This window comes from Urocampus carinirostris, chromosome 9, assembly GCF_059441175.1.
Source record: "Urocampus carinirostris isolate Australia breed hairy pipefish chromosome 9, RoL_Ucar_1.0, whole genome shotgun sequence".
In the NCBI taxonomy this organism is placed as follows: Eukaryota; Metazoa; Chordata; class Actinopteri; order Syngnathiformes; family Syngnathidae; genus Urocampus; species Urocampus carinirostris.
In genome coordinates, this window is record NC_142357.1 from 14,036,152 (window position 1) to 14,094,972 (window position 58,821).

Below are 58,821 nucleotides of genomic sequence, written 5' to 3' on the forward strand. Positions count from 1 at the left end.
TAAAGTTCTTTATTTTCTGTAATGCAATTAAAAAAACAAAAATGTCATACATTCTGGATTCATTACACATCAACTGAACTATTTCAAGCCTTTTATTATTTGAATATTGCTGATTTTGGCTTACAGCTGAAAAAAACTCAAAAATCCTATCTCAAAATATTAGAATACTTCCTCAGACCAAGTAAAAAAATAATTTTATAACAGCAAAACTAAATCAAACATTTGAAAATGTCCATTGATGCACTCAGTACTTGGTTGGGAATCCTTTTGCACGGATTACTGCATCAATCCGGCGCGGCATGGAGGCAATCAGCCTCTGGCATTGCTGAGGTGTTATTGATGCCCAGGATGCTTCGATAGCGGCCTTCAGCTCATTTGCATTTGTAGGTCTGGTGTCTTTCATCTTCTTCTTAACTATACCCCACAAATTCTCGATGGGGTTCAGGTCAGGGGAATTAGCAGGCCAATCAAGGACAGTGATGCCATGGTCAGTGCACCAGTTACTGGTGGTTTTGGCACTGTGGGCAGGTGCCAGATCATGCTGGAAAATGAAATACTCATCTCCATAGAGCTTTTCAGCAGATGGAAGCATGTAGTGCTCTAAAATCTCTTGGTACACAGTTGCATTTACTCTGGACTTGATGAAACACAGTGGACCAACACCAGCAGCTGACATGGCTCCCCAAACCATTGGTGACTGTGGGAACTTCACACTGGATTTCAAGCAACTTGGATTTTGCTCTTCTCCAGCCTTTCTCCAGACTCTGGCGCCTTGACTTCCAAATGAAATGCAAAACTTGCTTTCATCTGAAAAGAGGACTTTGGACCACTCTGCAACTGTCCAGTGCTTCTTCTCCATAGCCCAAGTCAGACGCTTCTTCCGTTGTCTTGAGTTCAGAAGTGGCTTGACCATGGGAATACGGCTATTGTAGCCCATTTCCCGGACACGTCTGTGAACTGTGGCTTTTGATACCTGGACTCCAGCTTTAGCCCACTGTCTTTGAAGCTCCCCCAAATTCTGGAAGCGGCTCTTCGTCACAATTTTGTTAAGGCTGCGGTCATCTCTCTTGGTTGTGCAGCGTTTCCGGCCACATTTTTCCCTTCCAACAGACTTTTTGTGGATATGCTTTGAAACTGCACTCTGTGAACAGCCTGCTCTTTGAGAAATTTATTTTTGTGTCTTACCCTCCTGATGGAGGGTATCAATGATGGTCCTCTGGACAGCAGACAGATCAGCAGTGATTTAGTTTACTGAACCAAGCTGAGTGTTTTTAAGGCTCAGGAAACCCTCGCAAGGTGTTTCGAGTTAATTAGATGATTCAGGTGATTAGTTGAATAGCCTACTTGTATACTTTTTCATGATATTCTAATATTTTGAGATAGGATTTTTGAGTTTTCTTAAGCTGTAAGCCAAATTCAGCAATATTAAAATAATAAAAGGCTTGAAATAGTTCAGTTGATGTGTAATGAATCCAGAATGTATGACATTTTTGTTTTTTTAATTGCATTACAGAAAATAAAGAACTTTATCACAATATTCTAATTTTCTGAGACAGTCCAGTATATATATATATATATATATATATATATATATATATATATATATATATATACATATCATCTCATTAGCTGCACCGCTTATCCTCAGTAGGGTCGCGGGGGTACTGGAGCCCATCCCAGAAATCATCGGCAGTGGGCAGGGGACACCCTGAACTGGTTGCCAGACAATCGCAGGGCACACAGGGACAGACAACTCGCTCGCTCATTCACACCTAGGGACAATTTGGACCGGCCAATCCACCTGAAATGCATGTTTTTGGAATGTGGGAGAAAACCAGAGAGCCCGGAGGAAACCCACGCAAGCACGGTGAGAACATACAAATTCCGCACAGTAATTCCGGCAGCTGGATTTGAACCCACACAGGAGGTTCCCAAGACCTTAGAACTGTGCCGTACACGCGCTAACCACTGTGCCCTATATATGATTTGTTTTAAGAATGTCAGAATATCTGTGCCATGTTTTATTTCTACAGAATCCATTTACTTCTCCATTATCAAACATTTTGGGAAAAAAGCCGCTAGAGAGCACCTAAGAGTCGCATGCGGCTTCAGAGCCGCCTGATGCCGATAACCCGCAGTACACAATATGGCGACATCCACTGTTTTTCAAAGTGAGAATTCTAGGGTGGAAAAAAATACAGTGGAACCTCGGTTTTCGAACGCCTCTCAGTTCGAACAAATCGGTGTCCGACCAAAAATGTTAAGAAATTCTTGCTTTGCTGTTCGGTCAAAAAAATCGGAGTTCGAACGCCGGTAATGCGTGAGTGCGTACGCTAGGGTGCGATGCTGAGCGGCGTACGGGTGTAGATCGTGTAGATCGCCCCCCACCCCTCGTGACCAACTGTTATCCCGTGCGGACATGCTTCGTTCGTTTTGCTTTCAATATAGGTGTACAAAGTGTTTTAGCCCCCAATTATGCCTACGAAGAAAGTCAGTGCAAGCAGCAAAGTTGCTACAGGTGAAAAAAGAAAAGTAGTGGGTACAACTATTGCATTTGAGAAAGAAATAATAGCAAAATATGAAGGAGGTGTGCGAGTGTCTGGTCTTGCTAGGGAATACCCCACCGTCCACCTGCGCCTTCTGCTGACCACCACAAAGGTAAGAAATCCTATTCATAATTATTTTCTTATCCTTTTTTTTTTTTTTTGCACGTTCATGTTAGCGCAATCTTTCGTATGGAAGATTACGACAACACGAACGTACGATTAGCCTGGGTTAGCTTTATGATTCGAGGTAAACATTCAGGGTGTTGGAACTGAGCCCAGAATTCAGGGTGTTGGAACAGAGCCCCCTTTCCAATGAACCGCTTACCACTTGTTGTGGAGACCTGGGTGCTAAATGACTTGTAAACGACCTGATTTTTTTATTTTTACACGTTCATGTTAGCGTAATCTTCCGTACGGAAGATTACGATAACGCGAATGTACGATTAGCCTGGCTTAGCTTTATGATTACGTTAAACAGTCAAGGTGAACATTCAGGGTGTTGGACGATTACGATTTACATTATTTTTAATGGGAAAAATGATTTTGGTGACCGAACAAATCGGTTTTCGAACAGGTTTCTGGAACGGATTATGATCGAGAACCGAGGTTCCACTATATAATCCTGATAATCTTTATTTTCCTTTTCACTAGCTGATGTAAATTATTACAAAACAATTTTTAACAAAGTCGTGCGACTGAGTGGCAACCAGTTCAGGGTGTCCCCTGCCCACTCCCCGGAGATGGCTGGGATGGGCTCCAGCACCCCGCGACCCTACTGAGGATAAGCAGTGCAGATAATGAAATCATGAATGAATTTTCAACAAAGGTAAGGTGAGTTATTTTTGCATCTTGAAGAGACGTTCGGGAACTCGAGGCTGATTCTCGCAGAATACACTAGAATGACTATTTCCCCATCAAAGAGTAAAATTACCGGCATTAGGACCCGCAGCTGTCTTCATTACAGCACGCGGAGGGCGTGGCTAAGCAAAGGCAGGCCGGCCGGCGGGCAAAAGAGGAAAAGAACCCTCGTTCGCTTTCAATCAACGCATCAAGATTCTCCAGATTCTCCACTGCGGCTCCCCCGCTACAGCGACGCCCTTACGGCGATGTGATTGACGGGCTGTGACTAAAGCACACCTCCATCTTGTTCTATCACCGCCTCGACCAATTTCTCTCCAGCATTCGGCCGAGCTCGCCTCACCGCCAGCATGTCGGTCTTAGCCCTCCAAGAGTACGAGTTCGAAAGGCAATTCAACGAGGAGGAGGCCATCCGATGGATGCAGGAGAACTGGTGAGATTAAATGCTTCCAATTTAGTACCGAAAGGCTTCACATTCAGAATTAAGGCCGACCGAGGTGGCGTTCCATCCGCCTCACGTCCGTGGCCGCCGCCCGGTGGCCTTGATTCTCCTGTGATTTTTACAATACCCCCCACCCTCCGCTCCTCTCCCTCTCCCTCTCCCGCTCTAGCATCTGGCAACATGACATTGTAAGGTCATTATTATCATCCTTATCACTATTACGTCCCTGCCTAAAGCAAACATTTCCTAAATGGTGTCCTAGATGAAGCAGTGTTCCTTTTTTATATTCTTACAATACTCCTCGACCTCGTTTTATCGCCAGATGATGCTAGCAAGCTGAAACAAATTATTCTGCTCACCTCAAAAAGAGAGGGTTCAGTTTAAATGCGTGTCTCGCGTTTTTGTTATTAACAATTTCTCAATTTACGAATCTCTTAGAAACTATTAAAACACAATTATCATTTCAAGTATCTACGTACGAGTTAGTGATGTGTCATTCGCGAACGAAACGACTCTCCGAGCCGGCTCCCCCGTCTTCCACTTCAGAGACCTTTTGTGAAGTATTTTTTCTTCACTGATGAATTAATACTGTATGACGTTGTTTCTCCAGATTCTCAGTTGTTCATTTTAAATTTGTTGAGCATATAAATAAATGAAGTTGTACTATATTTTATCTATTTTTTTATAAGTCTGTTAAATTTTCATTCCTGTTTTTTCAGGGAAACCGGTGTTTCACAATCAGCCCATTTTAATGTAAATGGTCTGCATTTATATAGCGCTTTACAAGTCAATGAAGACCTCCCAAAGCACTTTACAACGTGCTTCACACTTACCCATTCACACACAGACACACTCACACACCAATAGGGAGTCAGCCATGCAAGGCACCTATCTGCTTATTTAGGGGCATTAGGGATTCGGTATCTTGCCCAAGGACACTTCGACATACAACACGGAGGAGCTGGGAATCGAACATGCGACCTCTTGATCCCTAGACGAGCGCTCTACCTCCTCTTATATTTAATAGGTTTTCTTCCACCCCCCCAAAAAAATAATCATTGTTTAAATTCATATTATTTTGAGTCGTGTTGTTTCAGCTAATCAGTGTTTCTTGTCCTGAAGGTTTCTTAGTAGAACTATAATTGTCTTTATTGTCATTGATATTTACATTGTATGCGACAAGATTACACATTGCACTCCAGGTAAATAAAAACAGACGCTGCCCTACTTGGGAACGAGGCGGACGATCATTCGTAAGTTGAATTTGTAAGTGGATTCAGTGCTATATTTTGTATGTTTAAGGTTTATATAAGTAACCTGTAATTTTGTACCAAAAAATAATTTCTTCTTAAAATAATATGCTCTATAAATTTTAACTTTTGCAAGATGAGCTTCAAGAGTTGGGCGACTTACTCCTCTGTGGTAAAAAGTGATCCAACCATTATCTCAACCGCATCAAGATACCATATTCCACTTTCATTTCAAATGAAACACTCGCCTCTTTTTTACACTTTACTCCAACCATATTGAATGGATGCATGAGAAATTAAACAATAAAAATGTCAAAGTTCTTAGGGCGCTTGAGATACAGTATAGAATGTGTACTCGCATCTAGGAAGAGGAAGCAGATTTCTTCTGCGGGGTGGATGCTGGATGACCTCTCACATCGCCACACGCCAAAAGGTGGCAGAAAAGAGAGCATTACAGTACTGTCTTTTACTCGGGGGAAAAAGTGCACAATACAAAATCTAACTTGCAGCAATGCCTAGATATTTTTCCACACCCAGAATTTTTTTTTTCGTATCTACCTTTTTTCATCAGTTGAATGGTCATAAGTAAGGGAGCGTCTGTATAGTACTTCACGTTCCAAGTTTAACCCTCATGTTGTGTTAGGAATCAGCTCTAATAACAGTTGTTAGCGGGTCAAAATTTTTCTGGGTGTCTAACTCAGTCTTGACCTTTAAAAATGAAGGAGTATCGCTGATACAACATGCTACCTAATATGATAATCATCTTTAACCATATATTCCCATTGTAGTTTGATCTTATAGCCCTTGAGACACTTCAGTTCGTACATTTTATGACTGAAATGGGTCACTGGAGACCCTAACACTTCTTATTTATTGAATTCGCTAAAAGTTCCACTGTAGAGTGAAAACATGAATCCTACTATGATTTAATAGAATTATATATTTTTTTAAATAATTCATTTTGTGTATGATGTTACATTATACGATTGTACTGATTATGGGAACCTCAAAATCCTGTCTTTTTATTTTGTGTTGTTTCTTTTTTCATTTTTTGTGGCTTTTTGATTTCATTTTCCCCATTAAAAAAAGTTGTTTCGTGCATAATGCTACATAATAGGTAACATATTGATTGAAGCAACAAAAAAAAACCTGGGGAGCCAGCTGGTTGTGAGTTGGAAGAGGTATTCTCCGGAAAAGTCCTACCCTGTCGAGATGTCCTACAATAGGCTGATCTTTTTTTTTCTTTATAATCAAGTAAAACCAGCAACACTGAAACTGTTGCAAACAGAACTTTTACTAATGATTCTCTGCCTGATTGCTGTAGTCAACATACACCATTCTAAAAACCTACCCCAGATGATGCACCCCATTCTTGAGCGAGTTCGTCAGAAAACAGTAGTACCAAGCAGTGAATGTCAATTAAGACTAATTAAAAAGAAGAGTAAGTATTCACCAATTTCATCAGAATATACCATCACTTTCAAAGACACATAGGATAGGTTGGGCGAAAACTTGCAAATTTCTCCAATGCGTGTGTGCATGGCACCAGGCATTGGTAGAAAGATATTTAGGAAGACCGGCTCTTTTTAGTGAGCCGAGCCAAAAAAGCCGGTTCTCTAAAAGAGCCGAATTTCCGCATCGCTAATACGTACGAGGCCACATGGGTCAGCAGCGGCGGAGTCCGCCACCCCCTGGCACTGAGAAAGCACCAATCACATTTCTCCACTGATGTCTGCTGACAGGGCTGTGACCAATCAGGTTGCAGCTCTACTATGCACGCATCAGCCTTGTAATAGATGGCACCCACATGGCCGTTGTAAGGGAAGTGTGAGATTCTTATTTTTGATATTAAGCTGAAATGGACAAAAGGTAGTGGAAAAAGTGTGTTATTACAGTGAAATTCTTCGCTTTGAAACCTGATTCCACGGTAGCCAAGCACCACCAGTCGCAAATGCTTATCAAAGAAGATTGTGAACAATTTTTCCAAGATTAATAATTGGAAATTGATGTCTGCTTCAATTTGAGTGTCCAAGAAAGCATAATTGGGAAGCCATATTCAATACTGTAATCCAGTGCACAGTCCACATGCCTATTGCTTCATCTTGATGATAAGATTCCACGTAGTTTACATTGTCTATCGATTAAAGGGCGGACTAGCAGTTGTCTGTGGTGATTTTATCTTAAATGTCAGTTTACCTAAGTGTTACAAGTTCATCAAGGCCATCCATGCACTTAGTTTGATTAAAAGAGTATTGGAATTTTTTTTGAGGGTAATCAGAAAAAGCTGATCTCATGGATGGGAATCCCCAAAAAATAAATCTAGATTCTTGTTATCATTCTGGACAATTGATTTTAATCAGATTTAGAAAAAAAAAACAATAACAAATCTAATGAAATAAAATGTATCACTTAAAAGTGCAAAAGTATGAAACAGTATTTTAGATGTATGCAAAAATATTTTAAAGAAAACCACCCTACCCATTCAAAGTATCATGTGAATGGGTGGACACCATAACTGATTTTACATGTATCTAGAATCTTGTTATCATTCTGGACGATAGATTTTACTCATATTTTATTTCATTTGATATTTTTTTTCTGAATATATCACTAAAAAGTGCAAAAGTACAAAACCGTATTTTAGATGCATACAAAAATATTTTAAATAAAGAAAACAATCTTACACAACAAACTTTAGTTCTTATTATACCAAGTATCCTGTGAAAGGGTTGACATCATAACTGATTTTACATGTTTTAACAAAAATAATGTTCACAATAATTTAGTGCAATAAAACGAGTGGTAATTACTGTAAGCATGTCTTGTAATCTATCAATACGCCAATTACGTAAAAGCTTTTATTAATCGTCATATTTTAAGATTAGTAAAATAATCAAATAGTTTTGATTAGCATGTTCGCCTAACACGCAAAAAGTCCCCAGTTTGAGACTGGGTGGAAACATGTTGGCCTGGGGAGGAATGGACGCCACCAGACACGTCACAGGAAAACGGTGCCCCTACAACCTTAGTGTTTTAGGGATCCAACCTACCAACAGATACTGTACAGGCCTGTAAAAGCCAAGATTCTAAAGAGCTTAAATTTTGAAATCACTCCACCTCCTAAAAAGATCACAAACATTAAAGTGGTCTTTTATTTTTCTTTTGGAAATTCCAGATATTGGTGTTATATTTATACAATGCTTTTTCAACCCAAACTTTGAGGTTTTGATCGTTTTTGGGCAGAGTAAGAACAGGGTCAGAACAATTAAAAGAAAACATACGACTCTCTAAAGTTTAGATTTCTTGGGTACTTTCTAACCATCATTGACTCACAGTTTACACATTGACTATACATATAATACATGTTTAATCTAGATTATTCAAAACTCCACATTCATCATCAAATCGGGCTGCCAGCTTTTATCTGTACATGGTTTGACTGCATTGTTCCATAGGTTGATAAAGGTTTTTTTCCATACATCCCCATTCAAAAGCCAAAATTTGCATCGTCATGTTGCAGGTTAATGTAGCAATTTATGCACTGACTTAAAGCAGTCTATTAAACAAAAATCTAACCCTGCCAACTAGAAACAAGGAAACATTTGCTGATGTAATTTCAGATGTTCTAGCTGTTAATGTGATTGTGCTGCTGCTGTTCTGCTGCTGCTCTCATTAAAATGACACAGATCACTGTGGACAGCTTCAACCTCGACGACTGCAGACTGGGCTGTTGGCTTTTTCGGTCAGTGTGGTCGATGTGGGCCAGCTCTTTAGAAATTATGTTTGAATTGTTGCTGTCATTTCGGCTTTCACATCACATCATTCCTTCAGGGGTGAGCAAAACAGCAGAATCGTTTTTTGATAAATGGATGCTGTTTGTAAAAATCATTATGACAAATATTACATTGATTCTCCTGTAATTGCAGTATAATTATCGAAGACCGATAATGAGCAAATGGAATTCGGTCCATTTCCTGAACAACCACCAACGACAACAAAAAGACGCATCTTTGTTGCAATTTGGCACTGTTCTCCACAGTGCAGTTGCCCTGGCGCATTCATCTAGAACTATAAGGATCTCATTTGACGCATTGCAGCCTTCTTTCGCATTTTCTTTTGGCACAGTAAAAAAATATGTGCCGATCTTTAATCGCCATCTTGAGTGATCACTTGATCCGAAAACACGTGACATAAACATTAAGAAATTTACATAAATTGCTAAGTTTTTGTGGCTGAGATAAGTCTGCAGCTTTAAAGCAAGTGCAGCATGTGAAAAGACAAAATAGAGGTTTGTTCTTAATTTTGAGCTTACACCTAAAAATACAGTGCACTACGCAGTCAAGATTTTATGGTACATACTTCAACAGTCAAGTCACTCAACACTTGCACTTGATCATATCTTAGTAATGTGTTGATGGAAACATTGCTTTGGAGGAAAGCAAAATTACCCAGAAAATTCGTAAAATACACCAAAACCTGTTTAACCAGTCATGAATATTTTGTGGAATATACTTGGTGATGTGATGTGGGATGACGGTGCTTTGACTTAGTCAGTGGCACAGTTAATTATTTTGGGGTGGATGGGGGTGTTGTCCCAGGGCAGTGTTCAGACTGTCAGCGTAAATCCGATTTGGGTTACAAACGCCAAACTCGACATCATCTAGTCCTGTAACTTCTGTCGCATGCACAAAGTTTTTTGGGTTCTAGTTGCCACAATCCAAACATTGCTGGATAAAAGAAAAGAGCCGGAGCATCATTATAGATGTCTTTTATCCAAGTGCTATTACCAAATATATCCTGGATGTAGACCAATTAAATATTTTGTTTTGTCTTTTCCCCTCTTAAGTGTCAGGCTGATTTCCACATTGCAGTTTGAAGTCTTTGAGTGCCATTGGCGGCACATAGCTGTCACGTTGCTTTTGTTTCTTCAGGCCATTGTCTGGTATGTGCAGTCAACAACCTTTTATGATTGGACTAGCTGGAGCAATTGTTGGTAATCTCTGGTGTTGAAATAAAGACTTAAAGTTTCTGTACTGACCAACTACGGCCACAAGTTTGCAGTGACTCCTTTTTTCTCAGAAAAACAACTTTAGTCACATGTATTGTAAAAGTAACAGAACAAATGTTTGGAAGTTAAAAATCATTTGTAATAAAGGTTTGTACTGGTTGGGCTATCATGCTTGAAAAATAAGGTAAATATTGATTGTGAACTAATGGTCGAAATCCAAGGTAGGACTGGTCGATCCCAGGAAACTTTTTATTCAATAGTACTGGTCAAATGCAGCATGTCAGCAGGAACATCTGTTTGTAACAAGCACATTATTGATTTGAGACCTCCAAACTTTGTAAATGAATGTTACATTTCTTAAATTAATATTTATTTTCAATTCTATTTATTTTTTTACTTGGGATGTAACAAATATTTTAGACGTCTACTAAAATTGTATGTATGCATTTACATTGTGAAACACATTATTTCGAATCTTTAATTTATTGAACGGTAATAGATGTTTATGAATTCTTGCAATAGCATCAGAAAAAAAGTTAATTTGAGTCTATGCTCTGAAAATAATTGACAATTAGACTTTTTTTCATTAAATATTCCATTCATTTAGTCATGCATTGAAAAATACTGTCAGAAGTCAACTAAATGACTACATTTTTTTTACGTGAGACTGCCCTTCAATTTTCATTTCCTTTCGTTTTGGGTGTAGCAGCTCTGTAGAAATAATCCTGATAAAATTTCAAAATGAAGTATACGATTTACATTTTTTGTGGTAGGCAGATCATTTTGACATGGGCATTTTCAAAGTAGCTCGCATACTGAAAGTGTGAGCACCCCTGTACTAGTGTATTGGCTGAAGTGAGCATCGATTGTAGACACTCACAAATTTGATGCAAAAGTTCAAGCAAACCAAAGGCTGCCGCATACATATAATGTCATGGGGATTTGGAGTTTCCTCTCAGCAACCTGCAATGAGACCCACTATGACATATTTTCACTTTAATCCAAGAACAATTGGTGAGTAACAATATTTGACCCAACATGATATCCGATGACAAAGAGCACTTCGAATTTTGTTGAAATGTTACAATCGTGGATGCTCTGATTCAGACATGTTGACATGTTCAGACCACATAGAAATAAGTAAAGTGAAAAAGCTTTTTTTTTCGTCACTATTTTGCTCCCAAACATGAGATTTAACCTGAACACAAGGCATATTACTGAAAACCGAATATGTTACAATTTTATTCTGTAAAAGATGAAGGTCTGAACATTCATTTGGGACTCTATATAGAATTATCACACAGTTACTGTCTGTCTTGAAAGATAGGTAAAAATGCTCGAAATTGGCGCTGCTAGGTCATCTTTTTGGAAAATATCTCACACAGTTCATTTTAGCCGTTATTGATCATTAAAACATTCCTGCTCACAGTTTGCGGTTTTGCAAAGTCTAAAAATGATCTCTGGGTTTGGAAGTGTATCTTTTCCAAACATTTTCAAGTACATTGACATACTTGGCCCAAACGGTATTCTTTACCTACTATGTTTTTACTTATATAGTGGCTCAATGATGTAATCAGGACTCTGGATGCTCTGCTAATTGGATTTCATGTGTAGGCTTCCTCTCATGCATGCTAACTTTTAGTCTCCTTATCATGGCTCAGTATTATTGTCACTCTGTCTTTTAACAATGGCATGCTTTCGTTAACAGTCATTTTAACATCTTAAATAATTAGAAACACTTTGTGTAGGACAAAGTGACTGCAGACCTATTCCTGGATGGTATTGAGGGTTACATAACATTCAAAATCTCCTGGACTGGCTAATGCGGATCCAAAATTCAGAGCAGGTTAGCCACCAACTGTGTTGTTGAAAGAGAACTTGCGGGTTACCCCAGGGATTCCCGAGTTAGTGTAGTACGGATTGTACTTGTACAAAGTTGACAATGTGCTGGGGACATTACAATGCCATAAATCCAATCGTCCATATATGATTATATTTCACAGAGGCTTGTCAAAAATTGCAGAAATAACTTGACACCAGATTTAAAAACACACCAAAATGTTGAATCGGTTATTCTCTACTGCATATTATAAAAGACTAGAGTTCTGTTTATCCCCACATCTTGAAAACCAAAATGTTTTTTGAAATTCCCATGATGAATTGAATTGTTTCGTCTAGGCGGGTGGGGCAGCATCTGGAGGACCCAAACCTTAGGACAGTTTTCTGATCCGTTGAAGGCATCAATCCCCTATATTCAACAAAGCTGGCTCACTTTTTGTCCTGTGAGTGAAATGTTGAAAATTTAAAGAATTTGCTAAAATTAAAAAAAAGCCTTGGGCTCCTGCAGAGAGAAGGCAAAGTAGCGTTACGAGATTCTCGAGACAGTTAAAGTGCCTCCTTGAGTTAAGGGATGTCAAGTTTTTTTAACACTTAAGTTTGGTTGATACATTTTAAAAATAACACTATGTGGAGTATTTGAACAGTTTTTGCTTTACTGTGGAGGCTTGCTTGTTGTTTAGTAGATTGTCAGCTGCTTTAGATTTAGAACACAATACATTGCGTGGTATAGTTTTTTTTTTTTTCGTGTAGTGGCGTGGACAGTTGTTTTGTGTTTACCCTGTACTTAATGTCATTTCATACCTTGTTGTGTTTTCCTACTTTTCACACTTTATTCCCTTCCATCTGATTTGGTTTTCTTTTTTCATGCCATACTCTTCTTTCTACTTTCAACTCTGTTTAGCTTAGTCACTCTCCTAACATCCCTGTTGCTTCCATCCTTCTCATCTTGCAGTGAAGAATACAAAGGTTCACTGATATATTGAAATTATTCACTTCATTTGGATTTACTCAATAAATGTATGTATACATCAGGAGTATTGTTTGCAACCAATTCAAAGAATATAAGACTCAATTTCCTGTGTTTCGGCCTCTCCCCTGTTGGTTTCCTTATGATCTTGCCGTCACCATTCCTTTCACACCTCTTTTCGGCCCCATATTTCATTTATTCCATCTTTTCTTAACCCACTCTGCATATTTAAGTTATTTACCCTTTGTGCTTGAACGTATGCATAGAATTATAAAATTGACCGAGGTGTGCCTTGAAGGAGAATGTGATGTGGCCACGTGGAGCCACACCCCGCCCTACTGTTTAGATGAGCATAGACGAGCAGTGACGTCATTCTGCAGTTCAGCCTCAACGTTGCTGACATGTGAATGCTGCTATACACGTGCATTATGTTTGGCAGACACCATCATACATTTAGGAACATGTTTTTATATTTGCTCTACAGTCCTTGCTTTTGATAGCTTGCCCTGCATTGATATTAGCTGCTTATCGTTGACAATGAAGGCTGTGATGACTTTGAATTAAAAAGACACCAGTGATCAGGATCTGTAGATGTTTGAAAGGTCAAAGCTGTTATGAGGTTAGTTGTCATTCCAGTTTTGTTTAATAAACAAAGACAATTACATTATTTTTCTCCTTTCTTTAAACAAAACCCAATGTATATGTTCATTTATCAGTTGTTTGAGAGTCAAAGGGAGAAGATCCTACGACAAATGCGGAATAAACATTTGATGCCTTTACATTCTAAAGCTTTGAAAGTATCGTATATATTGGAGTACAATAGGCGTAATTCTTGTGTACCTAAAATCCTACAGCTTTGTGCGTGTTGCGAGAGAGGTCCTGAGTGACACGTCCTACATCGACATGTCTTACAGAAGGTGTGAACCCCTCCTTTGTGCAATGGTATGCCTCAGCGGCAATATTGTGGTGTGGGACATCATGTCACACTTGTAGGTGTTCAATACCGTTAGAATAAGCATTTGTCACGTTTCTCTGCCCTATTATTTACACAAGGTGTGCATATTTATATTGTACCTGTACGTATGCCAAATTCCAGAAAAGGACTGTTTTAGCCAAAATAAATCTCCTCATCAGACATAGATACTATAAAAACCTATTTCTTAAAGTTCCAACTCAGATTACCGGTACTCCATGTTAGTTGCACTTGCAGTGATTATTTCATTTTGGGACAATGTTTTACCTCTCAAAACAGTTCAAAACCATATTGTCCAAAAGGTTTAAGAACAGTATTCAATTAATTTGGGTACGTCTTGGATTAGGATTTTAGGCTAATTTTACTGGAACGTTAAGAGGTTTAAAAGGCAGGAGCTGTTCTAAAGCAGGGGAATGTGGATAACGAGCGGGGAAAATATGACAGGAGTTTTGAATTGCAGCTAAGTTTTTAAGATAGGAGTTCAAACCTGAGAGCCACAACTTCACCCCACGATGAATTACTTGGCTGCGTTCGAGGCGACAACCTGTATTCCGTGTTTTTACAACCCGATACCAATGAGAGAGCTGCAGTCAAACTCGTCACTTCCTACCCGTGAACTCGTTCCATCTCATCTTCCCTCGTCTTATAGTGTCATAGTTACGCCACTCGTAGAAATGCAATATTTCTTATACATTTTTACACCATTGGAAAATGCTAAGAGTTTGAGTCCCGTTTGTCTTCCATATCAAAACGCATCTATTTCCCTCCCCCATCTTTTTCATTTTGTAAACGTTTTTCGGGAAAATTCCAGAAAGACGCTGTGCAACGTTAGAGCCGTGGATTGCCGAACCCGGCTTAACCAATTAAAATTAGTGTTGAAATGATTTGAGATTTGCTGTATGTTGACCACTGCTGTCACATTTTCTTATTTTCTTTATTTTTATGCATTTGCAGGAAGAAGTCCTTCCTTTTCTCTGCCCTTTATGCCGCTTGCATCCTCGGCGGACGACATGTCATGAAGCAACGGGAGAAGTTTGAGCTAAGGAAACCTCTGGTGCTCTGGTCCCTCACCCTTGCTCTTTTCAGGTGGGGGAAAGAAATGAGGGATTAATGTAAGCTTTTGTCTTGGACGTTGAAGGATTCTGTCATGCGTTACTGGAATCTCTTACCACCACATATTAGCATTTTGTTTTAATATAAAGGGCTAAAATTTGAGTTTAATTAAATTCTAATTCTAATTTGTTATGGGTCAAGTCTGGGTCGGTCCCAGCTGGAGAAGGCAGAAACCCTGGAGGAGAGACCCATTCGGACAGTTTGTTTCTTGGATTTTGATCTTCCGGTCACAACCCACAGCTTGTGGCCGAAGGCTTTGTAGGAGTCTAGATGGACCGCCAAATCGAGATCTTCACCGTTCTATTTAGATATTTCTCTACTGGGGTTGAGAATGAAGAACAAATTGCAAAAATCCTTTTCAGGGTTCTCTAATGTCATTATACAGAGAAAACCATTAAAGAAACACAAGGGCTTTGTCTGCCGCTCAATGACCAGCCTTGTCATTTTCTGTTTACCATACAGTATATTTGGGGCCATCCGCACTGGAAGTTACATGATGTACATCCTCATGACCAAAGGGCTTGAACAGTCTGTGTGCGACCAAAGCTTTTACAACGGGCCTGTCAGCAAATTCTGGGCCTACGCGTTTGTCCTGAGTAAAGCGCCAGAACTGGGTAAGCCAAATCTATTGAACATACAGACAAATCTATCTACAAAAACAGAATTTAGAAAATCTGAATGGAACTTTGCTAAATACAAGTGATTACACGGGCAAGAGTAGTAGGAAGAAGTACATGAACTTATTTAGTATTAGTTTACCTAATCATATAAAAAAAAAATAGGATTAAATCAATGGAAAAAAATAAAGACAATAAAAACAAACTGAGAAATTGCTTAACCTAATAGAAATATATAAAATATAGTTTAGAGTAATCCCTCGTTATAATGCAGTTTTTTTTCATTGTTAGAGGGTGGTGACACTCTCATTGGCAAAATGTATTTTCGGCAGTGAAGCATACATACTGCAAAGCACAAAGAATAAGTATGAAAAGTAAATGAGAAGTGTTTCAGATTTTTAAGTAAACCCCGTTAAAAAAAATTAACAGGGATAATGGGACAGGCGAAAGAAACTGGATCGAAGAGGAAAACAAGAGGGGACACGAGGGGTATTCTTCTTCCAGGGGCCTGAGCTATGAACGAAAATAGTTAACATGCGCCACTGTATATTGAGAACAGGCTCATTTGCAACAGTTTGAGTTAAAACTGTTTTAACAACTACCGTTGGCAATTTTTTATGTTTCAACAACTGACATTTGTCCTTCAGTCGCCATGCATTTAATTATAAATGAATTTGTCAGGCATGGTCTGGCATAAAACTTAAGCTCTCTTATTGTGAAGTCTACGCTCATAAATGTACAATGCATGTCACCAAAACATTATTGGCTTAAATGTTACTTAAATCCTACTGAGGCGAGACAGACTCTGTTTGTTCAACAGGCTTTCTTTTCAAATGTTTGTGCACCACCCAGGTACTGCCATGATATGCACGATCTGCTTCGCTAGTCTTTATTTGCCGTATACAGGCTAAAATGCTCCCTAACTTTAGAAGTGTTGGTACGCATATTTAATGTTAACGCCGCCATTTCTGTATGTTTAAGTTATCGCTCGAGACAGACGCTGTTGCTCATGAGCGACTCAGCGGAGATTATATTCACGTAAAGATGCCTCTGTTGGAAAAACATGTCTGGTGACAAACTATTATCGATTTTTGTCGACTAATCGCAGGCCTACTTTGGATTAGTCTTTTTCTCTCACCTGTGTATATTTGTATGAGTGTCTCAGAAAAAAACAATGTAAATAGCAGATTCTGCACATTTTGTACAGCTCGATTTTAGACAAAATGTATCTCATGAGAACGAACAATCTTGTTTCTGCACAGGTGACACGCTGTTCATCGTGCTAAGGAAGCAGAAACTAATCTTCTTGCACTGGTACCACCACATAACCGTGCTGCTGTACTCCTGGTATTCGTATAAGGACATGGTTGCCGGCGGGGGCTGGTTCATGACCATGAATTACCTCGTACACGCCGTTATGTACTCTTACTATGCGCTGCGGGCAGCTGGGTTCAAGGTGTCTCGCAACTTTGCCATGTTCATCACCTTGACCCAAATCACTCAAATGCTGATGGGCTGCGTGGTCAACTATTTGGTGTATTCCTGGTTGCAGCAGGGTCACGAGTGCCCGTCGCACATGCAAAACATCGTGTGGTCCTCACTCATGTACCTGAGCTACTTTGTGCTTTTTGTGCAATTCTTTTGGGGGGCCTACATGGGCAAGAGTAAAAAAACCGTTGCCATAAAAAAGACTGACTAAAAAATAGCGCACCCTAAAGTAATTCCAACTGATGGCGAGATGATTGGTGGACCACCGTGATGAAGCCATTGCAAACCAATGTTTAAAAAAAATCCTCCATAAGTAGTCTTAAACCACATGATTTAAAAAAATCTGCCGCAAATGTGTGTTTACTTGACTTTTTAAACGGTACTAAATGTGACGAGTTGTGTTTGTTTTGTACGTGTGTGTACATGTCTCTGTTTTATGTTATCTGTCAATACAAATAAAAGTTGGTTTTTAATTTTTTTCTTAAGCATTCGTTCCATTTTCTCAGGTCTTGTCATTTGTTCACAAAAAAAAAGCAGACATGGAAGGCAAACAAATAGCCATTACAGTACTTCCAAAACGAGCTATGCTTTAATGTGACAGTATGTCTGCCTCTTTATATTGAGATTTAAATCTGTAAAGCCCATATAGATCAATTGAAAATATCGGATACAATGATGGAAAAGTATTTTTGTTTACAAAAGGGAGCTTAGCAATTGTGCAAATTCTAAAATATGCTGCATTAACTTAAATGAGTACAGTACACAGTATAATAATGGTGTCTGTTGTGCTTATGTGCTTGATTTGATGTTAAGGTTGTTCTGGCCTTATTCTTTTTGTCTTAAAAATGACAATTGAACTTTAAAAGTTTCAATTGTGCAAAAGTTGGCGTTGTAGATCCTTCAAATCTGTTCGGTTTGCTAAAGGTTCCTCCCCAAGTTCCAATGGTGAAATGCACTTTTACTTGAAGTTACTGTAAAACCTGACGATTAAAAGATTGCTTTGATTCATTAACCTGTTTCTTGTCTTGTCTAATTTTTCCTTTTATCGGGGGGAGTGGATAGGGGTGAAATTTAAAGGAAAAAAAATGTAATGGGATGGTCAGTTTTAGAAACTCGTAGCTATTTCAATCTTGGTTTATGACCACAGAAACATTTAATAAACACATTTTGAGATTAATCATTTATGGGAAAAGTTTTTGACATTTTAATTTTCTTAAAAAAAAAAACATCCTTGTGAGTTGGAGCGTTTTGAGTAGCCCTATTAGCAAAACCGGTTAAGTGTGCAGACCCTCCGTTATACCGCTCCGTCCTTACTAACGAAGGCATCTTTTTGTACCACCCGGCTGAGTCTGGAGCAACATTTTGGTGACATGATTTAAAAACAAAAATAAATCCTGTTTCATGGTTTATGAATTTTCAAGAGACCGTGTATCCACAGAGCCAATGTGTCGAGAGATGTTATTTGTTTTAAATAAACAGAAGAGCTAACTGGGACACAATTATTAATCAAGGGGGGTAGGATTTAATCAGCATTCGCTCCTTCCTACTCCCTTTCGAACATGTACGATCACATTATGTTTTTATCTTTGATTTTTTTTGTTTTGGTTTTGTCATGATCGAAATAAAAGATTCATTTATTCATCAATACAGTAATATGTTCAACAGTATGAAAAACAGTGGTCAAGCTCAGGGATGGATGCAATTACAATTATAGCTTGTTTTTTTTAAACAGTGTCCCTGTTTTCCACCGAGCCATTTTCCAACGAACATTTTACCAACAAAGCCTTTTTATAAGTGTTTTGTTCATAAACACATACATCTATATCAGGGGTGGCGAACACGTTTGACACAAAGAGCTGAAATTTTTAACTTTTAACTGTGAGAGTCAAAGAGCCACGCCAAGCACTGACCGGCATTAGACGTAACCTACGCGGATGATCGGCAGTCAGTTATGGGTCCGGAGCAGCATAAAAAAAAATCTTCCAAATTAATTTCAAAATATAATTTATTATTTGTTATTAGCTGATGGATTCAAGTGTGCTTTAAAAGGGGAAAAACTAAACATGAAACGAGGCAAAGAGCCACAGTATATAGAAAATATGATGAGGCAAAGAACCGCATTCTGATTGGCCAAAAGCCACGTGTTCGCCTCCCCTGATCTATATTATCTCATCTTATTAGCTGCACCGCTTATCCTCAGTAGGGTCGCGGAGGTGCTGGAGCCCATCCCAGCAATCAGTGGGCAGGGGACACCCTGAACTGGTTGCCAGCCAATCGCAGGGCACACAGGGACAGACAACTCGCTCGCTCATTCACACCTAGGGACAATTTGGACAGGCCAATTCACCTGAAATGCATGTCTTTGGAATGTGGGAGGAAACCGGAGTGCCCGGAGGAAACCCACGCAAGCACAGGGAGAACATACAAACTCTGCACAGTAAGTCCGGTAGCTAGATTTGAACCCACACAGGAGGTTCCCAAAACCTTAGAACTGTGCCGCACACGCGCTAACCACTGCGCCGCCGCGCTGCCCCGATCTATATTATGTGAAGTTAAAATTTTGTACAGTATCATTAAAATATGAATAATACATATTATTACTACTACTATTATTATTATCACCACTACCCAAAGTTAAAAATATTTATTCCAAAACACACAATAATGCAGAAAGATAAAAAGGAATCCGCCTAAAAAAATATCTGCTTCGTTGGATGTTGGTGCCGGTTAATCGGTTTGTTTCGCCACATTATTTCCTTTTACAAATAAACAGACTCAAAGTTACTCCCAATATGGTAGTTAGCGCTCCCATTTCTATTGTAACCTTTCCCAATGATGAGGGTGTTCCTCGACACATTTATTCCACACGTCTCACTCTTATCATTACTGCTCGGGTCCCCTTGCGGCCGTCTGAAAAAAATGCATATATTAGCCAAATTATTGCATTAGCCGCAGAGTTGAAAGTTTGGGGGAAAAAGTCACGTCTTATAGTCCGAATTTTACAGTGAATAATTTTAGACAAAACAATGTATAGAAAGTGTATTAAACATTCTGAAAAAGAAAACAAAAAGAAAAGTGTGGTATCGGTAGAATATACTCAAGAGACATTGTGTATTATCTAGCACATTTCTTTAGAACTAATTGCCTAATATTTTAATGCAGAGAAAGGCAAGTAAGAGCTTTTGTTTTGGTACATCTTTTTTCGTTTCCTCCAACATTTCTTTTAAAACCGAAACATCAAAGTCTGCTAGAAAAACATGTCTTTAATGCTTATTGTCTAATGATGTTTTGGTGGCCAGTGTATTCAACCCCAGTATTGGGTGCCTCCGTTGATTGTCTAAAAGAGTTATATATTTCCATTAACTAAAAGCTTTATAGCTAAAAAAAAATATGTTGGGATTTTTTTGGTGACAATTTTATGTAATTACACGTGGTATCAGTATATGTTTATATTGGAAATATGGAAAGTACCGTAAATTCCGGACTATAAGCCGCTACTTTTTTCCCCAAACTTTCAACCCTGCGGCTTATTCAGTGATGCGGCCAATTTATGTAATTTTTCTAACGGCCGCCAGCGGCGCTCGAGTACAAAAAGTAAGGTTTAAACTGCAACTTCTTAGCTTGTGCACAAATTAATTTAGCGTAGACATATCTTCATCATGCATATTGCAAAAAGAAAGGCACATGACGCAACTTTCAAGCTAAACGCAGTCGAGCAGCCCGACATAGGACTTACTTAACGAGCGTGATGCTAACGTGTTTTTTAATAAGGGAGCGTGGGACCACGTCTATATGACAAAGTCTCATTCCCATACTGTAGGAAGACGACTTTATCGTTGTGGTTGCTTGATGTCTAATTCAGTCTTACTTTTTTTCCGTTCATTTTGCCGGCCGTGTTTTTTGGACTCTTATTTGGTAAGGGTTAATTTCGTGTTTGTATTGCGTTTTTTCAATGTGGGCGCATGCGGCTAATATACAGGTGCTAATGTACAGGTGCGGCTTGTGTATGTACAAAATCGGTTTTCCTCCCAAAATGTAGTGGGTGCGGCATAAAATCAGGTGCGCTCTATAGTCCGGAATTTACGGTAGTACTATCTGTTCCATCAGGGGGAGCAAACTCCAATCCAAATAACCGGCCTGGAGAGGAATGGGTGCCACCAGGCTGTACTTGTCCAAGACACAGCAAAGGAAGCAGAGCCCTGAGCGGTCAAGGGGTCTGTGAACCATGTACACAATGCTGGGTTCCGTGGACCTAAGCTAGGCTTTTTGGTGTCATCTTTTGAATCAGTATGAAATAGCGGCCCCCATGTGGCACTGTCACCCTGCTAGAAAGAGTCTGGATTGGAGGTAAAATGTTCAACCCGAGCCGGCTCAAATTTCGCTGGGGGTGAAGCCTAAAATGTCAATTAATACAGCAAATGGGTTGCATTTAAACAGTGCTTTTCAAGTCACTGAAGACTTCCAGAAGCGTTTTGCAATGTGCTTCACAATTATTCATTCACATACTCACACACACCTCGAAATAGAACACGGAAAAGCTGGAAATCGACCCTGCGACCTCTTGTTCCCAAATAGAGCACTTTACTTCCTGAGCTACTGCTGCCGTTTAGGTTGAACCGGTTTCTCTCTTGCTGACTTTTAAAAAAATATATATCCTCCCGTCATTGTTTTTATTTATCTCTCTGCCTCTCTATCTGTCTCCCTCTCTCTTTAAGTGCTGCGTGAGATTATCAAGGACGCATGGCTGCTGTGGCTTATGGCCGATATATCAGCCCGTCAAAATGACGTACAGCTTTTAAATGTTGCTGTCAACATACCTGTCAACCTGTACGTTTTTGCCGTACAACGTACGTTTATTATGCATTTTAAGACATGTATGACGTACAAGAAAATCTGTACGGAAAAACGCAAATTTGTCAATTATGGGTATTATCCGGTATACACCGACTATCCAGAAACGGCAAATACATCAAACGAGTTTGCCGCGGTAGCCTCTATCTCTGTATCGTTTTTTTCGTTGCAAACAAAGCGAGCGGTTTGATGCTACTGTGTGCATGCGTCTGCCGCCTGGGGATTTCCCATCATGCATCATTCCGATCACACGTGAACAAAGCCAAAGCAGAGTGGTAGGCCTACATTACAACATAGTTTTGAATTTTCTTTGGATATAATCATCAAGTCGCAATGGCGGAATCTGAATTAAAACGCCGTAAGACATTCTGATCTGAAAACAACAGGCGGGGTTGATTGAGTAAATTTGAAATCCATGTGGTCTTAAAAAATATCGGATTTCATGTGGTAGTTGTGTAGTGAAAGGAAATCCTCTTTTTAGAGAACCGGCTTTTTCGGCTAAACTCATTAAAGAGAGCCGGCTCTCAAACGGCTCACTTGCTTTGATGCATTGTCTCTCATCTCATCTCATCTCATCTCATTAGCTGCACCGCTTTATTCTCAGTAGGGTCGCGGGGGTGCAGAAGCCCATCCCAGCAATCATCGGGCAGTGGGCAGGGGACACCCTCAACTGGTTGCCAGCCAATCGCAGGGCACACTGGGACAGACAACTCGCTCGCTCATTCACACCTAGGGACAATTTGGACCGGCCAATCCATTTGAAATGCATGTTTTTGGAATGTGGGAGGAAACCGGTGTACCCGGAGAAAACCCACGCAAGCACGGGGAGAACATACAAACTCCGCACAGTAAGTCCAGGAGCTGGATTTGAACCCACACAGGAGGTTCCCAAAACCTTAGAACTGTGCCGCACACGCGCTATCCACTGCGCCGCCGTGCTGCCTTGATGCATTGTATTACGAATCATTATGTTGTATAAAAAAGTTAAGAAAAAAAGGAATTATAGAAGGTGAAAATGAAAAAATACAGGTTTGTGGTTATCCCTTTAATCAGTATATTACCAAAAATAATTTAATGCAGAAAATGAATTAATATTTTGAATAGGAAAATGTATTATTTTACTTAATTTTATTTGCAAGCTACTTCATTTTTGAACTTTTTTTATAATAAACCTCATTCATGTCGAGCAACTCAGTATCTCACAACAAAATGTAATTAACAATATATATGATATAACAAAACACGTGTACAATATAACATTTTAAACTACATAAATAAACACGTTTGAAAAAAAAATATGGTGTAAGATTATTTTATATTTTGTAAGGGCATGGAGCCGTGGACATTGAGAGGTATGCGTCAACGCTAAAAAAATATGTCAGTGATAGAAACTTGCGGTGTATGGAACCTCTGCAGACACTAAAATATCAAAAATGTAAGTGTTTCCACACTCTTGTTTAACTTATTGTTACAAAGGAAAGGCTTTAATCCGATATCAAGAATCACCCTTCCCCCTCCCTAGTCTTCATGAATAAAACGTGACATTTCGGGTTTGCTTTGTGCTCGGACCTGCAAATCACATGAAGTGGTCGGCTCGGGCTGGTCCAGTCTTTAATATACTCCGGACTAGGTCGGGTCAGGCTGGATATTTAGGACGGATCTTACGCCTGGTTGGGGTATCTTTTAGTTTGAGTGGCAGTTGTAAGCCAACGTTTTTATAAGTTGATCAGTCCAAGGTGGTGTTGGTTCCTCTATGGCAGGGGTCATAAACCATTTTGAAACTGAGGGCTACTTTATGTTATTGATTAGCTTGAAGGGTTACCAGTTTGATGTGCATTTCTTGAATAACAACTTATTTTACAACAACAGTGTGTATGTAATTACCAGGTTGTAATTATTGGAAGTAAAATAGACCCGATAAACCACTAGAGCAGGTGTCACCAACACGGTGCCCGCGGGCACCCGGTCGCCCGCAAGGACCACATGAGTCGCCCGCGGGCCTGTTCCAAAAATAGCACATCTCATAGAGAGCTGCGTCTAAAAATTAATTTTGTTCTGTTGCTATTATTTTTTTAATCACACTTGTATGTATATAGATTTAAAAAATACTATCTTAAAAATACTTTAAGGTTAACGCGCACAATATTTACCTATGGGCAGTAAAGTAGAGCTTGTGGGATGTGGAGAGTAAGCTAGCGGGCGCTGTATGCACTTTCGTACCCCAAAAACATGGCAGAAAAAAGAAAGAAAACGTATCTCTTTCACAGTGAATGGGAAGAGGAGTTCTTTTTTACGACTGTAAAAGAAACCTGCGTGTGTCTGATTTGCGGGACGACCGTGGCGACAGCAAAACGGCACAATGTGGAGAGACATTTCAATACGTGTCACAAAAGCTACCATGATAAATATCCACCTGCAAGCGCCCTACGGGCAGAAAAAGCCCGTGAGCTAAAGACCGCTCTGGGTAAGCAACAGTCTTTTTTTACGAGGCCGGCCAAAAACTCACAAAAAGCAACCGAAGCCTCGTTTAGAGCTACACATTTTCTGATCAAGAAAAAAAAGGCATTTACAGATGGAGAAGTTGTCAAAGAAGCGATGTTATTAATTGCTAACACTGTATTTAAAGACGAGAAAAATGGAAGCGACCTAATCTCCACTCTTTCCGACGTCCAACTGGGGGCATCTACGATGGCAAGACGAGTATCAGCTATGTCCAGTAACTTGGTCGATCAGTTGGAGCAGGATCTGGCGAAGTGCAAGTGGTTTAGCCTCCAGTGCGATGAGTCCGTGGACAGCAGCAGTACAGCGCAGTTATTGGTTTTTATCCGGATGGTGTTTAATGATTTCTCCACAAAAGAAGAACTCCTGACACTACTGCCCTTAAAGACAACTACGAGAGGAGTTGACATTTATAACACGGTGAAGGAGTTTTTCGTGCAGAAAAAGGTGCCATTGGAAAAGCTGGTAGCGGTGACAACAGACGGGGCTCCTGCTATGGTCGGCCGACAGACAGGTTTCATCGCTCACTGTAAACGTGACCCAGACTTCCCCAAATTTCTGCATTACCATTGCATCATTCACCAGCAGGCGTTGTGTGCGAAAGTGATCGGCTTTGGGCACGTGATGACTCCCGTTGTGAAAATCATAAACAACATCCGCTCCAAAGCAAAGCAGCACAGGATTTTCAAGGTACTATTAGAGGAGATGTCAGCAGAATATGGGGACCTACTGCTACACACAGAAATCAGATGGCTCAGCAGAGGACGAGTTTTGCATCGTTTTTTGTCTCTTTTGCGTGAAATCAAAGAGTTCATGCAGTCCAAAGGCGAAGATGTCTCACTGCTAGAGGACACAGAGTGGACACTTGACCTTGCATTTTTGGTGGACATTACTGGGAAATTAAACCTCCTGAACTGCCAGCTGCAAGGCAAAGGTAAGACTGTTGTCGATATGATAAGTGCTTTAAATGCATTTAAAGCCAAAATGAATGCATTCTCTGCAGATTTACAGAGAAAAAAAGTTCTGCACTTTCCCTCTGTGCAGTCAGTGCTGAAAGACAATGCTTCTGCATCTGAGACATTTGAAAAAGTGGCAGAAAAGTACATTGAAGTAATAAACAGACTTGGGCAAGAGTTTGAGAATAGGTTTTGTGACCTTCATCAGCTTGAACCATGTGTGTTCTTCATTTCCAACCCTTTCATGAATGGGGACACAACATGCTTTGCTGAGCAGTTAAGTGCAACGTTCAACTTGGATGCTGGACAGGTGGAGATTGAAATTATAACATTGCAAAATGATCTCCATCTCAAAGCCTACCAGGCTGCACCAAACTTTTGGCGCCTTGTTGACACAGAGAAGTACAGTGGAGTATGCACAGCAGCCATGAAGGTTGCCAGCCTGTTTGGCTCAACCTATCTCTGTGAATCAGCATTTTCTGACATGAACTTCATCAAAAACAAACACAGAACACGCCTCACTGATGCACATCTGAGAGACTCACTCACAGTTGCAGTGTCAAGTTACACACCAGATTACAACACACTGGTGAACAGCATGCAATGCCAGTCTTCCCACTAACCAAGGACGGATACCAGATGTAGTCAGTGACAACATGGTAGTGCCATGGCAAAGTTGAATTAAAATATTGAAGAATTGTGTTCAATTTAAAAGTGTGTTCATGACATTTAAAAGTTATAATTTTGTTAAACATAACACAGACTTGGCCATTAGTTCAAAATGTGAAATAAAAAATGTATTACATATTTAAAAATATGTAAGTTGATTTTGTTTAACATTACATAATTGTTAACTTTTTGAAACATGTTGCAACATAGTTCATGATTTGTTAACAGGGCATGTCAGTGGCTTGTGCAAATGGGATATTTTTTGCTAAAATGTAGTGATGTAAGTGATCATCTGAAAATGTAACAAATACTGTGATTAATAGAGATAAAGTGTTGAATATTGATATCTGTTTCCCACCTTGTTGTCATTTTTGATAATCATTGTTAGAAATCATTAACATGATCAGTGTCTTTACATAGGTGAGTATTACTAATCATTATAAATAATGTATAACTAAAGGCAAACTGAGCAAATTTGTTATTTCAGAAGAGCGTATCAAACTGGTAGCCCTTCGTATGATTCAGTAACCGTGAAGTAGCTCTCAGTTTCAAAAAGGTTGGTGACCCCTGCACTAGAGCATCATGCCAGTTAGATATCAATTTTTCGAGAAAATCACAATGACCCATCACTTCTAAGATGTTTTTAGAAACTGTATGCGGACTATGTTCTAAGGGGGCTACCTGGTGCCCGCGGGCATCACCTTGGATACCCCTACCTTATGGTGCAACTGGTCACCAGCGTACACCTGACAGTAGATCAATGATAATGCTTTTGAAACTTCTACCCTCAAAGGACTAAAGTTCTGGTGCAGCTTCAAAATTCGGATTCCCGCATGTGTGTTCATGCATTAGTATCCCCACATTTCCACTCCTTCCACTACTGTGATTTTCAAATCCTTGTAAAAAATGCAGTGTAACTTTGTCCCCGCAGCAGAGACGTGGTGTGACCCGAAGGATCAGCTCTAAAGCTTTTGAGTGGCTCGCTAATTCCGCACCAAAGAACACATCAGCTGTCATTCCGGCTGGAATGGAGTCGGGAGCGAGGCACTCAAAGCTTCTACCATCTGGCAGGAAAAGAAAGTAACCTCAGCTGTAAACTAGCCATTAGTTTAGCGGAAACATGTTGCTATTATTACTTTACTTCTAATGACTATTGTTCGATACAAAACTATTCTTCATTCATTTGAAAAAAACATTTTGCAAAACTTTGGTGTACACGGCCAAGCGTAGCATTAAATGTGAGGCTTAAAAGTACCTTTCATGAATGGCTACTTGGTTATAAACTGAGTTGTACTGTGCTAGAGTTGGCACGAGAAGCGGTTACACTATTTTGTAATACAAAACGTGACGTGTAGTCAGGGGAGGCAGCGGAGGCTTTGCCTCACCTGTCATCATGGATATATTGTCATGATTTGTCAATTGCTCTCACCTGCGCTGACTCTTTCAGCCCCAGCTGCCACCCATTCCCTAATTAGTCCTCCTCCTATTTAATCAGGTCATTCTCGTTCACTCTTGGCCAGCCCGTCAGCGGACCTCAGCGCATGTTAGGCAAGCACTTTTGACTCTGGCTCCCCTTTTGATCCCGATCTGTCTCCTGTATCGATCCCCGATCCAAGCTCCGTTCTCCTGTCCCGGATACCCGTATCCTGCCCTATTCCGTTTCCTGTATTGATCACCGATCCCTGGCTTCCCGCTAGTCCCGGCTACCCGTCTTGTTCCAATTTCCAACCACGCCCTGTCTCCCGTCCCAGCTGCCCGACTTGTTCCGATCTCCAACCACGCTTCGTTGGCGAGAGCTTCTTGCTCCCCCTGCCCAGCGAGCACCAGATTGCTGTCTTTTTCCTCTCGCCCTGACTTCCCCGATCCCTTAATAAAACATTGTCTGAAACATCACGCATTTGGGTCCACTGCCATTTCCGGTCGTGACATATACTGTATACTACTAAAATATTGTGTTGATTAGGTTCTTTCTCATTTAATATGACAGTCTTTGGATTTTCTTTTTTAAACTTGCTGAAGTTTGAAATGGTTATACTTTCACAATATTATTACCGTAATACAACTAGTATGCAACACATTACTGCACTAAGCGTCTACAGATGCAAAATTGGGGTACGCATTTCTTTTACCTCATGGCAGAGGGCGATAGCAATAGTGAGACCAATGATTTGCCAGACACCTCAGCCCAAAAGAACATAATTAGTGATAGTATTAGCAAGCTTACAGTAAGACAAGCCGTCAAGTTGTTTTTCATGATGGAGGATTACTTATCTATTGAAGATTGAATTCAATTTAAGCGATAGGAATTGTATTACTGTGCTTGAGCATCAGGAGATGCAGAGTGAGGCACACAATTCTCTTGCCTCATGGCAGAGGGTGATAGTGAAATCAAGGATTCTGCTTTGACGCACACCCCAAACAACAGAATAATCGTAGTACAGTATGGGCAAGCTAACCGCAAGTCAAGCCATCTAGCAAGTAGTTTTCATTGCATGCACTTTTTTTCTTAATGGACAATTACCTAACTTTGCTTTTATTCAAAAGGAGTGGCGCATAGACCTCATTTATAAGTTAACGATGAATAAGATGTAGGTTCAATTATTTGTAAATGTGACTATGCCTCACCAGACCATAACCTTACAGTAGGTCACTCAAATAAAACTATCCTTTCCAAACAAGTTAGTATTTTTTTCCAACTCTGCGCTATCTCTGTGGAAACATTTTGCAGTTCCTAACGGTGGTATGTCCCTAGATAACTCAAGTGTACCTTTTGAATCTCTTTTAACACCCTCAAGCTGCTACCCCCTCGTCTGTATTGTTTAAATTGAGGTGCGATTCAAGATAAATTGACTCTTGCTCTTTGGACTGCACCTTAGCCCTCCATCTTTTAGCACTAATGGAGGACAATATATAGATAAGTGTGAGCTTGCCAGGAAAATCAATATCCAGGTGACACAAGTATTTCTGGAGTGAATACCAATGATACACCACCATTGAATAGAAATCTCTTCAATCCCACAAAACAAAAGAAAATCACAATGTCAGACTGTATTATTGGAATAAGATATTATAAAGGGGCAGCACGGCGGTGCAGTGGTTAGCGCGTGTGCGGCACAGTTCTGAGGTCGTGGGAACCTCCTGCGTGGGTTCAAATCCAGCTCCCGGCCTTACTGTGCGGAGTTTGTATGTTCTTCCCGTGCTCACGTGGGTTTCCTCCGGGCACTCCGGTTTCCTCCCACATTCCAAAGACATGCATTTCAGGTGAATTGGCCGGTCCAAATTGTCCCTAGGTGTGACTGAGCGAGTGAATTGTCTGTCCCTGTGTGCCCTGCAATTGGCTGGCAACCAGTTCAGGGTGTCCACTGCGCACTGCCAGATGATTGCTGGGATGGGCTCCAGCACCCCCGCGACCCTACTGAGGATAAGCGGTGCAGCTGATGAGATGAGATGAGATATTACAAAGGAATATGTCAATGCATATATAAGCATAATTGTGTGTTTTCAGTACTTACTGTTTGAATTATATCTTCAGCATTTTATTCATTTAGTATTAAGTAGTTAATGAACCTTATGATTTTCCATGTATTTAAGTATTTACTAACCCTATCGTTGTGGTTGCTTGGTGTCTCATTCAGTCTTACACTGTACATTGTTTAAGTTGCCATGATTACTCATTGCACTCACCTGTGCCCGCTCGTTTGGCGCCAGCTGCTGCTGGTTACCTGATTGGTTCCCCGTCCAATTTAAGCTCAGTCCTTTCACTCGCCTGTTGTCAGTCCGTCAGCGAACCTCTGTTTTCACTAGGCAAGCATTTTTGACTCTGACTCCTTTTTCCCACTCGTCCGTTCCTGATTTCCCCGTTTGTCTCCTGCTACGACCCTTTTTTTGACCCCAAGCACGTTTTGATCTCCCGTCCCGGCTGGCGACCTGTTTTTCCGTCTAACTACGCTACGATCTCTTGCTTCGGAAGATCCACTTCCGCATTCAAAACACGCTCCGATCCCGTGAGTGGCTTGCTTCCCACATCCAGCGAGCACCAGACCGCTGGCGCTGACTTTCCGATTTATTTCGTTAAACTTGAGAGTAACGTTACGCATCTGGGTCCTCCTTCTTTTCTGGTCCTGACAGAAGTGATGTCTTTTTCTAAGAAAAATAGGTCTTTCAAGACCATCTTTGAATTGCTTTAACAGTAAGCTGGTATGGACTTTCCACTCCCAAGGATTCTTTCTTTCAAACCACACCCACAAACAGTTTGTTCTGTATATAACAGGCCCAGAATATATTATTATATATAATTTAAACCTGAACAAAACTGCTATACTACAGCTCCCATTTACTTGCTTAAGGTTTCGCGGAATCCGGATGTCGATTCGAGCATGCAGAGGCAAGTCAAAGCTCTCTCTGTCTTCAAAGCTGATCCGACCAAATACAATCAGAGGTTGTGATAACAGTTTTATTAATAAAACCATAAAGACGCTTTACATTTTTGTGTTATTGCTTGGAGATAATAAAAGTTTATATAGCACGGAGTTGCCTATCCAAGGACTACTGTCTACAACTGCTTATTTATGAAACAAGAGATAAATCAGAAATGGCTAGACGTTCAAAAGTCTACTTTGTCGTTGACCCTACTTTGATAAGCACGTAATGCAAGATAAACTAAGCAGGAGATTGCCGACTATTCGCTGGTTGGTTCCATCTGTGAGATCAAATCGGGTGTCTGACTTGAGCTTGGGACTGATTGCTGCTTGATTTCCATAGCAACAGCTGACGCCATTGAACACTCGTATGCCTGGTTGCGTTTGGACAACGTCCTGGCATCTTCTGACTGGTTGTCTGCTTATGGGAAATAGTCTTGATTATTTTTGGGGAGAAATGAAGGTCGAAATAACTTCCAGCAGCTTTTATGCGATACACTGTACCTGTTTCTGATGAGCAGGATGGACAAACGCCCCTTCTAGGACAATTTGTTGTGAGGACTATGCTTGATTTTGGGTCTTCAGTCACCACTGAGCAGTCCTAGAGAGAAATAGAGAATCAACGATCCTTTTTTTGGTTGCGTAGGCTACAACAATCATTGGAGAACAAAATTGTTACACATTACAATTACCCATCTACATTTGAGCTACCCGAGTAACGAGAAATTCGAAATCAGAGATTTCAAAAATCTTGCTTTATATATGAGAAAAAAGTGAAGTTATAAGATCTCCAGATGCTACCATTAGAGACTGCTCACTGCCAACATTAGCAAGTCCCAGTTAGCATGTGGGTTTCCCGATATACAGAGCTGATCCCACGCTCTAGTGTTATGTTTTTTATCACAATATACATCTCTCATGCTCCCTTACTTTCCCCGCTCCTCGTACTTCATTCTTACATCTCCATGGACACACATACAACTTCCTCTATGGTAAGGGCTCATAATAAACTAGCATTTCATTTTGTCAATTTCATCACATTTATCTTACTACTGTTTTATTTTTGTTCAATTACTATTTTAATTTGATTTTAGTAATTAGAGGGACAGGTTTTATAGTTATTTACGGTTACAGTTGATGCATTTTAGGGGCTTGAAACAAATTACTTTTTTTTTGTTATCATTTTATGGAAAAATTCCATCGAGATACAAGAAAATACAGATAAGAGCTCCGGTTAGGAATATATATCGTACAGGCTTGTTGATTACTTACCTGACGTATGTCGTGTTTGGTTATCCCCAACTCGTCCTTCACATTGGTCTCGCTCACGTCATGAACCGCGGGCTTCTCGCGAAAGTGTCCTCGGGACCTTCAAATACAGAGATTAATTTTAATTTTTATTTTTTTTTCCGAATAGGTCTTGAATCATATCAACTTAAAGGGACAGTGTGTATTATTTGACCACTAAATGTTACTGTTCGGCTTAGCGCAACAAAAAACAAGTGCTAAAAGCACAGGGAAAGATACAAACTGGAGAAACAGAGTCAAGTAACCAAAAACACACAATTTTACTTCTCTTTTTTTCATTCTTGATGTTTTATGTTACATGTAGCAGCAAGATGGCGGACAATTATGTCAGGTCCCTTAATGTGAGACTCATGGTACGTAAAATAAATGCTTATTTCTCAACCTACGAGTATCTTCAAAAGTGCATGTTCATGTAACCTTATTATTAAAATGAATACATTTTTTTCTGTCCCTTTAAGCAAAATAAAAATGTTTATGGTCAAGGGCCCTTTTGGTGACTGCTCAAATTGAAGTAAATTTAGTTTTAATTTTAAAGTCCAGTTGGACCTGTTTTTTTTTTCGTTTGGTTATGGGTTGTTATTTAAGCACAATGTCAGAACCAGAACAAATGGTAGACCAAATCGCGTGACGTTTACTCACAAGTTTATTGAGATATAGAGGAAAAACAAACTCCAGCGATCGGGTGCTTGCTGGACGAGGGAAGCAAGCCTCTCACGGGATCGGAGCTTGTTCAGTATGCGGAAGTGGATCTCCCGGAGCGTGAGATTGTACCGTGGTCAAACGGGAAAATAACGTGCCGTTAGACGTTACGGGAAATCAGAAGTAGCCGGGACGGGAGATCAGAACGTGTTCGGTGGTCAGAAACGGGTCATAGCTGGAGACAAATGGGGAGTCAGGACCAGACGAGTGGGATACGGGTGAAAAAACGGCACTGACGGGAGTCAGAGTCAAAGTGCTTGCCTTGTGTAAACCGGTTCACTGACGGACTGACCAAGGGCGAGTGAAAGCACTGAGCTTAAATAGGAGGGGAAACCGATCAGGTAACCAGCAGTAGCTGGCGCCAAACGAGCGGGCACAGGTGAGTGCAATGATTAATCATGACACACAGCACACTAAAAATACATTAAGTACTAATAAAAGGAAACAACGCCAATTAGGTGTACGAAACATAAGTCTGACTTGCATTGCCAAGAATAAACAAATTCATTTAAAAAAGAACTGGGAAAGACTTGATTTGGTACTTGAAATATAATTTTCTTTATTGTGCAAAATAAATGAACACATCTAAAGCTTGACAGTCATTTGTTAATGCTTATTCTACATGATTTATTTGTCATTCTAACATTTTTTTTCCTAAAATCAAAAAATATATGCATGCGTTTAGCAGATGGTCGATCATTTTCCCCATGTCAATTTTGTATCCAATGGTGAAGGGGATATGTTTCTTAAAATTTGAAAAATGATCTACTATCTCATCATTTTGCCTATTTTGAGTATGTTTTCCCTTTTTTTTGAGGGGCAAAAAATATCTTAAAAGAAAAAAAGTTAAGCCCATATAGGGCAAATTTTTCTGCTAAATGGTTAACAATTTATTGTAACACAATAAACAATAATGTGCCTGATACTTCCACATTAATCGAGTAACACTATGTTTATGGGGTAGCGTTTTTTTATTTATCTGGGTTTAAATACTAAGTTATCATCGGTCATTACTTGAGCAGAGAGCAACTCTGATGTCTTTCCTTCAGCCAGATGCTATGACTAACATATGACGTGTACTTGACCTTATGATGACTGGTAGCTTAAGATTTGTGCGTATGTTATCTGATTTACTATCACCACTGGACTGTACACTTTGTCATGCAACTCAACAAGCATGTAAATATAATGCCTTGTAAGAACTGCATTCAAAAGTGTTTCTTTGCTGATAAAAAGAGATATAACCCAAGGCCACACAATCCTTTTTTGTCTCGGCACTCGGATAAGGCAGAGGTTTTGATACAACTCAAGTACCATTGCCAGAGATTTAGTAAGTAAATCCAGTGCTTGTGTATTCTCTTTGAATTTGACGGTGCATTTATATAAGTCTCTTTAAAACCAGGGTAGTTCTTCAGTGGCTCACATCTCTATACAACTCCAAGGCAAAGACACCGAAGCACCAAACTCAAAAAGAGCGCCCAAGTGCACTTGCAGTCAAGTGCAGAATGCAATTTGAGGCTGAGCTATTGGCCGCCACGCGGGGTCATACCTCAGCGGCTCCATTTTTGTCACCGCGAAATGGCCTATTTTGATGCGTAATTGCTGTTGAACAAGCTAAACCAAGCATGTAATTGAAAGCGTGCCACTTCCACAGACAGGTATGAGGGAGGACTGTAACCAGGAGAGAGGCCAAGAACGTAAGGCGTAAGATGACAAAACAACAGCAAAGCAAATCAGATACTTAGAAGCAGCTCAGGTGGATAGAAAACGAAGCAGATGTGTTGTCACTCAGCTGTGCAACGCAAGTACATGCAAGTGCCTCCCCACACGGGGTTATTCAACACGGAAAACTCATGCCTACATTTGTTTCTCGGTGTTTACTTTCTTCAATAAATCTGTCTATCAATGATGATGGCCAGCGATAAAAACAAGGAAGCTTTTACACTATCTGGTCCAATGTAGGAACCAACATGTTACAAAGCAATGCGTTCCTGGTACGCCATTACTTTTCTCTGTAAACGGAACTGTAAAGAGTTATTGTAACATTTAGTAATTCAACTGTCGTTACTACATGGAGCGTTACTGCATTGCTTATTAAATACAGATAATGAGATACAATGTTCTCCAACTGCTAAACAATTCTGCATAACTCGTATTGTCACATATTGTACAACCCCTAAGTCACCAACAATAACAGGTGGGTCCCATCTCAAGCAGAGAGCACAAGGACGCTGAATTTCTCCTAATGCAGATATTCTCTCTACCATAAACACTCGCGTCCAAACCCAAAATTACAACAATGAAATAAAATACTCAAACGAGGGGGTCAGCGTATATGCACATATTTGATTGTGTGTCATTAGTAGCAAATAGTAGGCAGCACGTGGGGAGGAGGCTTATGCAGGAGCAACAGACCAACTCAATAAATGGGGCGTAAGCACAAAATATTCAGTAAAAGTGTTCTGAATGTTTGTCTTTCTATTTGTAAAATTATCTTTGTAAGAAATGTATGTCCTTATTTTCAGTTTGTGTAATCGTGTAAAACACAATATATTTGTGCATTTAAAACGTACTAAAATAATTCGTATATATGTATGTATTTTTTGTTTGTTAAATGTTTTTTATAAAAAAGGTTTATTTGATTAATTTAAATTAATTTCATTTTTGACTTGGAGGTCTTACCTGTATCGGGACAATTACATCTGACCCCTAGAGTTCACTGTATTGTGTAGTAAGGCGGAAAAAGAGTGTGCAAAGCACGAAGAAGAATACAGACTATGGAGAGTCAAAGTCACAAATCTGTACCATTTTTCTTCTCATTTTTGTTTTGCTCGGCCTTTTGCAAGGTTTTACACACAAACATTTTTTGGGGATGTCAAAAAATATCCGGACATTGCTGTAAGTTGGATTTTGTATCATGTGCACCTGTTCTGAGTAGAGGACAGTGCTGCAGTGCTTCTTTCCGCCGCATGGTGCGGTGAGAGGTCACCCAGCATCCACCCTGAAGAAGAAATCCGTCTTCTACTTCCTGGTTTGCGTGTATACACACTGCACTGTATCTCTAGCACGCTAACAAACCTTGATGTTTTTATTGTTTAATATCTCCTGCATCCATTCAATATGGTTGGTGTAACGCTCAAAGAAGAGGCAAGCCGTTTTTTTTTAAAGGAAATTGGAATAAGAAACCTTGATGCGGTTGAGAAAATGGTTGGATCGCTTTTTTTTGTCCACTTTTTACCACGGAGGAGGAAGTCGCCTAACTCCTCTAAAAGTAAGTTAAACTTTATTATCTTTATCTTTATTGTCAAGTCAAGTCATGTTTATTTTTATAGCCCTTAATCACAAGGAGTCTCAATGGGCTTCACAGACCACAAAATGTCAACGCCTAATGTGTAGCTTTATCACTCAGCCTGATTTGTAACGTTATAGAGCATATTCTTTTATTAAACATTTATTTTTCAGTTTTAAAAAACAATACAGCTTACTTAGACAAGCCTTAAACATACTTATGTAAACCTTAAACATACATTCCATACAAAATATAGCACTTGAGCAACGTACGAACAAATTCAACTTATGAACGATCGTCCGGAACCTACTGTATCTCGTTTGTAAGTAGGGCAGCGTCTGTATATGTATTGGGGGGTCTCCTAAGTAAACCCGGCCTGGCTGTGGTCTGCATTAACTAGACAAAAAACAAACTACTGACGTTCCTTTCTTACCTGTAGCAATAGCTGAAACAAGCAGCGACGGAGAGCAGGCAAACAAGGAGCACCACGCTAGAAGCAACCACAATGTTCTTTCGCTTCTCCTCCTCGGCCTGCTGAAGTTCCCACCATTCCAAATCACTAAACTGACAGCGCTCACCCATGTAGCCCGCCACACAGCTGCAAAAGGCGAACATTGAAAAATATCAGATCTGTGCTTGAATGGTTGCTGAAATTCTAAGTCCCGATTAACACTGTCAGAGATTTTTCACCTTTGCAGTTAATTGCTGTTTTGAACTTCAGACACCAAAATTATTAGCAATAAATGTATTGTGTTGATCAAAAAGTGCATTAAATTATATTTGCAATAATCAAATCAATGTATTTACCGCGACAAGTACTTAAGTACCAGTGTACGCATATTTTCTACCACTTTGTTTTTTTACCAGTCTGCAGGCTCACCTTGTTTAGCGTGCTGGAGAAAATTTCCCAATCGTATCTTTGCAAACAAGTAAGCTTTTGTTTAGTATATTTGCTTTCTTCCAGTGATCAGCAAAGTAACTAAAACATTTATCCAGATCGGGTATGTGGCAGCAAATTTATTTTGTTTTTTAAATCTTCTATATTTTATTTCTGCTTTTTCTGTTTGACGAAGCTCTTGAAGATTGCGCTGCAAAAATGTTTAAATACATTAAATGTTCTTATTTTACTAAATAAACTAACTAGCAAACTGAAAACATAGTAAAATAATCGTGTACCAATGGCAGAAAATTATTGCTCATTCTAAGTATTATTTTTGTTGTAGTTTTCCAGAAAACAAGACAAAAATATCGTAAAATTTAGGATGAAAGTTAAAAAACATAACAGCAAAATTATAGACCACAATAAATAACCTGTATTACATCTGGAATATACTGTCAATTTAGTTACATGATAACATAGAAAACAACAACAACAAAAAATAATAATAATAATAAATGGGGCTGTGTATTAGTTTTCAAGCATTTTACTGTGTGCCTCAAGATTTTTTAATAAATCGAGCGCCTTTTGGTTATAAAAAGTTGGGAAAAAAAACTAAAATAAATTGCGGCTAAGGGTTCATGAAATAATAGTGACCTCTAGCGGTCAAATGTGAGGTTGTACAATGTAACAGATCTCTGTATACAGTATCTTGTAAATTGAGACATTTTAAATCAGGTCCAGAACATATTAAGTTAACAAGAAGGAAAATTGAAATTACTTGCAGGCGTAGGATTCCATCTCAGGGAAATATAAGCAGATGCCCTGGTACAAACAGTACGACTCATGGCTGGAGGGGCACCTTTCTACAGAACTTCCGGGATGGCTGGTGGTGATTGATTGGGACGTTTTGCGTAGATCTAGAAGAACAACAACCAAAAACAAAATCTGACATTAATTAGAGATGGAAATAAATAAATCAAGGCTAAATTGTTATTTTTTGGGGAGCTATTGGCCCAATTTAAAATGCCTATTTAAGCATTTGTCAGTTCTACCTGACTGTCTAGTCTTTGTACACACTGCAAATCTAATGTTTAATGTAAGTGGATGCTTTGCATGGATGGGTCGTGGTTTTTTTGGATAAGACATAATTCTTCCTGGTGGGAATCGTCTCTAGCTAACTAATTTTTTCCATTGCGCCTAGTATAATGTTTTTCAACCAGTGTGCCTAGGGTGCCGTTTGACTCTGTTTGGTGTGCCGCAGGAAATTGTCCAATTTTATCTTTACGAAATGTTGGGCCATTGTCCAGTAATTTGTTTTCCCCTAGTGAACAACCGTGTAACAAAAATATCCATTCAGTGGTATTTTTGCATCCTTATAATCTGCTCATGAAGTGGTACATAAAAACATACTTAATAACACATTTGTTTTGATAAAGCTGTTTAAGATTGCTCTGAAAAAAAATATGTGCACAATTTCCCAGATTCTCTTCTCTTCTTGTTTTTTTCACAGATAAAATCAAGATAGATAATAAAGTTAAGCAGGTTTTCATTAAAGTAAGATCCGAACTTCAAGTGAATGTATTAATAGGGCTATACAAATAAACACAACTTGACTTGACTTGACCAAAACTAGTAACCTGTATTACTTTCTTAAAGGCAACATGGTAATTTATGCTTTGAAAAAGAAAACAAAAACCCCCCATGAAACTGGTGGTGTGAATTAATTCTCAACCGATGTTGTTGTCACGGTTCCCCATGGCCCTCACTTGGGCCTGCCCTTTTGGCGCCAGTTGCTGCTTGTTCCCTGATTGGCTTCCCTCCTATTTACACTCAGTGCTCTCATTCACTCCTGGTCAGTCCGTCAACGAACCTCTGCACTTGCTAGACTTGTATTTTGACTCTGTCCAGTAGCCTGCTCATGTATCCAGTATCCGGTATCGATCCCGCCTGTCTCGTCCTATCTAGTATCTTGCTCCAGTATCCAATTTCCATCCCGTCTGTCTCGTCCTGTCCGGTATCTTGCTCCATTATTTAGTATCTGGTATCGATCCCATCTGTCTCGTCCTGCCTGGTATCTTGCTCCGGTATCCGGTATCAATCCCCTCTGTCCCATCCTGTCCGGTATCTTGCTCCAGTATCCCTGTATCGATCCTGAACTGTCCGGTAACCTGTTCGTGTATTCGGTATCGATCCCGTCTGTCCCTTCCTGTTCGGTATCTTGCTGTTGTATCCAGTTTTCGGTATCGATCCAGTCCGCCCCATCCTGCCCGGTATCTGGTATCGATCCCGTCTGTCATGTCCTGTTTTGATCGCCAAATCGCTGGCGTTTGTGTTCCCGTGAAATAAAGCTTGTGTAAAAACGTTATGCATCTGGGTCCACCGTCTGTTCGGGTTCTGACACAGTGAGAACGTAGTGAAAAAAAGAATTGTTCCCCTAGCAGTTTATATTTGCTCATTTTCTTTTTTTTTCAGAGAAAATCAAAATCAAAAATATTGTAAAGAAGGTTTTTAGTAAAGTAATATCCAAACTTTAAGTAAATGTATTAACAGGGCTATACAAATTAACACAACTTCACTAAAACTTATTACCTGTATTACATTCTGAGATTTGGTTCCCACAAATGACAAGAAAAACTTTAGGCAACATGATGATTTGTGCTTTGAGAAATAAACAAACAAACAAACAAACAAACAAAAACATAAAACTGGTAATGTGAATTAATTTTCAACCGATGTTGTGCTTTATGATTTATGGAAAAAAGATTGCTCTTGGTAAAATGTATTAAATGCAATTATATGCTATATTTTAAAAAAGCAGGATAGAGAGTATAACTCTCCCCTATCATATTCAGCCTAGCACTGTTTTCTTTTTACAGATAGTATTAAGTATATAAATACAAGAATCCAATTATGCAACAATAAGGGAAAGACGACAGATCATCTGAAAAAATAGGTGATCAATGATATGGGTATCAATATCATTCTGCTTCGAGCAGAAATTTATTTACTTATAGATTTTAAGGGGGGTCGCTCTTTTGCTTGTAAATTATAATATACCCACCTACACACAAGTATCCATCACCAGTGAAACCTTCCAAACAGGAGCAGGCCGGCTTTCTAGTATCAAGTCTACACTTGGCGTTGGGACCACAAGGTCCTGCTGAAAAGCACTCAATTTTGTCTAACGCAGCCCATATGCAAAGACACAATTGAGGTACAATTATGGTCATATTAGAGGTTTTCAAGAATTTTTGGCGCTTGCTGTTACCGGACACCATCTTGTCTGTAAACGTGCCAGCTTCATCCCTGTTAGAGTTTGTGCGCAGCCCGTTTTCATCATTTATCTGTGGGAGCGATGTCACGTCCGCTGGCTTGTTGTTTAACCCTGAAAAAAAGCAGGAAAAAATTATAGAGGACACAATTAATATAACTGTACAAACTTAACACTAACCAAACACACATCATTGCACCTGATACGATGTACTGTAATTGTTTAACGACATTAAAAACTTCAGTTCCAATCCCTCAAAGTAAAACAAATGCTACTACTGGAGGTGATGGACTAAAGTACCAAGGCTGGGCAATAAATTCAGTAATTTTCCTTCCATCTATCCATTATCTGCACCGCTTATCCCCAGTAGGGTCGTAGGGTGCTGGAGCCCATCCCAGCTATCCTTGGGCAGTGGGCAGGGGACGCCCTGAACTGGTTGCCAGCCAGTTGTAGGGCACACAGAGACAAGCAACTCGCACCCTGGGACAATTTGAACCGGCCAATTAATCTGAGATGCATGTTTTCAGAATATGTGCGGAAACCGGAGTGTCCGGAGGAAACCCACGCAAGCACAGGGAGAACATGTAAACTCCACACAGGAATGTTTGATCTCATGACCTCAGAACTGTGCCGCTTACGCGCTAACCACTCAGGTGCCGTGCTGCCCTTTAGTAATTTTGTTATTTTAAAATTGCTGATTTGACAATTTGCTAAAAAGTGAAATTGAGGTGAGGAACTAAATAGTTTATATGGAATCACTCAAATCTGTTGGATTGAGAAGTTTACGAGATGTTTTCATAATAGTTGCTAACCACATAATTGTAGTTATCCACAAAATGTGGTTTTTGATGATATTTAAAAGGGACACTGTCAAGACCAGGACAGAAGGAGGACCCAGATGCGTGACTTTAATCATAAGTTTATTGAGGTATAGAAAATCAGTGCCAGCGATCCGGTGCTTGCTGGACGAGGGAAGCAAGCCGCTCACGGGATCGGATCGTGTTCTGAATGCGGGAGCGGGACATTGTGGCGTGGTTGGACGGGAAAAACAGGCTGTTAGCCAGGACGGGAGATCAGAAAGTGGTCGGGGTCAAAAAACGGGTCGTAGCCGGACGCAAAAGGGGAAATCAGGGACGGACGAGTGGAAAACGGGTGACAGAACACGACCAACGGGAGACAGAGTCAAAAATGCTTGCCTTGTGTAAACAGTGGTTTGCTGACGGACTGACATAGGGAAAGTGTAAGCACTGAGCTTAAATGGGAGTGGGAAATAAAGGTATATTCTATTCTATTCTAAATCATTCAAGTAACCAGCAGCGAGTAATCATGACAGACACAGTTCAATATTTGACCACTATATTTCGCTGTATTGTGCAGTTCAACGTAAAACGAGTGCTACCAAGCACAAGGAAGATTAATAACTTACAGAGACTTAATGAGACCAAAATGCACCATATTTCGCTTCACCTTTTTGCACAGCCTTTCACAAGGTTTTTGTTTTTTGGGGTACTCTTAGAAGCAAGATGGCGGACAATCATTAAAGCTCCATATAGGCGAACCTTATATTATGCAAAAAAAATACAAATTTCTCTTCCTATAAGTACATTTTTAAAATTCATGTTGATATGATGGTTCATACATTTTTGCTTACTATTTAAATCAATTGTTTTTTTTTTTCCTTAATGAATGAAGTTTCTCGGCGGTGCTAAATAATATGCAAATTCCCTCTATTACAAAGCTGTAAATGTTACTTTTAGTTCATTTATAGTCGGTAGTTATCTGAATATTTTAGGTTGTCATTGACTTGAAAAGCGCTGTATAAATGTAGATCATTTCATTTCATTTCATGTGTTTGTTCTTTGAAAAAAGGTTTGGTGTTATTTGTTCGCAAATCTTAATCGCCCGAATTGAGAAGAAAAAAAAACATAGCATATTTTGTTGATTTGGTTTTTAAGTCATATTTTATATATTTTGTTAATGTGTGTCACTAGTACCTGGTTTAGCGAGTGGATGGACCACAACAACAGATGCAGGTTGTAGCAGGTCCCCAAGAAGACTTTGCACTTCCCTTCCAGTCCGCTTGTGTACGCTTATTAGCTCATTGTGCTCTTTATCAACTATCCATAACCGGTCCTCAAACACGGCCAGGTCAAACGGCCGTCCTGGGTCAATCCGACATGGGAAATAGTAAGGTCAAAGATTCGAGTCAGCGGGTTTAAAATAGACTATGGCCATTTCATAACCTCACCTACTTCGTTCTCTAGCAAAATTTGTCGATTGGAACCGTCAAGATTGCAGCTCTCTATTCGTCTTCCGTCACACCAGAACAAACGGTCTTCGGCAAAGTCCAAGGTCAGACCTGCAGGTCTGACCAAGTTTGTGTTTGCGATTGCAAAGCGGTCTGTCCCGTATAAAGAGCCGCTCTCCACTCTAGGTTGGCGCCCAATATCCACCCAGAACAACTTCCTCAAAGTAAGAAAACAAGTGAAAATCAGACTACATTTTGAGATGAAAATGAATAATACTGAAAAATATTGGTTTTTATTATACTGACTTTTCCAGAGGATGAACTGTGATTGATGTTGGCTCTTCGAGTCCACCGCTCACTATCGTTGTCAGGTTGAGTCCTTCCAAGGTACTGCTGACCACTATTGATTTTCTGGAAGAGACACATTTAATTAATTTGTTTAATAGCGAACTTAAATTATGCAGTTATTCAATGTGCCTGCATGATTGAGTATTGGAATCTGAGTCATACGGGAGTGTAATATATCATTGAATATATAGTTATAAAATACCTGCCAACCTCAGCAAGTTGTTCCCCATACTTAAGATTGCAATTCCTCTTCTTAAGCATTTATAGATGTTACAAACACCACCCAGCACTGATTTAAAACTGACTATGAAGAATACAAAAAGACATTTTTGGTAAAAATATTTATTTACCAAATAAATGGTGAAGGATAAGATTTGCTAGTTTAGAGTGACAATTTTAGCAATCTACAAATACGTTGTCATTGCTACCAATGACTGAGACGATCAGATTCAGAGCCATGACAGGTAAGATGAGATTGATCCAACAAAAAATGACTTTTAAAAATGTACTTAAAAAAATCCCATACAAAAACTGTTGTACAGTGTATACAATTCTAAATGATCCAAACAAATATAATATACTGGGAAAGCTTAGCTGTTGACAGGTATTTTATGATTGTTTGAATTTTCCCTTTACTGTTTATTCTTTTTATCATTCGAATCATCACATTATTATTATTTGATCATGGTAACCATTTTGTGGTAACTAGTGCACTTTATCATTAGCCATGTATGTGAATGTAGCCATTAACAGGAGTCTCTAAGTTCCATTAATTCAGTCATTACACAATTCATATTGTGTTTTGATATAATGTTAAGATAAACAGCTTTGGCATTATCAGATCACCTGTAATAAATTCAGTCTCATCAAAAGTCTGTTGTGAAGCTTAGACTTCCTGACTTTGAATGAGAAATTTTACTTTATTTAACTTTTGATCTTGTCAAACCACACCAATGTATTACAAAAGCAACCCCTGCCAGTTTCCGAATGGACTTTTGTGAAAGGACATTGTTTTCTTCACGATCTGTTTTTGTTTAATTTGTTTGGCTTTAATAGAATCCTTAATTGAACTGTTACCCCCAGCTTTTGTTTTATCTATCATAAAGTCTTGTTAAACCTGGATGGTTGAACTCCACACGCAGAGGGAGAACAGTCAGTTCTCACATGAGTCTACGAAAAGCAATTCAAGCATGACATGTTGATGTTTTTGTTGGTTTGTTTTTCAACGTAGCATATGTTTAATAAATCAGAACACTTCATTCACAGTTTCACACACACTCAGAGAGGTTTTAGGGTATTGTGATCTATTCTGATTGCTCAAGGGCTTTCTAAAACAGTCTGTTTACGTACTTTGTGACTGTCCAGTAAATCTTGCGATGGATCCAGTCGAGAGTAAGGCCGTTATTCGATTCTGGACCTTCGGTGATGATGCGTTCTTTGGACCCGCCATTCAACTGGACCCGTTCAATTGTTCTCTGGGATGTGCTGGCAAAATAAACCTTTAAATATAAAGAACAGTCTATTAAATATACTTACTGGCGGTTACCAAACATTGCCTAAAACACATGTGACAAATCCATGGCCCACCACATCTTTTTATGTGGCCGGCGAGACAATGCTGGGAGAAGCGCAGGAGAAAAATGAGCCGCATCAAGTCAAACAATGACCTGCCGTTTTAAATATGTCAACTGAAAGTCAGTTCTACCAAAGTAAGCCACCTAGTGTAGCTGCGTTTACTCACTACCATTTATCAACCAGGAAACACCAATTCTGATTCTGTTATTTGACTAAAAATAGACGTCATAGATGCGCTGTTTAAGGCAATTGGATTGCCCTTACATGTGGTGCATGGATTTCTCTCTTAAGCGCGACATTAGCTGGAAATGAACATTAGCACCTGGATTAAAAAAAAAAATCCAAAATTTAAATCTAGCACCTGACTATCTAGCAGAAGTTTAAAGAAGCTTTAGCTCACTTCTATAATGCATTGAAAATATCTGATAGTGAAGTTCACAAAGTCAGTTCAAGGATTTAAAAAAGAGAAGTGGAAACTATTCTTAAATAATTAAATTTAAAGGGACGGTGTGAAATATTAAGGGCCTTCTATTGGTATGATAAAAATCAATCAAAATCATCCGGTATAAAAATGATTTGAATACTAGACAAAATTACAAGATCTATCATATCAATGATATTTTTTTATAAACGGTCATAGATCGAATCATTTGTATTTTGAGTGCAATCCATACCTAATAGTTCCCGACTTGCGAACGCAAACAAGAGCCACAGAGTACAGTGTAGCAGCATCGGACAACGGTGCCATCTAGTGGTCACATATTACACACTGGGGTTAAATCATTTTTGTTTAAGTTAGTGTTTTGGTGCCATTTCTTCATTTTCCGGTTTGCCTGAGTTACTCCTGGTTAAATAAACTAGTGGAAATGAATTCATTTATTTTTAATTTTACAAACACACATTTGATAAGCACTTTAAGAGAGTCATTCAATCTTAGTGAATCTTACACCCCTGAATCGTAATCGTGAGCCTCTGAAAGATCCCCAGCCCTACAGCTAAATCACCCTTTTCACGCCAATAATGTACTCGTCCCTTCCCTGTAAGAGTGTTTTTTTATTCTTGGGGCCCCCACTAAGAGGTAACAAAGAGTCAACATTTGCATTTCAATCAGTGGAGAAGTTGAGTAAAGAATTCGAAATTGGGTTTTGAGACCTTATTATGAAGAGAAACTATCCTTCCAGGAATGAAAAAAGAAAGGAATAAAATAAGAAGAGGAGAGAAGAAAGCAAGATGTGGCTAGCAATATAATAATCAACAGAGATCAATAGTATTTTTCCCCCACCGTTAATAATGTGAATGTAGTGCAAATGGTGCTAGTCCAGTTTCACCCACTCTAGCAATAGCATGACCATACCATATTCATGTTGTTTTTTTCACTTCACAAGCTATTGCTATATTATTAAGTAGTCTTTAATATAAGAGTACTTTTAATTAATTAAAAAAAGCCCATTAAGGGTAATTCAAGATTACAGTACTCAGAATGTTGTGGCTTTATGATTGCCATTTAGAACCAATTATACAGTCGAACCAGACAATGGAATTATTATTTTTTGAAACGCGGCACATTGTTAGCCATTTGGAAAGGTGAACACTGTCATCAGCAAATCTATGACAGTGAGGCCATTAGTCTGTATTTATTAATTTACAGCTGTAACTGCATTTCAAGCTGTGCATCTGTTTATAAATTGTCAACCTGTGCAGATTTTGTAGCGTTAAAAAAAATGGTGTAAACTAAACCCATGCAATGAATTAAACTAATATAGCCTATTTACCATTCATAGCTTATTTTCCTTCTATATACATTTATTGTAAGATCATTGCTGAAGTTTCTTACATTAGTGACTAAAGAAACTGAAATCGATGGTGTTCCTTCTTTGCCAGCTGATGAAAGTTATCCAGCATCTACCTCCACTACACAATTGAGACCTTCCCCCTGTGATGGCCACCTAATTTGTTGGTTATTTTTTAAAATGATAAAGGCCCAGAGTATGTCCTTGTGAAATTCTGTTGTGTGTGGTGGCTGGGCGCTTGTGAGGCCCCACTAGACTCTGGAATAGCCACTGCCTGAAAGATATATTGCCCAATTTCGTTGTCACAATATGTTAACCCATTTTGTAACAATGACAATAAACGTATATTCTATTCTATTCTATTCTATTCTATACAGTAATTGAAAATAAATCTATCAGTTACAATAAATGTTCACTAGATGTCACTGCGGACCCATATATAAACATATATACAGTTTTTGTTAAAATGACGCGTTGCTTACATAGTTTGATACTGGGTCATAATCCAAGGATGTAATTGCTCCTCTAGGTTCATCCACAAGGATTTGTCCCTCAGTGCCATCGCTGCTTACTCTTTGCACAGCCACCAGAGTTGCAACAAGCAGAAATGGTGATGGTCCTAAAAAATATAGATACATATTTGCATTAAAAAGCACAGAGAAAAGCCCCTCCTCTAAAGCTCCTTCATGATAATGTTACTCACCGGAGGCATTACACCGCAGGCCGTCTTGGTGGAGCTGGTAGCCGGGCAAACAATCACATCGCCACCTAGAGGCGGAAACAGGGATGCACAGCTGACTGCATCCCCCTTTGTCCGCAGAAGAGCATCCTGCAACAATGAAAATAAGACCACTAACGGTCAATCTTTATTTTTTTAATATATGACGATTTTTCATTTGTTTGGATTGGGGTTTGTTTTTCACCCTCCCCTTTTTCTAATCACCATCATTCATTAAAGGTGTGGTGTGTCGTTGAAAGTGTCCTTATAAAGTTAAATATTTTCATGAGGTACGTGTAAACAATGACCAACTGCGTTCAAAAGCCCTTATCCTTTTTTTTCATACTGCGCCTATCTGCTTTTATTTTACATTTAGCAAAGCTGTTCGGAGCAAATTACATTAGGTAGGAGGAATGTGGGCTGAGGGGATGCTGGAGAGTGATATAATGCTCTTAGTTTTCTGGTTATTTTATATTTTTTAGTGTTGCATAAAAATGCTGAAAGTAAGAAAAGGCCTGCTACAAGTAGATTCCAAACGCCCACCCAAACCACAAGAAAGATCAAAAAAAGACATTTTTTTTCCTGGCGTGTCTAAGAAATGCATGTACTTGCACGTGCATCACGAATGAGCTGCCTCAGGCTGCAACAATGACACAAGCCAGGAGGTGGGGACGGAGAGGATTAAAGTTAAAAAAATCTGTACATCCTATTTAGGATTCTTACTCATAAAGTTATTGAGTGTTTTCAAATTTTGGCAGGGATTGCACCAAATGTAATTTTTGCATGATAACATCTATCGGTAATCATTGTTATAAAATTGCTACCCCACTGTTTTTGAATTAATACAGTAGTATCTCAGCCATGCTGGGAAATATATTTTCAAATATTAAGAGTTTTTTTTAGTTGGAAAAATATACAAATATATTCACAATTTTTATCCAACAATTCTGTTGGGACCCTATACTCATGAACATGTTTATTTTTTTTAAAACCAAATATGATTTATCAAACACAAAAAATATCAATACATTATAAGACCTTGTTTAACTGAAAAATGTTGTTGAAAAAAATTAAATAATTACTTAATTTATTTGTTATTGTTTGTAAAAAAGTAAAATCACAACTTTATCCTTGTAGAAAATATGATTTATTCCCCAAAAACACAACAATTTAAAAATGATGAAATGAAATGATCTGCATTTACATAGCGCTTTTCAAGTCAAAGACTTCCCAAAGCGCTTTACAATGTGCTCCACATTTCCCAATAGCGGCCTTGTATTGCAGCCATGTAAGACGCTAACCTGCTTATTAGGGGTATTAGGGGTTCAGTGTCTTACCCAAGGACACTTCGACATGTAACACGGACAAGCCGGGATTCGAACTGGGATCCCTTGATCCCAAGACGAGCGCTCTACCTCCTAAACTACTGCCGCCCCCAAGAGATGAGACTGTTGAATGGTTTTGAACTGAAATTGCATTCATCAATTATCCCTAAATTAATCTGTGGTTGTTTTCCTCTCAAAAACGTACTGTGACCCTAATATCGTATGCTTAGTTTTTGAGATTTTTTTTCAATTTAATGCTTTTTTGTTCCGTGTCAACGCTTTACAAAACTTTTGCCTACTGCAACAGCATATACACCCATATAGCTGTGATCATGAGCTTGACTCTGATATCCCAAACTACCCCCAATGTTTGTCGTTTGTAGTGTTTGCTGTGTCTACTTTCTTGCAGACAGAAAGTTGCATTTGATTCCCCGTCATTGATTCATTACACATCTCCGAGGCGTACCTGTACAAACCTGTCCATCCTCTTTTAGCAGGGAGCCATTTGGACAAACACACATGGGGCCTTCATCTGTTGCCAGGCAACCATGACCGCACTTGGTAACGTTGCCACCACAGGTTATTATCTCTGATGATAGGAATCAAACACAGAACAACAGAAATGTCATCTTTCATAAGGGGCCGGTCACACAGCCGTTTGCGGCTGAATCACGGCTAAAATTTTACGTTTTTTTTTTGCCCGTGGTTGCCCGGGATGGAAAATGCGCAAAATTGGCTAACCCGCTGTTCATCGGTGGTATGCCCACAAAACAGACGCTGGCGACTGTTCCGCTTCCTCATCGCGTCATTTCTGCGTCATTTTCTCGTGTGGACCACGGGTATAAAAGCTCCCGAGCCGGTGTTGTGCCCAAATCCGACTCCTACGCAACACCCACACCGCCCCACCCCCTCGCGTGACTTTTTCATCCACGTTAACAAACGCATTTTGTAGAATACGATCACACTTTATTGTTTAAATAAACGCGTTATATAGACTAGGATCTCCCAATTGTTATAATTAGCTCGCTTTATAGTTTTAATAAGCGTTTTATATAGAATACGATGGCTTTCGTTGGAAGCGCAGCAGAATGCGCGTTCACGCGAGGGGGGGGGATTACGTTCACAACAAAAACAAAGACGGAGTGGATTAAGTTGTATTACATTTACAACAAATGCAATACGATGTGGTTTTAGTTATACATTCGCCATTACATTCCCTAAAAGTGAGATAAAACGAGGTAAAGGCGGTTGTATTAGCGAGGGGATGCAAATCTCGGCACCGGGCTGTAGCAATCATAACCGCACAAGACACAGTCCCGTGAAGTTCAAGATTTCAAGCTATGGCATCACTTTTATTTTATTATCTTGAAAAGAAATGCCTAAAAATAAAAATGGATTAAGACGAGATCACTACGCTGACAGGGGGGGGGGGGTTAAGGGTGATTGTTCTATCTTCTTTATTCATTATCCATTATCGATCAGTTCATGATACGCTACAGTGCTTAGGAGCCGGGACTCTTACTCTCAACCAAAAGACCAAGCTAAGGTCCCAGAATTAAAGCCTTGCTGCGAATGCACCGAAAGATTTATTCGAAATGAAGAGAAACTACGCTGACGGGGATCCATGTTCACCCCCTTGACGTCACGAGCACAAATGACGTGTGATCGGCAAATCGCGCTGTATATACGCGGAGAAAGGCGTTTGACTGTCACACGCGTAACACGCTAATTTCACGTAGTAACACCGCGATACAGGCGCAGAACATGCTATTACCATGCTCCACCCACGATTACCCGCTGAAATTTCCCGTCCTACCCATGTGTAACCACGCCCTGGCCGCGGCCAGAGCACGTCGTTCCGCGTCATTTCCGCGTCATTACTTCGTGTTGACCACGTGTGCGGCGCGCGGTTTAACACGTGCTCAAACTTTTGAGCAGCTCAAAAGTTTTGAACGCGGCCAACCACGTGAAAATTTCCGACCGCGAGTAAAGCACTGCTCTATCTCGTCTATATCGCGGTCTCAAAACATCCAACAGCGCCCAACAGCATCTGCATCACGGCCAGAAATTTCTGGCCGTGGTTCAGCCTTAATACGCTCGTGAAAGGCTGTGTACCCGCGCTCTGCAGAATTGAGCAGCGCAAAACTTTTTCGCGCTGCCACCCGCGCGCGAATTTCCGACCTCGTGTTAAGCACCGCTGTATCTCGTCTGAATGGCGAACTCAATGCGTCCAATAGCGTCCGCCTCAAAGGCAGAAATTTCTGCCCGTGCTTCAGCCGTAAATGCCTGTGTGACCGGCCCCTAAGGTTGCACAGTACCCGTCGTGTTTGCTCCATAGGATGTCTTTTGAGCGAGTAGCCATTCCTGGGTCCAGTATTTAAACATGCAACAAGCTTCTTATGTGAAATCCCTTCATGAAGTTAGCTTGTAATCCCATCGAAATGGGTGAAAGTGCGATGAGAAGCAGCTGAGACTCTAGGGTGTAATCTGAGATCATTTGGACATAGACATGATAGACAATAGTAACAATCATTGGTCTCTTGACTCATTAAGTGAAGAACGTCGCTTGCTTAGGCTTGATAAACAACCCTATCATGGATGCCATTTTGTTACTCATCTATTTTTTCAATGATATGCTTTATTGTTTAAGATTAGATAAGAAGTGAACTGTTTTTATTCAGTGCAGTAAATGACTGTTCCATTATTTTAAGAAAAAATATCCCAAATTAGTACAGACCACAATTAGTCAAAATAAACAGAATCAAATACCATATTTAAAGGTTGGAAGTGTCGCTGGATGTGTCCTTAAAAATCTAAAACTTAAATATTTTTTTCTCGTAAACATGTGTTTTTGCTTTATTTTCCACTGCATCTATCTGCTTTCTTCTTATTCCTAGCAAAGCTGCTCGGTGCGGAGCACATTAGGTAGGAGGAGTCGGGGATTGGGGGGATGCTGGAGAGTGATTTTTTTGTATGTTTTCATTTGTTAGTGTAGCATGAAAATAGTGAGTAAGTAGGGGTCTTCTTTAAGTATTGTCCAAATGCCAACCCAAACCCCAATAAACAGAAAATAAGAGTTTATTCTAAGAAATACACATACTTGCATGCGCATCATGAATGAGCTGACACACATATGTCTCACCGGAAACTTGATTTGCAGGACCGAGCTCGAAACGAATCCCAAATGTTTTATTTTTTTTGTAAGTACTCAGGAGAGCAGGGATTTCCATCCATCCAACCATTATCTGCACCGCTTATCCTCTGTAGGGCCGCGGGGGTGCTAGACCCAGCTATCTCCGGGCAGTGGGCAGGGGACACCATGAACTGGTTGCTAGCCAGTCACAGGGCGCACAGAGACAGGCAACTCACTTCCTAGGGACAATTTTGGACCGGCCAATTAACCTGACATGCATGTTTTTGGAATGTTGGAGAAAACCCACGCAAGCATAGGGAGAACATGCAAACTCCGCACAGGAAGGCTGGTAGCTGGATTTGAACCCATGACCTCAGAACTGTGCCGCGCACGTCCTAGCCACTGCGCTGCCGTGCCAAGTGGGGATTCATGACAACAAATTAAAGCCTTTCTTTCGTAATAAAATAAAAATTGAATAAGACTCTATATAGATTCTTTTATATTTCTATGTCTGCAAAGGTTGTATAACCTGACAAGCATTGACAGATTTTTTTTAGGAATTAATAAGAACATTTTGAGATTGAAAATAGGGCCATAAACCACAATAGCAGTGCATCCAAAAAATCTAGCGTGGCACTTTAAGAGAAAGAGAGAGGCAGAGAGACAATGACAGGTGTACAATAGACAGAGAAAGGAAGGAGTTCTTTGATTTGACATTGCAAGAGTTTAGTGCAGTGTGTGTTGTGATGAGGTGAGTTCTGTTTTTCTGTGAGGTCTGACAGCACACACCTGTCTATTTTATTTTTGTATTTGTATTGGCTTTGCCATCAGGTTTAGTTATGTGCGCTGGCCCTTTAAGAAAATAGCAAGTGGAAGTTAAAGAGCGCAGTGCGTGTACTATTCAGGCACAGGAGACGGCCAGAAGTGTTTTTAGCTTTGTGTAAGATTCTGAAAGAGCATTCCCTGTGAGTATGAAGTAACAATATGATGTTTGGGTTGGAAATGATACATTTGAATGTTTCTTGCTACTGCATGTGAAAGCTTGTGACTTTCTGTTATGCAAGCGCAAGATGCTATCATCATAATCGAGGCATGTTTTGCGTCAAATTATTTTGTATTATTGTTACAGTTTCACACTTGCCATATAAAAATAGGTCAAAACCATCCTGGCGTTTATGACTTTTGTGTGGAGGTGTTAAACAGTAGGATAGTGGAAACAGTTTTCATGAGGCCAGGACAGTACTTGAAAATCATTTTAGTATACATAAAGATATATTCAGCAAAAGAATAGTCAGATGAAAGGCAGGACCGACCAGGATGTAATGATTGACAATTTAGGCCCGACGCGGGCTGAAGTTCGGGTTGGGTAGGGCTCAGATGCGGGCTTGGGCTTAAGCTCCTACCTCTGAAACACAGAACTACATACCTCTGCATGTTCTTTTATCCGGTAGAAGAGCATATCCATTTGGGCAGGTGCAGAAATAAGACCCTGGCATGTTCTCACAGCCAAGAGAGCATCCATGGTTCCATTGGGCACATTCGTTTACATCTAAGGTACATAGCAGTAAATAATCAATGACTGAAATATAATTTGTTTATTCATCACTAATAATCTTACCCTCACAGTAGAAGCCCTGCTTACTAAGAGCAAATCCAGCGCTGCATTTGCAGACTCCCTGCTCCGTACTTGAGCACACATTGATGCAGTTTCCGCTCTGTTCATCGCAACCTAAATTGTAAAAAATTGCTTTTATTTTGTATATTGATACAAATCATTACAAATAATAGCACTTTCTTTTGCGCATCAAACCTGGGAGCAAAACTGGTGAGTCAGTTGCTGGCTGGTTGTCAGGATGAACTACTTTGATATCTACCGGGACCTTTGCCATTTGTTTGTAGTTGACGTCCGAATTCTCACCACCGGTGTACTTGTTGACTCGTTTTATTGCTCGGGATGCGACACTGGTGTAATATATGTGCTTGTGGAAAAGCGCTATTCCCAGCATATCGAGACTGAGCAAACGAAAGAAGATTGTGAAGCATTCAAGTAAGATAAACAAACGGAACGAGATTGGAGAAGGTGTTTACTTAAGGGGTTGATCAATGATATGCAATGCTTTTCCGTCATAGTCTGAAGAGACGATGGAGCTTTTTCCTTGCATACTGAATTCTACCCAAAACAGTCTTCTGTCACTGTAGTCTATAGACAGTGCTTTCAACTGCTGGGACGTTTTTATCAGCGTAATTTTTTCTTGTCCGGTAACATCACACCTCTGGACGATCGGGGTCTTTCCTCCGGAAAGCCAAAACAAAAACCTGTGAAACAAAGTATTTTTTTGCCGGTTTGCATTTGAGTCTTGAACAAAAGAGTTACCTTTTATTGGGGTCCATCACGATTGAGCTCGGCTCAATCAAGTGCCTCATAAGAGTCCTTTCATTTTTCCCGTTTGTATCTATCGTCTTGATTTTGCCCTTTTCTTTGCTTGACCAGTACACTGCATTCCGAATCCAGTCCACAGTGAGGCCCGAGATATGTTTGTCTGATGAGTAGAGTTTCTTGGCAAGGGAATAAAAACACAGTTACTGTCACTGCAAAGGCTAACCGACAATGCTTCTTACTACTGTGTCCATAACTACTGTCAGAATTGGGGACGGCTTGTTTCTGATTTTAATTTTGGACACCTGCAAAGGAGATTGCAGAGGATGCCAGTTCATTATTTTGACTATTATTCCTTACTCCTGTCGTTTTTTTTTACTATTATGTACTGTTTACATAATATAGGCTGAAGACATTGCCGTTCTTTGATATCCACACCCAAAACCTTGGAGATTTAATGAAAAGATGCTCAGGGGAGGACCTTTAGAGCAGATTGGAATTCCTGAGGGTGTGGGTACAGTCTTCTCATGTTCTCCATGCGAGTTCTGAATCCATTGATGTATTTTCTCCTTATTTTGAGTGTCTACTGTACTATAAGCTTATAACAAAGTAATCTTGGAGATATTCACCCTGCAGCTAAAGATGGAGCCTGGAGTACCATGCTCATTTATAACATCACTTTTTTTTTTTTAAGCAAGGCTGATTCAATTTTGATCGGTATTGAAGCTGATCCAGGACAAAATCATTACATCGAAAAGACAATCCAATCCAATTACTAAACATAAACTATAACTTACAGTATATCCTCACATTTACATGCTCTCTCATTCATTGTCATTCAATCTTGGTCACCACCATGTTGCTATTTGTTCTGTCTTGAACCAGAAATTTATTTTTCGTGCTTTCACATACAAACTTACTTAGACTCAAAGAAAACATAGGGAGAAGATTGTTGAAGTGAATGCCGTGATAAAAACTAGAGTTGAAATGATAGCCACTATGAGACCAGCATATTTCGTCGTGTTTAATAATTATTCGGTTGTCAACTAAGAAAAAAAAGGATCTGTCAGGGATTGGTATTGACTGAGCCAGACAGCTGGAGCATTGCATGAATATCAAATGGGAAAATTTCAGTCCAATTGTGGTAAGTTTGTTCCTGATCAGCATGAAATGAGTACTGTAGATTGAGTAAAGAGATACTTTGAGTCAATCATCACCTGTCTGAGCAAGCCTCTCACAGTTGACTTGTAAATAATCCCGGCATGCTTGTCCGCCCAGTAAATTCGTTCCTCGCTGAAATGAAAATCTAGCAGAATGGATGATGCCACCCCATTCACCAGTCGTCGATGGTTTTTCCCATCCAGGTCCATTCTGTGGATGGCTTTGCCATGGCCGAAGATCAGGAAGGGCTGCAGAGCTGGAAACAAGGAAATATTTTGTGTCACTCTTTCAAATAGTAGCTTTCAGTAATAAAGAAAAAAATTAAATACTGATAGAATGTAGGGGTAAAAATAAAACAGAGACCCTCGCTACTTCGAGCTTCGGTTATCTTTTGTTCACTGCTTCATGGATTTTGAATTCAACTGTATTTATTGTCATTTATATTAATGTATTGAGCATTGTAGTCAACAGTGAGCACACAGAAAATGCTGAACCTGGCCGATTGTGATTGTGTCTACTGGGTGGGCGAACCTATCTGTGTGCGCGGCTGTGATAGGCTGGTGTATGCTATGAGTCAAACAGCCGGGGTCCTTGGGCGCTTATGCCAATTAATTCAGCCAAAACAAATGGCGCCCGCTAGCTTTTAGGAGATTCTTACATTGAAAAGAAAATCATTCGAATCGGATTTGAGGTAAGTCAGATGATACATGTCATCCTTTGTTGAGCACACCTTCCTCAATTCTGGGTTGCCTGCATTTTGGGTCCACCTCTGCAATCCTGACAGAATGACCAAAAGATCCCATGGGAAACTTACATTTCTGTGCCGTGGCAGCAAAGGAAGGGTCCCTCGGTCGTTTCTGTACCCTGTCCTGGCAGCGAGGGGAAGTGTACCTATGCCGCTTTTGTACCCTTTCCCGGCGGTGAGGGGAGGTTCCCTCAACTGCTTCTGGTCTCTGTCCTGGCGGCAAGAAGGTATACTGTCCTGGGTTTGAGACGGTCACTCAGGTGCTTCTGTTCCCTGTTTTGGCGAGGAAGTACAAGAACCTTCGACGGCCCCTGTCCTGGTGGCGAGACGGTTCCTATCCTGGAGGCTTGGAGAGGAATCCTCTCCGCTTCTGGCCCTGTTTCAACAGGGTCAGACACCTATAGCCGTACCCATTCCCAACGGAGAAGGACTGTTTGCTGCAGACACCATAGTCTTTTTGTTTTGTTTTCTTGGCCGTCCGGTATCCAGCCCTTGGGGAAGGTAGTGTCAGATCATGTGCCGAACTGGATGGAGGTTACTAAACTGGACACATCAGAGACCTATCTCCACACATCTGTCCTCAATAATTTTCATTATTATTATTACTGGTTTGGACACTTTGCAAATTGTCCTAAGACCTTGTTTGTTTTTGTGTATTCACGGCGTTTTTTTTCTATAAATATTGTTCTTTAACAAGCACACCTGCCTCCATTCCAACTTCCCTAGATTTGGGTCAATTTCTGCAAACATGACGAATACAGATACAGCTGTGATAATAAGTGTACTTACTTTGGATTAAGAGCTCTTTTGGCCCTTCAACACCTGAAAGGTAGCGGTTTCCTGTTCTTTTTTAAGAAATGACGTTTTTGCATGCTTCCAAAATACTGGTAGAATTCTGACAGTCAGAACTTTATTTTTTGAATGAAAGTGTCAAAAAACAATATCGACATCTCCTCAGTAGCATGTGCCAGACCATGACACTTGCCATATCTGTTCTGTTTTTGTATCACAGCAACATGCGCAACCATGGATACTGCCTCGTCTCTACGGAATGAAGAAAAACAATTGCAGACATGGTTCATGTAACGGTCAACATTATTCTCGGATTGATAGGTCTCGTTCATCCAACACTATGGGGACATGTTTATCGTATTTAGGATGCAAAATGTTGCCATTTGGTTGAATTCTGCTCTCTTCTCTGAAAAGTTCAAGACTTAGTTTAATGCAAAGTGCATTGTGAAGGAACTCAATTCTAGATGCAGTTTTTCAATTGTAACATGATTGAAACTGGAATTGCGGTGGTGGGGATGCCAAACTCTGACCTCTGGACTGGAGTGATATATATGACAATTGAAAAGGCATTAGTATTATCTTCTTTTCACACTATCTTTAGTCAAGTTACTAAAGCCAAATCTGAATTTTACTGTGCATTTGATATGTTGCTATGACAATAAAATGATCACTTACAATGCTTGGAACATAATAGAAGTATAAAATGGAATTTATTGTCGTTGTAACACAGTGGTGGGACGTGCATTTCACACCCAACCCCTAATAACTATTTTATGGCTATAAACCTTTACTGCAAATACAGCTGCAACACATATAGAAAAAAACATCAATTTTAACCTCATAAAACTGCTCTATTATTTAGGAATCTAACCACATTTAACTGTGCTCAAAATCCATCCTCCTTTGTCATGGTTTGGTCTGTTTGATCGAAGCAGTGAGCACAAGGGATTTATTTTCTCTTTTATGTTATGAAACTGTTTTTCCTAGCCAATCATAGTTTTGGAAACTGCTGGTGTTTTGTTACGCCTTCGAGAAGGCCCTGCTCTGCTACCTCGAAACTCAACAGCTTTTTTGACCTCCATGTTACGCCTCAGAGCCCGCAGAACTCATTCTGAAGGTATCCGGGTAGATTTCTGAGCCTGGCAATAAGTAACGGTTCAAATGTGATTGTCGAATGCATAAATATAAAGGTACACATCTTGAAGCAGTGCAACCAGGGGAAAAGCAATGAAAGGAAGCTGAGAGAGAGTTTGGTATTATCGAACAAGTAATAATGGACAAAATATGATTTACATCACATGATTCAGGTATATTCTGTCCAGCAGAGAAGGCCTTGCAGGCCCTGACAACTCACCACTGTTGTAACATGTGAAACACTCTACGAAACTAACATAAATCTCTGGTACTGTGGCAAAAAATAGTGTGAGATAAAATCTACTGCCTTTTCACAAGTCTCTGACAACTAAGCTGAACTTGGACCTATTAAGACGGTGCACAGCTCAACAGATCATTTATGTTCCAGGGAATTTTTATGTGAAAAATCTAGAGAGGGTTATTTGGTTAATATATATTTTTTGTAAATAATGTTATTGTTTGTATTTTGACTTCTGTTCTGTGAAGATTCCAAAAAGGGCTATTTAAAGGTGGCTTTCTGGAAAAAAACATTTATGCATTTAGGCACTCCTGCAGTCGTCACACTTTTCCAGTTACAAACTGACCCCAAGCCCTCATCAGAGAAGGTAAAAGGTTGTGGCCCTCGCAGGAAAAGGTTTAGCGACCCCTGATTTGAACTAAAATACTTTTAATCGGGAAACAAACTTACCGACACAGCTGCTGTTCCTCCCTGCCCGTGTCAACCTCTCGTCCCAACATGCTGTGCCAAGGGCCAAGGCTCCACTATTTTGCACCGTCAGGTAAATCAGCACCGCTGCGAGTGTCGCCGCCAACATAATCCTGTTCACCTAATCTCAGGCATTCCCACAAACTCCATCGGCATTGAAGAATTTCCCCCAGTCCAGCCACATAGGACCATTTGTGTGTTACCCAGTAGTGAGATTGAGGAGGGGGAGATCGCTGGCCTCAAATATTAGATGGTCTCAAAGTGAAGATGTTAAAAAAAATGTCCCCCTTGCTGCCAGTCTGTTTTAGAAGCAAAGATGGAAATTCCTGACACCTCAGTGGTAAATTTTGCACGAGCAACCCCGGCGCTGGAGCAAAACCGCCTTTAAGTTAGTGTCCGGGGCAGAATGTGGAAAATGCCAGCAATGAGGTCGAGCCCTGGAGAAAGGTCCCACACAATAAAATTTTGGCCTCACACCCTCCTCCTCCTGAGAAACATGTGTCTTCTTTGGATAGGTTTCTTATTGTGTCTGGAGGATTGATTACAAGCTAGCTCTAAATTTTGGGTGACGTTCCATCCATGCATCCTTCTTCTACAACATGGTTATCAAACCTACGGCCCGCGGACTATTTGCAGCCTGCGGGATGATAGTTTGAGGCCCTCACTTTGTTTGTTTGTGTTTTTTTTTTTTATGGGCAAAGCACAAAAACAAAATCAACAAATAATTAACAAAGAAAGTATTTGCACTCAATCATCTATACCATGCCAAATTACAATATTGTATACTTATCACGGTTTCACTAGTTAGCAGATTTTCATCCTGCATTG

At 39.9% G+C, this 58,821-nt stretch overlaps 3 protein-coding genes across 4 annotated transcripts; 2 read left to right on the forward strand and 1 right to left on the reverse strand.

Annotated features, from left to right (window-relative positions):
- Positions 1-3,516: 3,516 nt before the first annotated feature.
- Positions 3,517-18,113, forward strand: elovl6 (ELOVL fatty acid elongase 6). Its single transcript, XM_088344591.1, has 4 exons — positions 3,517-3,837; positions 14,838-14,969; positions 15,459-15,610; positions 16,876-18,113. The coding sequence occupies exons 1-4, from the start codon at positions 3,755-3,757 to the stop codon at positions 17,310-17,312; spliced, it is 804 nt and encodes a 267-aa protein (XP_088200717.1). The 5' UTR covers positions 3,517-3,754; the 3' UTR covers positions 17,313-18,113.
- Positions 18,114-23,887: 5,774 nt separating this feature from the next.
- Positions 23,888-26,638, forward strand: LOC148359367 (general transcription factor II-I repeat domain-containing protein 2A-like). Of its 2 annotated transcripts, none has more exons than XM_088344592.1 (2): positions 23,888-25,385; positions 25,455-26,638. In XM_088344592.1, the coding sequence occupies exons 1-2, from the start codon at positions 24,182-24,184 to the stop codon at positions 26,027-26,029; spliced, it is 1,779 nt and encodes a 592-aa protein (XP_088200718.1). In that variant the 5' UTR covers positions 23,888-24,181; the 3' UTR covers positions 26,030-26,638. The 2 variants fall into 2 exon arrangements, with proteins under 2 accessions (XP_088200718.1, XP_088200719.1); XM_088344593.1 differs by having other exon boundaries at positions 23,888-24,416; positions 24,579-26,638.
- Positions 26,639-30,556: 3,918 nt separating this feature from the next.
- egf (epidermal growth factor) lies at positions 30,557-58,267 on the reverse strand. Its single transcript, XM_088343997.1, has 21 exons — positions 57,976-58,267; positions 54,673-54,872; positions 53,453-53,634; positions 53,167-53,394; positions 52,889-53,091; positions 52,697-52,807; positions 52,505-52,627; positions 48,412-48,534; positions 46,606-46,731; positions 46,385-46,521; positions 43,888-44,036; positions 42,496-42,600; positions 42,190-42,407; positions 41,936-42,103; positions 39,939-40,055; positions 39,732-39,851; positions 37,449-37,587; positions 36,224-36,388; positions 31,767-31,863; positions 30,999-31,095; positions 30,557-30,912 (listed from the first exon to the last, which is right to left on the reverse strand). Exons 1-21 carry the CDS (start codon positions 58,100-58,102, stop codon positions 30,755-30,757), a joined length of 3,093 nt encoding a protein of 1,030 aa, XP_088200123.1. The 5' UTR covers positions 58,103-58,267; the 3' UTR covers positions 30,557-30,754.
- Between the last annotated feature and the right edge of the window lie 554 nt (positions 58,268-58,821).

Bases quoted from the DNA above. Each gene is read 5' to 3' on its own strand.
- elovl6 (XM_088344591.1), top strand. From the start codon at position 3,755: ATGTCGGTCTTAGCCCTCCAAGAGTACGAGTTCGAAAGGCAATTCAAC. The intron at 3,838-14,837 runs GTGAGATTAAAT...ATGCATTTGCAG, and splicing joins CGATGGATGCAGGAGAACTG to GAAGAAGTCCTTCCTTTTCT. The intron at 15,611-16,875 runs GTAAGCCAAATC...GTTTCTGCACAG, and splicing joins GAGTAAAGCGCCAGAACTGG to GTGACACGCTGTTCATCGTG.
- LOC148359367 (XM_088344592.1), top strand. From the start codon at position 24,182: ATGGCAGAAAAAAGAAAGAAAACGTATCTCTTTCACAGTGAATGGGAA. The intron at 25,386-25,454 runs GTAAGACTGTTG...CATTCTCTGCAG, and splicing joins CTGCCAGCTGCAAGGCAAAG to ATTTACAGAGAAAAAAAGTT.
- egf (XM_088343997.1), bottom strand. From the start codon at position 58,102: ATGTTGGCGGCGACACTCGCAGCGGTGCTGATTTACCTGACGGTGCAA. The intron at 53,395-53,452 runs GTAACTCTTTTG...TTTGTTTCACAG, and splicing joins GTGATGGACCCCAATAAAAG to GTTTTTGTTTTGGCTTTCCG. The intron at 52,628-52,696 runs GTAAGATTATTA...TATGTACCTTAG, and splicing joins GCAGGGCTTCTACTGTGAGG to ATGTAAACGAATGTGCCCAA.